At 32.1% G+C, this 71,987-nt stretch overlaps 5 non-coding genes across 5 annotated transcripts; all 5 read right to left on the minus strand.

Annotated features, from left to right (window-relative positions):
- Positions 1-37,698: 37,698 nt before the first annotated feature.
- Trnai-aau lies at positions 37,699-37,772 on the minus strand. The gene has a single exon. It is a non-coding gene; the product is annotated as a tRNA-Ile (tRNA).
- Positions 37,773-37,846: 74 nt separating this feature from the next.
- On the minus strand, positions 37,847-37,920 carry Trnai-aau. Its single transcript has one exon. It is a non-coding gene; the product is annotated as a tRNA-Ile (tRNA).
- Positions 37,921-37,994: 74 nt separating this feature from the next.
- On the minus strand, positions 37,995-38,068 carry Trnai-aau. The gene has a single exon. It is a non-coding gene; the product is annotated as a tRNA-Ile (tRNA).
- Positions 38,069-38,142: 74 nt separating this feature from the next.
- Positions 38,143-38,216, minus strand: Trnai-aau. The gene has a single exon. It is a non-coding gene; the product is annotated as a tRNA-Ile (tRNA).
- Positions 38,217-38,290: 74 nt separating this feature from the next.
- On the minus strand, positions 38,291-38,364 carry Trnai-aau. Its single transcript has one exon. It is a non-coding gene; the product is annotated as a tRNA-Ile (tRNA).
- Between the last annotated feature and the right edge of the window lie 33,623 nt (positions 38,365-71,987).

The raw sequence follows: 71,987 nt of genomic DNA on the forward strand, positions 1-71,987 counted from the left end.
GAATACGTTTTCAATTTGAGTCAATATGACTAAATTCTGACAAAATTAATTCCAACAAAATATTTTTTTTTGCACTCAGTTTTGCGCCAAGTTTTTGACGACACAACAACTGGGAAGTTTAATCTAAGTTAATGTCATAACTATAAAAAAAACGTCATATTCATTACATTATAAAAAAACAAAAAATAATTTAATGATGTCACGTGTATTATATTAAAATTTCATTGGATCCAAGTTTAAATCGTAAGCAATAAGGAATAAGTGGTATTCCACCTCGAGCAATTCAATTCGGTTAGGCGAAACGGCTATGCATCAAACCTGACCTAGTGCTTCATTTCATGCCGTTAAGAGGACACTCCATTTAATATGACTAAGCAATTGGCTCTAGCCTTTTAGTTCTGTTGCCAGGTAATAAGTAATGAGACTGTATTACGTATATTTTAGTATGAATTTTGTGAAGATAATTTAATAATGATTTATTATTTACGTTGTTTTTAGTTATAGTATGAATTATTGGTTCTAGAAAAACATTTGAAAATTTTAGTTCAGGAAACCACTATGATTAATTACATACATAATTTTCGTCGATAGCAAGATGTTGCAAAAATATTTTGCATGGTTGAATAGATATCTCGCCACAACAATTTTAATAATTTATATTTATTATAATATTTAAATTAAGTAATATAAAAAACCTTAAAGTACTTGCAAGTTTTGTCATTGAAAACGGGTTGTTTAATACAAATAAAGAAACATTGAAAAGAAAATTTGTAAATACAGAAAAAAATCAGGGGAAATTTGTATCAAGAATATCGCAACATTTCCCCGTTGAATTGTAATTTCAGTTTTCGATCCAAAAATAAAACTAGTCCAAATCGAGGCAATGGGATCCGAGGATAATGTTTAAAGATTGATTGGACAAATGGCACGGAATTTATTTGTACATTTAATTAGACTACTAGAAACTAAATGAATAAAAAGTAAGGGCAACTAGTGATTAGAGAAACGATCTTCTAATTAAATGAAGATTCCATTCTGGCATTAGTGATTTGCATTAATAACCATGACAAAAATTGAAAGATAACCATTTTAAATGTAATTAGTAGAATCTGACGATTATATTAATGAATTTGACAGTATTAAATAAATCAAATGATTGATTGAGAAAGACAGAAAAAGGGAGAGCATTATTATGTAGCCTTTCTCTCTTAGAGACCTAGAAACGTCATTCGTAGGACCGATAGTTTTACTGATTTTCCAGTACGTATAGGTATCATACAACACAGTATATGTACATTCTACCTCTAGGTTACTACTGACAATTTATTATTATCAAAATCAATGGCTTATATAGGCACGAAATAGTATTCTCATCCGCTCCCCATAACCTGCCATACAAGCTGACGATTAAATCAGAGCAGTTGAAACGAGAATATAAAAAGACCAAAAAGGACTCCGTTACAATTTTACTCAAGTAATATATACAGGGTGAAATTACTTTGTTACAATTTTGAAAGTCCTATTTCAATTTGTTGTAGACCGAGCGCCGGTCATGCATCAACGCTGGCATAGTATTTCATTTCTGCCATTAAGACGACACTGAAACTCCATTTTATCATGAAAAACTATTCGATATCTCTGTAACGACGTGACATGTGAATTTATTACTTGTTTCGGCGTAGAACTATCGTGTAGTGCAAGTTGTAAATTGAAGTCACAATCAGGAAAGTTATGGGTTAAAACTTTAAATTATCGTTTTTAGATTCAACGCTTATATTTTAAATTTGAATTTATCCTTTTAAACTAAATCATACATTAAAGTCACGTATATTATATACATTTGATAAAAATCGTGAGTTAACGTTCGTTGAATATAAAACTTGAAATGTATTGAAAATTATTAATTGATACGTTTTCCTATTAATGAGTTTGATAGAATTTGAATTCTAACATGACGTTTTTACTAAAAAGTCCTTCTGAGGAACTTCCTTTATTACGGATCATTAAGTTAATAAATATCGGATGATATGGCGCACGCTCTTAAGAAGTAACAATTTATACTCTTGACAAGGAGAATAATAATGTTTTTCTCCGACATATACCGCCATACATACAAACATATGGATAATTTTTTTATTGACCTTAAATTTATCAGAATTTCAAGCTACTCGAGCTTGATTAGGTACTCTGTGAACATAAAGACAGAATAACTTTTCCATTTATAATATTAATGTAAGTTTGCAAGATAGACATATTTTAGTACCTCTTTGAACTGTAATAGTTCTACTTTATTATTCTAATTTCAAATGACGGTGGCGATGGAAAGCTTATTTTTTTAATTTACTTTAAATTATAACCATTATAAATCCTTAATATATTTTCAAATTATAAATTTAATTCAGAAATTAGGTCACTTAATCACAATCAATATATATAAAATGAGCCTAAAAAAATTAATAGAACGTCTCTTTTCTCATGAGGGCTACTCAAAAATATATCTTTTATTAAATATTTATATTAAAGTATTTTTCACTTTAACTTACCAACTTATGGTTACTTGGGCATATACAATTGAGAATGCATTGAGAACTATAGTTTATTTTTTATAATTACCGGCCAACCACAGCATCGACGATGTTATGTCCCAAGGACGTAACCAGTGGCTCTACTAAGTGTTAGTAGAGCAGGTTGGTAATATTCTTAAGAGAAAAGGAGATCCTTACATTTTTAATACAGTTTCACATTATCTATCTATATTTAAAATCCGAATTTGTTCATCTTTTTTTAAATAAGGGACGTATTTAATCTTAAGGGACTATGTTTTTTCTATTTATATGTATATCTTATTAAGTTCATAATGTCTGATGAATGGAATAGCCAATTTGAACAATGTAAAACCTATATTACTCAGGATAAATGTAGCCTTCCAATGGTGAAAGAATTGTTGAAACCGGCACAGTAGTTTTTGATATTATCCATTACAAGCACACACACAAAAATACTTTTCCTATTTATAAGAGTTGTAGAGATATATTATTGTATTTATAATAACTAGCAAAAGTGCCCATCAGAACTTACTTGTATTATAGTATATTTTGATCCGTTCACTTGTACTCTGCAATATTTTCTGCATACATGTAAACACCATGTGTTTACAGCGGTTTTCATGGGTACGCCACTCCGAGGTCTCGGGTTCGATTCCCGGCCGTGTTGATGTAGATTGTCATTAGTTTTCTATGTTTTCTTGGGTCTGGGTGTTTGTGGTAACGTTATTTCTGATTTACCGTAACACAAGTGCTTTAGCTACTTACATTGGGATCAGAGTAATGTATGTGATTTTGTCTCATATTTACATTTACAGTTATATATCTTTGATATTAGCAATATTCTCTATCAAAAGGATCTCGCGTTCGTGTCCACTACATCGGTATGATGTGCACAGAACAATCCCACATTAAGGAACAATGGTCTATTGTAATGTTAGAACTCTGAACAAAGGGATAGAAAATATTCTAATTATCATATTATAATCCATTATGCTTTACTGTGTTCTACATTTAACGTATAGTTTTTGAAAATATCTTATGTACTTATTATTTTTTGAGTCAGGAAGTCGTCGATATTTTTTGATAAAATAAATTAATATAAAAAAAATATTAAAATCATAATTACATAATAAATACTCTCGGGGAATTTATTTTTAGTTTTGCCCGATTTCAATAAGAGCGTCCTCACCAGAGGACGAAGAACATAAGAAAAACGAGAAAATAAACATATTTTATCAAGTGTACAGAAATAAAATTTGATAACTTTTCAAAACAACATTTACCGTAAGAAACATTGAAAATGAGTGTTCTTTTAAAATTTAGGTAAATATTATTAATTATCATAAAATTGAATTTAATAACATTCAGTTTAACAAAAAGAAATGATAGAAAAACCAAAGCTGAGCTCAAAAATGTATTCAATACTTTTTTTTATTCAAAGGTTACTTAAACGAAACTACCAATCATACTTATTTTTAGAAATTCCGTTTTGAATCTATCGAACCGGAATCAACATCAGTCAACGGAAATCAATATTGCAAGGTTATACGAATCTAAATGTAACAAAATTTTCAAATTTCTTATTTACATATAATAAAATAGACAAATACATACGAAAAAATAATTGACAAAAATTCCCAAATAAGTATTTCTTTGTATTGCATTTATCAACCCAGCTGTACGGAGCTGAATTAAATATAATAGCAAATTATTCAAATAAAAGACAAAAAAAAATAAGTGTAACATACGAAAAGTAAATAACCAGTTTAATTAAACGCCCAAAGTGGCAATTAGTGAGCAAACATTACGTAGTTAATATCATAAACCCTAGGATTAATGTTCTGTGCTATTTAAACCGTTTCAATTGATATGCCATTTTCACTTTTATGCTAATTTATAATTAAATAGCTTTTCGCGACTAAACATTAATATGTAATAAATCTTGACAGAATTATGAATGTATTTTTAATATTAAAATTATGCTTTTAGTTTATTTTGCTATTTCCTTCTGTTTTTCGCACTTTTCATACAGTTTAATGTAAGCGTGGAATGTTAGATAAATATTTAATTATTTTATGCAATACTACTAATAATAAATTATAATTTCATTACTCTATATGATGAAATTTTGTTTGATTATAGTTATTATTCTATTTTACACGGGATTATAGTAAGTCGTCGAAAAATTGTTGAAGGACCATTAAATTTACAATAAAATTCAAAATTTGTCAAGATTAGGTTATTCCGTTTACAATTTTAACTGATAATTGTAACTAATACGCAATATTGTTAATTTAATGCTTAATTAAATCCTGTACAATAAATATCAATATATTAAGGATATATGAATTCAAATATGATCTCAATAAACATAATGTTTGTAAAGAATATTATTAAAGATAAGGAACCATTAAAAATTTAAGCATTTACCTCTCTATTTGCGTTTCTTACTCAATCAAATTTAAAAGAGGCACCGATTATGAAATTGGCAAAAATAAAAATACAAAAGGTTTTTTGTTTGTTTGTAGTTAGCTTTAAGCGCAGCTTATGGTGCTTACCTCCTATGAGCTACCTCAACATCCAAGCAAGAAGGTGGTTATCGGTTTGTTAACGGTTTCGCTATGGTGGGCGCCGTCGTTACTTGAAACCTATGAACCACTCGAGCCTCATTTAAGAATGAATTTCACTCTCTTAACAAGCCCGTTGATCGCCTTTAAAACCCAACTTTACATTGGACTAGGGTCCCCGTTGTGATACGAGTACCTTAAATACTGCTCTTAAGGAGAATGTCTGTAGGTATAGGTAAGGGATATTAGGGAGGTGAGGTTTTTATACTCAAAGATAGCAATTGTACATTGCTATTTGAACATCGATTTTAATATCGATATAATTCAATGTGGTAATCGGAACACAATGAGACCATCCAACCAGTAAGGTATCAATCGACGGGTCAGCTGATGAAATAGCTCATGGGAGGACCAACTTACACGCGACGTTGAGTGTATATAAGTGAAGCGCGTTGAAAACTTCTATAGCGTGATTCAGAACGCAAATTATAAATGTGATTTTAAGTAGTATAATATATAATTTTAATTGAAATTTCCTCACAGGAGACTTTAAAAGTAAATGAATTTATTATATCTGCATTTAGATATAAAGTTTTAATGTAATATAAGTTGAAAACTACATATTAAAATGCAGTCTTGTGATTGGTTAAACGGTATATAAACTTGACGCGCACCATTACAATCACGGGTATTTCCCGTGTCGAAGAGTCAGCTGTGTTACGTATATTATAATACTTATTTTTAGTTCGTTTGTTACTGTGATAAACTTGTCTGTGTTAGGTCATTTACAAATTATATTTACAAATTGTATCGCTATAATCGTTTGAAATATCTGTATGGCTTTAAAAAAAAATGCAGTTTTAATTATTGTAATTATTTGAATGATTATTGCCTATATAAATGCATGCATCGATAATAATTAAAAAACTATAAATTCAAAATACATCTAAAAACATACATTATGTTTGCACTTGATAAGCAACGGTTTTATTTTTATAAACATAATCATTCATTCTTCCGGTCACAATCCTATATGTCATGCTGAGTCATAGTCCTGATTTAATTTTGGTTGGCAATTTGAACGGCTTATGAGCAATAAATATTAGAAGCAAAACGTTCATTTAAATTAAATATCTAGTAATACATTCAAAATGTCTTCATAGTTTAACGTTCAATTAGAAAATTGTCTATTCCTAATAATGCCAAGACAATTAGGCATTTTTTATGCTAAAGGTTGGCGGACGAGCATATGGGCCACCTGATGGTAAGTGGTCACTACTGCCCATAGACAATAGAGATGTATAAAATATTAACCATTCCTTTCGTCGCCAATGCGCCACCAACCTTGGGAACTACGATGTTATGTCCCTTGTGATTGTAGTTCCACTGGTTTATTCACCCTTCAAACCGGAATACAACAATACTAAGTAGTGTTATTTGGCGGTGGAATATCTGATGAGTGAGTGGTACCTACCCAGACGAGCTTGCACGAAGCTCTACCACCAAGTAATTTCAAATAATCCAACTATTAAATAAATAACATCAATATATGAACTTGGTAGTACTTGGAAATACCAAACATGACAAACACAAGCCCAAAATGTATTTGCCCAAAATGTATGTATTTTATTGACATTATTTTAAAGATAATGTGCGATATCTTGATTTACCATTGTGATTAAAGTTAATGCTAATAATAAATCGGTAAAATTATACAATTCCGCCCAAATCTAAGGAACTTATATTTCCTTTTCTTGTTTGTAGATCGTGGGAAATTAATACAGCTACTCTTTGGTTGTAAATATAGTTCAGTGCTTGTGAGACGTCGACAAATCCACGTTGGTTCCGATAACGAATTGGATACGGTCGCATTACCGCACGGGGAGTACGGAACCGCAGCGGCGCTTGCTTCAAAAATTAAATTCCTATCGATATTTTTATTACTCTTGAAACGCGAAATTCTCCCTGGATGCTTCACTTTTAATAAATGAAAAAATTACACTTTACAAGGTATATGTTTCTCCATCGACTACTCGGTTAGTAAATGTATAATAAGTGTAAATAAACAAATAAATTAAGGGTACTTTAGGATATAATTGTTAAATAACACACGTCTATTCGTATGAATTGTTTATTCCGACTGACACCACGTTACAACTACCCTATACTACGTTTATAACATTATGAACACAACAATAATCAAAATTGAAATGTAAAAAAAACACATTTATCGCGGCCCATGTACATCGGAGCACACATTATGGCCCAGTGGTTAGAACACGTGCATCTTAACCGATGATTGCGGGTTCAAACCCAGGCAAACACCACAATATATATGTATATATATATGTGTGCTTAATTTGTGTTAATAATTCATCTCGTGCTCGGCGGTGTAGGAAAAAACCGTGAGGAAACCTGCATGTGTCTTTCATCGAAGTTCTGCTGTGGTGGAATATGTTTCAAACCCTCTCCTTAATGGAAGAGGAGACCTTTTCCCAGCAGTGGGAAATTACTTTACTTAGTTTTTACTTTACATTTATCGTGCTAATATGTACAGACATTACAAGTAGAATAGACTATTTTATTGGTTCTTTATTTATAGCAGAAATGTTAATCAGCCAATATGAATCTTGGCATTGGCATTATAAGAAATATAAAGCATTTATTATACCGTGACATCATAAGTAAGTAGCGATAGGAATTTCGAAATGTTTTTCTCTGATGTTAGATGGATACGCGACAAGTGGCGCCGCGCGGTGCAGTCGCCTCGGACGATTGCCAATACACTATTCGTTACACTCCTTATAACACATATTTACTAGAAATATATACAACAAACTTTTATCAATATAGAACGCAAACTCGCTTTTAGAAACTACATTTGTGTACTAAGTTTTATAAGTTAGTTTCGTTTGATTTATTGCATTGTTTTAATAGAATGCAGTATGATTCTTTTATTCATTCGAAAGAGTTGGCTTTACTTTGATTATTTAAGATAAACAAGTACGAACACTACATTTGAAATTATAGGGCGATAAGGTTAAGAATACACGGTATAAGGAATGTCATTGATGGTATAAATTGATTACGAAATAGGTATAATTTACTACTTTTTTAAGACGTAGAAAGGGAGGAAAACTGGTGGTAGGGCTCTGTGCAACCCTTTTTGATAATTATTTCTCAAGCCGCCATTGTCTTGCCACGTGACCGTAAGTAGTCAGCAGTCGCATTCGCAGCTCATGGTGGTACAAATTATATTTAAATCATATAAATATATATTTATATATTTCCTTTATTAATAAATTGTACTCTTTCGGAGCAGAAGGCGAGTTGCTAGTCCTAAGCAGCTCCTTCAACTTATTCAAATAATAACAAAACTAATAATTATGTATAACTAGCGACCCGCCCCGGACTTGCACGGGTGCAATACTGATATTAAATATACTACAGAATTTGTTTATTTACATCACATAACAAACTTCTAAAATCATAGTATAAGCGACTTTGTTATATACTATGTAAAATGATAATGATAAATAACACTACTGTATCTTTTTGCCAATTATTTTCGGACCAAACATGAAACAAAACAAAAAGATAATTACGCTTAGTTTAAATTTATATAATGATGATTGAAAAGTCCTCGTAAGAGCCTACTTGAATAAAATGTAAGTGTGTGTTATCTCTTTATTTTTGATTTTAAATAGTAAATGCTATAAAATTTACGTACATTCATCGAATAGCTCGTAAATTTAGTTACTACTGGGCACATACTTCTTTTAACGGAAAAAGTTTATAACATATAATATCGCTACATTACTGAATGTGATAGTTACTTCTGACAGAAGCCAGAATTCGCGAAGTATCCATAAAACACGATATTAATGAATAATACCATAATATGCACATTAACATCAGTGTTGCCTACATTTGAAGTCTGATTAAAAACTACGTGCTATTTACAATGGCAATCTTAATTACGGACGTACATTGTATGAAACAAGCAAATTATCTCGCGAAGAAGGGTAGGAATGAAACTAACGTTTGCACATTTGTATTAAATCGTTGCTCATTACAAACTTATTTCGCAACTACTGTACACAATGACATAAGAGGTGCTTTGAAACAATTTCCGTTTTCTGCGTAACTGCTACACACTCAACATTTCCATACGGATTTCACAGAATTCCGAGAAAGTTCCGTAATTTCGAAATTATTAATTTCTTTACGCTTGTCTTGACATTAGCAATGACTTACATAATTTAATTTTGTGATTGTCTTGTTAGTTTGGGATGCTCAGTGCAATTTCAATGATAAACACTTGGGTTTTTCTTTCAATAAAATCTCATAAGCAGTCCAGAGTTTGGATTTGGTAGCGGCGACAATCCTTTGCTTCAAAAAGCAATGTAAACCTTCGTATTTGCGCTTGAACTTTACTCGTATCGAATTTCCATCCTGATAGATTTTGAAACTGAGGAGCTCACCTATATTTTACGAAAACAGCGTTTATATTATAAAATATTTATATTACACGATAATATAAATATTTTATAATAATAAAATAAGGCAATGATCAGTCTCAGTTGTAATCAGTTTATTAAATATTATAAGATTCTTAAAATGTATATACTCTTTGCACGCGATACTTAAGAACTGTATGAATTCTCTTCACTTTCTCGAAGATTCGAATTTTTTTTTAAAACACTGATAGCGATACTATCTTGACAGAGTCAGGTTCTTCGTTCATCGCGTGTCACGTACAGGTTACGTTCTTTTCTTTCACCTACAAGCACGAGATGAACGTAATCATGGATTTGAACTCACGATCTACATTACGATTGCAACATTTCGGTTCTTAATACCGTTTTACTTTTCTGTATATGTCAAGGTACATTTGTCAAAGTTAAGTAACAGCCTGTTAATTTAGGAAAAGGTTTGTAACATATTCCACCACGCTGTTCCAATGCGGGTTGGTGGAATGCACATGTGGCAGAATTTCGATGAAATTAGACACATGCAGGTTTCCTTACGATGTTTTCCTTCTTCGCCGAGCATGAGATGAATTATAAACGCAATTATGCACATATATATAGTGGTGCTTGCCTGGGCATGAACCCGCAATCATCGGTTAAGATGCACGCTTTCTAACCACTGGGCCATCTCATACCTTCCACTGGCCATCTCATGCCTTTGTGAAAGACACATTGTTAATTGTAATATGTTTATTTTCACAATACGAAATTGCAATGTATATTATACACAACCACTCATAAAGTAACATGTTATATTATTCTCATGTTGGCAAAACAGTTAATATTCGAAAGTTTCACAACTCCCAGCTCCGTGTACGCATAATATGTACCTATCTCTGATACCCAGAAGTGAAGTGTTCCGTACATCAAAGTTGCGGCGTACAGCCGTACAACCGAGTATAATCATAAAAAATTACCCAAAGTATTTTCACTTTGTGTGAGTATCTTCAACTTTATTTATAAGATGTTTAACATTCTTTAAAGGTATTGGTTTTGATTACATTTATATTAAATAAAATATTTTGTCAAACATGTATGTGTGTGAACGCTTTGCACAGCTAAAAAAAAAAAAATAAATAAATATTGCACAACATCACATACATTACACTGATCCCAATGTAAGTAGCTAAAGCACATGTGTTATGGTAACAGAAGTAACGACAGGATCACAAACACCTAGACCCAAGACACAGAAAACTAATGAACTCTTTCTACATCGACTCGGTCGAAAATCGAACCTCAAAAAGTAAAGTCAAAAAGTAAAATTCATTCACGGAGGCGCGCGCTTCCACGTTTAATTAATTGACGAGTATTAACATAATATGTGAATTATATTGATAATATACTATGTATTTTATTTGCTATTTTATTCAAGACATCTAAGTAGGTATTAGTGTCACTCGCACCAATCCACTTCGATAATAATTTAACGTAGAGGACTTCCTAAGTGAACAGATCTATAAGTTACTGGTTCACATAATGTTGTCTTAAATTTTCGCCATCTTACCATATTTTTGACATCCCGTTCGTGGTCACGGGTAGACACGTGTAAAATAATTCATATACGCGATTCAAATCCGTTATAACTAGTTTTATTTCAATGTGTAATAATCGCGAAAAATTAAGACAACAGATCTATAAGTTGTTTTTATATTTTATTTAAATTTGTAGGGGATTTTAGTTAACTTTTTTATGAGTTCTTTGATAATATATTATATCGTACAGTTGTCATATGTATCTCGCTCGTGAAATGTTGACAACTCACTTGATGCTACGCCATTTTGATACTTGTATCGTAACAAATATAAAGCTTTTATAATCTATATCGCTTAAAGCATTATAATATTTTAAGAAATCTCTGGTAGGTGTCGAATTTATTTTTTAAAGAATACCTCACCTGATCTTTTAAATTATGAAAAAACAAATAACAACTTTTACATGTTTATAATACTTGTATGAAAGATATATTTATATTTGATACCGCTACAAAACCCGTAAACAGTAAAATAATTCAATACATTTCATTTTTAATTTAACCAAGCTCTCGCAAGACTATTCATACACTAATTAATATTGAAACTGGAACAATGAGAGCGCCTTTAACAATTATCTTAGCAAATACGATAATCTTAATGAAATTCAATAGAGTGAAAGCAGATGAAACTGTGAAGGCCAGTATACTATATTTATTGTATACTAAAATCTTCATCGAAACGGAAACTGCATCTAATGGTTTCATTTTTATGTTTTTATGTATGTGTATAAAAAGGTTCGTCACCTTAAGATCTATTTTCGTGTGCTCAGTATGAGCGATAATTTGCTTTACCGATCGAGAATGACATATTGCGTCGTAATAATTTGATGTTTAGATTCAAAAGGTACTAAAAGTCTAAAATTTGATGGAGGAACGAATTGGAAAACAGACGAAGGTTTTCTTAGTTTTGTACTTTAATCATAACGTCATCGACTTCAGTTGAACTTATGACTGTGATTAAAATACGTGAATCTTATCTGATAATACATACTGAGACTTCAAACCCGTAGTATTTATAATTCATCTCATGCTCGGTGCTGAAAGAAAACATCGTGAGGAAACCTGCATTTGGTAGATGAAAGATGACTAAAAACGTGGAGCTACCTATTTGTTGGCTCAGATTTAGGCCCGATATATTGTATATATTTAATTGTATTTAACTGACATAACTTTATAGCTCAAGTTTCTTCTTGGTAGAATCTACATTCTTCTCCAGTGGTAGAACGTTTAGCATAATTCTGTAAAACGACGATTCAAAATGCTTGTAAGAGTGCTTGTAGATTTTGTGTCCACTAAGCTCTAAACTTTTCGTTGGAATTGCCCCCTTTTTTGCCCAACAGTGAGACACTAACAGTTACTTACTTATGATTATACCGTTTTTCAATGTACGTGTTAACTGTATTTAATTTCCTTTTACAGCAAATATCCAGCTTAAAAAAGCCAATAAAGTGAAATAATTTTTCCTCTCATACACAGCTGCCGAAACATTCGAAGTCTGTGCACATAAAAGTTATCTGGGTACATTGATATATTGACAACTGTTTTGGATGGAACGTGGAAGCTCTTGCTTATTGATGACCCGTTATTTATTAGACACGGCGCACTCAGCCAGATGAGAAATGTGAATAAACTTAGTACATAAACATCGTATTTCAAGTATAAAGTACAAAATTCAAGTTGAAGTTGAAGTACAAATTCTTTTGGTTTTAAAATAATATTTAATACTCAATATCTTAAATACACTGAGATTTACTAGTATTCATCTGAGGAAAATTCAACACAAAATTCTGCCACATGTGTATTCCACCAACCCGCATTGGAACAGCGTGGTGGACTATGTTCCAAACCTTCTCCTCAAAAGGAGAGGAGACCTTTAGCCCAGCAGTGAGAATTTACAGGCTGTTGTTGTATTCATCTGAGGAAAAAATCGTGAGGATACCTGCATGTGTCTAATTGTAATGAAATATGCATTAAGCCGTATTGAGGTATCGAAGTGGAATAAGCTCCAAGTCTTCTCCTTAAAGCGTGAAGCCTTAGCTCAGCAGTGGGATTTTTACAGGCTGTTAAGTTACTTTACTTTTATACTTTAAATATTTATGTTACAGTCAATACTATCTTATTAATATATTACTAGTTATACCTTCCGATTGCGCACGATAAATATTTACTAATATTTCTTAACCGATCATATTATATACTTAAGCATCCGCTAAATTATCTATGCCCCAATATTGAGCGAACAAAATTAGCGTAGATCGCGTATTTATTTAAAATTATTTTTATATAAATCTTAATAGCGCATCATTCCGAAAAGTGAAAAATCATGTCAATTAATCATCAATCATCATCAATAATGATTTTAATACTTTTATATCATGCAATTTATTTTGATAAGGATTTGCAATTAAATTAAATGTTTTGTTTTATTTGTCTGTATAAAAAAAATGTCTGGCGTTTTTACTCGCTCATCATAATTAACCATTGAATGGTCCTTAAAAAACAAAACAAAAAAGGCCAATACTTAATTTATATCACACTTAATTTATACACAGGTCGCTTTAAAACATTTCAATTATTTTTATTAAATCCAATTTATCACTCTATCGCTAATGAATATGCATTGAATGAATTGCATACATTAACGCTAATAAAATCCCAATTAAATGTAACCACTAATATTTTTTTAATTACAAATACAATCGGTTTTTAGTGCTTGCGGTTCGTATTGCTAGTTTTATAGAGAATATTCAAACAATGATTGGCATTGTTTGAATTGTATTAATTTAAAAAGGTAAACTTTACAATGGGGTGTATTTAATATTGAAAATTATGAAAGGAACTTCGAAATTTTTCATACGTATAACAATTTATCTCATTGCCTCCACTGGTCATAGAAGAGATGGCTGCTTCATTTTTTGCCCAGAGGATCGGAATTGAAATTGAACGGGGAAATGCTGCTTGCATTCTTGCCACCATTCCAAACGATTATGATTTGTATAGAAAGCATTTTTACATAATGAAATTCTTAAATAAATCTAGCTAAAAATTAGTTGAAATATTAAAAAAATATCTTTAAATGATCTCAATCAATTTTAACCTGACCCGAGTTTACCCAGCGTGAATATTAAACAAAAATTGCGCGTACAGACCCCGGCCACAGTGAGTTTTTATGTGATTATTTCATGTTTAAAATTCATCTCATACTCAGGGCCGAAGAAAAACAACCAGAGAAAGAGGCATGTATCGGTTAAAAATCTACCAAATATGTATCCATCGATGCATATATCATAAGAACCAAATCTTCTCAAAAAGAGATAAGGTATCTGCCCAGCAGTGGAATACATACTGCCTGTTACACATTAATGTTCGATCTTACAGCTGTGTTACGTGATATATTCAATACGTCGTACACTCCCTTTGTCCTGGTATCTAAAGTCCATGCGAGGCAATGGACGATTAAATTGGCATTGAATCAATTTCTAAGAGATTAGTGATTTGAATTATATACAAAGATACGTCTTGTATCTTAATCTACCGAATTCTGTGGACGCCACGATCAAATCGACATAATTATAGCTTTATATTAATATCGTAAAATGGACTTCTGTTTTATGTATAGATTAATAAAATATATATACGAAGAAAGATTTGATTTATTTATCACAAGTTGTCGCCTGTAGCTTCTCTCGCGTTTTAGCTGGTTGTTTGTCATAAGTTAGGAAATAAAAATAGTCTAGGTCCTTCCTTGGATTTCAAATTTGCTTCATACTACATTTCATCAAAATCAGTTCATTGGTTTGGTTGTGAAAGAGCAACAGACAGACAGAGTTACTTACATATTTATAATATTAGTAAGTATAGATTAATAGATTACAAAATTATAACTTAGTATGCTGTTTTCGAAAAGAACCCGGACTCCTGTGGATAACTCGAGTTATTTAGAATCTATTGATGGCGGTTCTTTTCACGGAATTGAGGGTCTATTGGGACGTTTTTATGTCGGGATTGAGTTTATTATTTTTTTTAAAGTAAATTGTTTATCAATTAGTCTATTAGAAAAAGTAAATTGATACAACCTAAAAGTAATTACAACAACGAAACTGTTTATTCAGCGAGAAAAGTATGAACAATAAATAATTATCGCCACTCCATCAGACAGCAAGCAAACATTTAGTAAAGTGGCTATCCCCTAACTATTTCCCATCGTACAATGTGTTGAGGAAAGAAATATGACGCAATTTTGGTAATGCCTAGTTGTCGAGCCACGAGGGAATGAAAAATTCAAGGGGCCGGCGCACATTACCGCACCACATTGCTAAGAACATTTTGTTCCTAAAATATTTTTTGCAGGATGTAACTAATGGCGTTCACTTGTAAGCTGTGTTTAAGTTTCAATGACATATGCCGCTTTGAAGGAAATTTGTTTACACGTTTCTCTCATTATATGCCATTTAAAAATATTAACCAATTTTTCCATGTATGATCAAATTCCATTAATCAAACACAAATGACTAATATACCCAAACTTACACACACATACTCAATCATATTCGTGTATGCATGTATTGCGTTATAAAATTGAAGATAACTTTAGTTTGCACGTTAAACTCAATTATTGATGGAAGCTTTTGTTTTTCTTGGTGTTTGAGCTGGTTAATTTAGGGTGTAATGCTGTAATTGTTATCAATATTTTTTTATATATATTTTATTTAGATACAAGTTGGTCAAAAAATATTTTTTTTTCCTAAAACGAAAAGTGTAGTACACTCTATAAGGGTTTCTCAACACTTTGAGGACAAAGTGTTTATTTCACACATATAGTTGATGTGTCAAATTTAAACCCAAAACATTAATGACTAACACCAATTATAAAAATATATTATCATATATTATTACAGCCCGTCACAACCACACAGGGTACCATTGTAAATCAGTTGGGTTCTTGGAAAATTAAGTTAGTTTGTAGTTATAGTTGGTTAATTTTTTATACTTTTAATACTGTATTCTAATAAACATTTCTTTCTTTCAATTTAGATTATAAAAAGTCAGTAATGTTCGCCCTGAATGGAACACTAATAGTTGGTCGAAATTCGAATATTTCAAACCACTTTTAAAAGAAATAGACAACTTTTTTAAAATATAAAAAGCTTAGTAGACGTTTATGAATAAAAAGCAAAGTATGCAACTACATGAATTTTCACAACGGACATTCATTTCGGTATAATTAACGATGGTAGAAAATATTCAGTTCCAAGCTGTTAAGCATTACATAAGACATTTCATACAATACAGCGTTCGTTCTTTTAAATATTAATATTCTCTTTACAAAAAAGCTATTCAAATATGCACTAAATAGCCTAAGCCAATAAAATCACGCATTAAAGACACATATATGGCTACCGCGAAATTAAACCGAGTGATACATTGAAGGAGGTGGGAACTTATGTAAGATAAGAAAAAAACTCTGTAAAAGTGCCTCTGTTTGCACAACTAAAACTTCAAAGCTGTCAAAGTTACCTGTATATATATATAGCCATAGGTACCTATCATCATCATCATCATATCAGCCGTAAGACGTCCACTGCTGAACATATGACCCAATGACTTCCACATTGACCGGTGAGTAGCTGCATGCATCCAGCGATACCCCACGGACTTGATCAGATCATCCGTCCCTCTCGCGGGGGGAAGAACTACGCTGCGGGTGCCGGTACGACGGTACCTAAAGGTATATAGTATAACATTTTCAAACTGACTTTTTTTGTAAAAGTCTCTGATATACATAAAGTTTGTTTATAGGAAACAGTTTTAGCAGCGTTCGCTTCAAAAGTGCCTGCATCGACAATTTTCCCTCGCCTACAGCCATATTATGCCTTATGTTCGGCCTAAAACTGTAAAGCAAAATATTATGAAAGTTCCATATCAATCGTATTTAATTGAATCGGAAAAATAAACTATCGAAACAAACCTCTATGTAATTCTAGTTTGATAACTTGCACGAAACGTATCACTACATAGAACAAAATACAATACGTTTTTAAAACGATAAGGCAAAGTCTAAAATCTTTATTTAATATATTATGTAGAAGCGATTACACTTGCTTATTGATAGCCAAAAATCTACCACCGATTCGGAATTTAACACCTCGGTCCTAATAAGAACAGCTTAATTATAATAAGCATATTTTTGTTATTTGAAACAGCCTGGAGGCGATCATCTCATCCAATGTGGGCAATCAAATAAAAAGTCATTAGTGTTGTAATATGCTTTATCACACAAACGCTCTTTAACGATTCTTTTAAATTTCCTTATCCCAAAAATGTGTCACATCACATCATCAACCCATTTTGTCCACTGCTGGACATAGACCTTTCCAAGTGCACGCCACTGTGGTCTTTCTCCGACTACTGGCATGAATTCCTCCATGCGCAACAAAAAGATGTGTATTTATGAATATTTTATTTATAATGGCGTATTAATAATATTGTCACTTGATTGGTAGAAGTTGAAGACTGACTTGATTCATCGTCTCAAAATCAAAAGTAACTCTGGACATTGCCTTTTATGAAGACATAATATTTCTTAATATAATTTATTAAACTTTTATAATAACTCTGTATACATAGAAAGCAATAAAAATACAAGATAAGAGCTTGGTTATATATGGTGATCATAAATCCGAGTTATCTTCATAAATATCCGTTGACCCCCGGCAGGAGATCTTAAATCGATTCTACGTGATACGGAATACGAAAAGCGTCTGTATCGATTACGTTCGTAATATACAAGAATACATTACGGAATACTGATCGTAATTGTTAGCTTATATTTTTTATTGATTTAGTTTAAGATATTATATTCGTTTTATAAAGGTCAATAAAAAGCAAAGTCGCTTGTATGTATGTTTGGTAGCTATTTCCTTTTAGATTCTGATCATTTTTTTTTAAGTAACTCACTCAGACGGGTATTCTCACATTGACACTCATGAAGTTATGTATTTTCTGATTAAACTACGAAAGATACATCAATTGAATGCTCTATTGAATCATACGCTTAATAAATATTTACAGAAAAATCTATGACCACATCTATCAAACTTTATGGATAAGTTATATTTTATTTTCAGGCTTAACGATTTAGTATTTTTTTTTGTAAATAATTATTTTACATTTTAAAGTTTGGATAATTATAAGTTACTACTTTTGGTTGATAAGATAAAAATAACATTATGTTATTATGTATTAGTAATATATTATATATGTAAATGTAAATGATAGTTGGATGATAAAGCTGACAAGAAGGTAATACAAATTATCACTACATAGTATAAAACAGAATCGCTTCCCACTCTCTGTCTGTCCCTACATATGCTTAAATCTATAAAACTATGCAACGGATATTGATGCGGTTTTAATTAATAGGTAGAAAGGTTCAAGAGGAAGGTGGAAGGGATGTACTATGCATGCACAATATAGTAGAGAAACACTGATAATATTTTATAAAAACTAATTAAGATGTTTCTAATGTGGTGTACATAAACACATTTTTTGTGCTTACATTGCAAACGCCGGATAAGCCCTACGAAATAGATCAGAATAATGTAATACAGTAATGTACACCTTTAAAAGGTCTACGAAAAATTCTGCGTTGGTATATGTCTATCTCTTAGGTATAACTATATAATACAGCACAATCACCATTTTTTATCCTTCACTTTTTGAGAGAAATAATGGCTTATTTACAAAGTGATTTTAAGCGATACAACATGAATCGTTGCACAATTAGGAACCTTTAATACATTATGCATTTAATATAGATTAATACGGTCTGTTATAGCGAGTAAATTAAACGGATATTTTCGAAGATATTACAAATTTAAAATGCACGGACATAGCGGTTTGTATTGTGTAATGACAAATAATGCTATTTAAGGATATTGTGAACGAAACTGGGGCGGTTTACAAGTATGAGTTATAAATATATTTATTTAATCTGTAATAATTTATATAAATCGATTACGGAGTTTTTATTAATAATTTTAAGATCTATGTCATTGCCAAAAAATTCTATGGCATTAAAAAAAAGTTGATAAAAACAGCGTTGCTATCCTCTCATTTGTATTTTATCAACGCCATATAGCGAAGAGTGATTGAAGCCAGGCGTCAAGATAAATAAAAAAGTTTTCCTTTGACACGTAGAACGTTTCAATATCTTGTATCAATCACGAATAATACGAGCTTTATTATCACTCGGAACAATCTTTGTATTTCATTTGTTTTTAGACTGTAAATTTTGAAGGTGGTGCAATTTTATTTATAAAGAATTAAAGTTTTATTGTTGTCCTCTCTGATATATCAAAAACCATCTGACGATATTAAAACTGACTTATCAAAGAATATATATGTTTTTCAAGACATGTCACAAATTGCTTGGCTTCAAAAATAGTTTCTTTTTTTTGGGGGTGTACGCTCGCCAACAACAACATCACAATGAAAAAGGCTGCAAAAATACACCTCAAAAAGAGGTCTTTGCCCAGCTGTGGAATAATTATAATCATTTAAATCTGGCGAGCACTATGAAAGAACAAACGGGGTAACTTTATAATCTTTGTGTGCGTGACACCTACGCTTGTATATTCGCCAATCGTCATAGTGCTTCACTGGTGTGCATGTACATAGGTACTTAAAGGCCAAAAGCTACGAAAAGTCTACTGTAAAATATAAATACTCATAAAAGTAATAGTCTATGATTTGGAAACATCGAAAAAATGTTACGTCATATAAAGTTCATATTACGAAATTAACGCAAAGGGGAATATTAGTCAAATAATTAATCAATTTCAGTTGTCTGAATGATGCTCTATTTTATTGACGATCATTTGAAGGAGTTTCCTTTGGCACTATTCATCGAATATTGGTAATACGATATTCGCTCACTTAAATTACTGGAATCGAATTTTACTGCCAGCAAATGTGTCAAATCATACAGGACCCCATCTCACGGTCTCCTTAGTTACCTATATTTACTGTATTCGCGTCTAAAGTGCCCCTACCTACCCGACCTCTTCGTGATGTGCGATGTGACGAGAATCGGAAATGGGATCGGAATGTTTTGTGGTTATTTCGATTGAACCCTAAAACGGGCACCCACTCTTGAAATTTCAAACCATACTATTGGCTCCTTTCTTAAATGTATAGCTTCTTCGAAGGAAAAAGGTTTCTGTTAAGAAGTAAAAGGATGAGTGGATTTCGGCTAACTTTGCCTAAAGTTTGGTCGGGTAATGCTCGATACAATTCAAAGGTTTCGTACAGTTCTATTCACACGGATAAAAAAGGCTACTTCGCATATCAGAAAAATTACAAACAAGGGTAAACTCACTTTATAAAATTGAAGAAAAAGAGAACAAGTTTTTTTGCTTGATATAAATGATTTTAAACTTAGAATTGTATCCAATATTTCGTGAAGTTAACTTTAGAAGGGGTATAAGCTAAAAGTAATATATTATTATACCTTCCATTTGAGTTGTCTAGAAGCTTTGATTTAGTTGGTATTATGCCACTGAGACCGGGCCGTAACCCAACAAATACCTACAAATATAAATACAATGGAGTGTTGTTGACACAATGGTGGTCGGGTATTATTGATGAGAATAATTTATCACATTGGACGATCCGTGCTCCGAGGGGAATGGAAATAGAATCACGAGAACACCATTCCGAAATTTATGACCTTGCCCTACAACTTTTGATGACTACGATTTTTTTCCTCCGGAACAATACGATGTTAAAATAATACGAATAAGTAATTAATATATTTTATACTATAATTAATATATTTATAATTAATATATTTTATACTATTTAAATGATAATAATTTCGTATATTGTTGTATTTATGTAAGTACTATTCGATGCTTCTAAATAATTTTGCTAATACACTATAAAGGAAAAGTCGAAAACTACAATATGTAACTGAATCTGATCGGGGATTCAATCGGAAGAAATTCTGCTCAAGATAAGCATTCTTGGCGTGTTGTCACAGGTCAGGAACTTAAACTTAACTTTGTGCGTAATTTTGTAGGTGAATCCGACACTACGATAATGTATATGACTGTAGTATAACAACAACAACGACATAAACAGCCTGTAAACTTCCCAATGCTGGGCTAAAGCCTTCTCTCCGTTTGTGGAGAAGGTTTGGAAAATATTCCACCACGCTGTTCCAATGCGGGTTAGTGGAATGCACATGTGGCAGTTTCTTCGAAAGTAGACATTGCAGGTTTCCTCACGATATATTCCTTCACCGCCGAGCCCGAGATGAATTACAAGAACAAATTAGGTACATGAATATTCAGTGGTGCTTGCCTGGATTTGAACCACATTCATCGGTTAAGGTGCAGGCGGCCTAACCATCCGGCCGTCTCGGCTCTGTAGTATAACATATGAGATTAAAAGTTAAGTACTGTAGAGTAAATAAGTGTCAATTATTACTTTAAGCCATAGCATTTATTCACAAACTCACTAAAGACATTTAACTTATGGACTTATATTCGAGCTATTTACAACTATCCAACTCCTTAGCTACCTAACTTGATATGAAATCTTAAATGTAATTAAAAAAACATATGAAGGTTTAAAAATAAAATCAGAAATATTCGTTATTAATGTAATGAATAAATAATAATAATCCCATATTAAATATAAATAAAGTGAAGACCGACCATGTGAATGAGTATGTTAGTATTTTACATAATAGCTTTAAAAGCTTGTAAAGCTAATCTGGTACAAAATTACCGTCCAACAATTACAAACTTTATATTACCGCATAGTACCGTCACATTAAATTTAAAAATTAAAAACAATGGCGTCCGTCAATATAATAATAAAATAGCGAAACATTTTCAAAAGACGATTATGGAACAATAAGACCTATGTTCGTGTGTATTTAAGTCTCTGGTGATAACGACTGCCCTAACTATAATTCGATTGGAAAGTCATAATTATCAATTATTATAATTATATTTTAAATTTGTTTCGGGCTAACATCCCGCCTCAGCTTCAAACGAATGCACTTTATTAATAAAGACACTCTGTTAATATAAATATAACTTATACACAATCAAGAATAATATAGCTTTGAACTAGTAAAAAGATATTTTGTATCGGAGTATTGGTTCCGGATATTATACCTTACAGATTAATAATATATATTTTTATTCATACAATCATTGTTATCTTTTAGTTTTAATTTAGTAATAAATAAATCTCGATAACCACAATTATAGCATTTTAATATGCGGTGATCGTTTATCAGTACGATCGCTGTGAAAATTATAATTATTTGATAGATTTATTGTCATACAAACTTGTCTGTGATTCCACTACATTAGAGCTAATGTCTGGTATAGCATATTAAAGTATTTGAATTCCTTTGGGTACAGTGTGTAGGACTTGTTCACAGACTACTAATATCAGTCAATCAGACAATAGAACGGTCTTTATTACATTAGTCTATGATCTTAGATTACAATTGCGTTGAACGGCCATTGTACAGGGTTATTGTGTTTCTCGTATTTGAGAATGAAAATGTACTTCAATTTGTAATTAATATTATGTACAATACACATCTATAAATAAACAGACGAAGTAAAACAGTTCAGCGCCTTTTTTATCTTCTGTTCGTTTTATTTGTTTGTATAAGATAAAAATACGCCAATATTGGTGTAATTTAAAATAAAAAAAATAAAATAAGAGAAGAAAATAATGATGAGCAATATATGTATCGTGGGACACCTGGACAGTTTGAACAAAGTTGCTTTCGCTATATATTGTGATTTAAATAACAGTCAAATAAAATAAATGAACCATGTATGATAATAATTAAAATATAATTACGACATTTTCATTAAAAGTCCCGTTTGAATTCAAATCTGACTAATATTAAATTTGAATAATATTATTAAAAAACGTATACAATTACAAAACACAGCGCAAGGGATGAAAGGAAAAGGTCATCTGGACATGAAGCATAATGTTGTTCCCTTACGTGACAATTTGCCAGTTAACACTACTGAAAGCATAAGAACTTCGTATCAAAACGGTAAGCTTCAAGCAAATTCTCATATTCTATATCATCATCTCATAATCATTTCATAATTTTTTTGTATGAATACAAGTTTTATTTATTTTATATAACAATACAAAATATAATAAAAATAATTATATAAGACATGAGTTCTAAATTCATTTTGTAAAAAAAATGATTGTGATATTTTTTATGTCAAAATTTATCTCATTAACGCCTCGAATTTGTTGAAATTTTGTAATTAATATTACTATTTTATATATTTATTTTTTACCATTTTTTTGGCATAATAAGTAATAGATCAGTGTTCTAATTATTTTTTAATCATTATATGCGATGCGCTCGATACTATTTAATTTAAACTTTCAAGAGCCTTTAGTTAAGAATTGTTCCTCGAATCAATTTATGTTAAGCGAATCTATTAATAATACTGATCTTGGAACTGAAGAATTCAAATGGCATTTGTTTAATTTATTAGATGCATCCGCCTCGACAGTCAGCAAGCAAATGAAGGCTTAGTGTAAGGTCTGTCTTATTTACGATTCAGAGCACTTTGACTTAAGTTTATACCTTCACAAATGTTGTATGAAATATTTAAATATAGTTTTACTGTAAATTTCAACGTTTAACTTATTCATCTGGTATAAAACTGTTCTTTAATCTATTTCTTAAAATGTATTAAAAGTGCAACTTTTAATAATTGGGGTACCTTGACTTCTGTGGAAAAGGTTTTAGTGGTTGTTAAACTAGTTATTATTATTTTTCATCAAGATCAAGCTCATGTACATACTCAGTGTTACTTGAACTGGCTTGAACCACTAAGCTATAGTTAAAATACATGTGGTCAAAATTGGGCTATGTCGGATACTTATATCATTCTAAAGATACACATAATATCGTTAAAGTACTTCGATAAGGACTCTTGCCATCACGACACGCCCGGCCGAGAAACATGGATAATGATAAAATTATTGTAAGAAGTTATGATTAAAGAAAATCTAAAAGTAATTTCGTTAATTTAAAATAATATATTTTCTTATATAATATAGAATCATATATATTATTCGCAACACTCACAAAGGAGTGACAACAAAACACTGACAGTAGGGGAAACAAAACTTGAAGGCATGAAAGTTGGTCTTATCACAAATTTAAATTGGTCCTGAAAAAATCTGGGAATTCACACTCATTATATTAATAACATTATTTAATCGAACTTCATCTACTATTTTTAATCGATTATTTTATCTAAGAATAATTTAAGCGCACGTATATTATAAGTCCTCAATAGTAGTATTATAATCGCTCCCTCAAGTTCTCAGGAGTTTTTTAAATAGCTATAAGATTGAAATAAAAAAAGAAGGTAAGTAATTAAGAAAAACTTGATGTTTTTAACAGATACAATTATTTAATTTAAATTTACTTTAACATTAAAAATATTTCAACTCGATTTTAAATATTCAACTCGAACTTCAACTTCAACTCTATTTCTATAATGTTTTATGTCTGATATATTTTATCAAATACTAAGACAATTAAATAAATTTGATTGACAAAATAAATTTAAAGATTTATGCTTACGTATTTCCATCGTTACTTTTTAATATCAGCTAATGGCTTTCAAATATTCATAAGAAATAAAAGTAAGAATAATATCTGTCGTAATAAAAAATATCGATGTTTTAGTATCCTCGAAATATACTTATTTTCTAAGCATATTTTAACATATTTTTCTTTGAAATGTAAGTAATTTCAATATCTCGTATCGTATCAATCACGTAGTATTACTGACACGAGAACGTCTCGGGACGCAGAACTTATTACAATTACTTAAGTTCGGATAACCTCCAATATTTATATTACTTAAGTCTTTATTGAAAATTTCTCAGAAATGGCACGAAGTCTGGAAGGCAGCATTTTTTATTTAATTTATTTAGGCGGGTGTAAAATGTTAAGGTCAGTAGTTGCATAAAATTGTTTTTGTAAAAATAGTAACCATTTTTAACAACTCCTACCAGAACATATCAATACTAAAACTATTAGTCGGCACTTATTAATACTAGTTCGCACTTTTTAAAAAAAATAAGGTTTTTTTTTTGATTTTTTTCATTATAAACTGATGAAACCTTTTTTAAATGAGTTTATTGTAAAATGCCAGTAACATTTTCGCTTCCTAAAATTAATTCTTCATTAAATAGTAACAATAAAATAAATTACGATTAAGATTACTCTACGGCTGGAGTTATTCAAGATGAAATCATAATCGATTTCTTATGTGCAGCCATCGTCATAATCATTACGATATAAATTGATATGCTCTTAATATCTAAGATTTCTGTTTGGCAGTGGAGCCCTACCACCAAACTAAAATAATAAACAGCAACTACATATTCACAAATGATTCAAATTGTCAAAAAGACTAGCTTTCTTACAGATTCATCATTCCCTTAAACTTCAATAAATTAATAACCATAATAAATTTGTTCGAAATTTATTTAATGCACATACTCCACATATAGAAAATCTGAGTTTCGAATCGTGAAAAGTTCATAAAAGTTATACCGTCTCTTTAACAATTTATTATAAGTAAAAAAAATAACTTTCACACCCCTAATAAAAACTTCTGGAAAATATACTGTTTATGTTTGGAAGGTGAATAAAAAATCCATTCGAGTTTCAGAGTTTCGAAAAGTTGAATTTGAAATCAACCGCCAATCCGCACGGAAATCAAATTATATTCGTCACGGTAAAGGTGGAAAAACATTTTTTTTTCTTTTATCTTAAAATACGCGAAATTAGGAACCCATTTTGTGGACTTACGGGCATTTTCCTTGGCCATAAGGGACGTAGAAGAAATAAAATTAGCAAATTTGTTATAACGATTGGTTTTTAGTGAAAATTTCATTTTCCGTTTTGGTTTTTATTGTAAAAACGAAATAAATATTTTTATATAAATAATATAATAATTAATGTTATTTCGCGTTAAAATTCGACACTTCATTAATTTTATGTATATTTTTTACACTTTGATGCGGCTCAAGCCAAGCCAGCGCCATAAAGGTCTTGCCAAGCCTCTTTGGAAAGGCCGATGTCCAATAGTATGCGTCTGCAAGATTAGATGATGATGATGATTAGCTTATTACAAATAACGAATAGTATAAAATTTACTTAATACAATGCTAATAGTATAACTATATAGTTAACTAAAGGCTTGATAAACGAATAACAAGAAAAAATATAAATAGTTAAATTACTTTATGTCGGTCTATGATTACATAATAACTTTATTTCATTTGTAATTTTAATTAGCAAAATATTGAATTTAGTTGTCGTCCCAAGTTTCCGACGCCTAGAACAATTTCGAAAATAAAATCATGAGTTTCACGGCCTTGCAAAGATGATCCGTGCTTTTTCTTATTTCAAAAATATTATTCTATACAGTGTCAAAAGTGAGAATAAAGATTTAATAAAAAATAATAAATTATTACTTTATTTTATTTTCATTAGGATAACTAACAGGAGATACAATATTATATAAAAAAGAATATAATATAAATGATCTAGGAATAAGTTCTATTACTTACAGGTATTCACTATGCACTACCATATCCCACAATATGTAATGATAATATAAATAAAACATAAGCCATAATTAAAATTAGGAAGTCGGTATAATAATTGTTTTCAACTATTATATGATAAAACCAACAAGATAAACCAATAAACTAGAATTGAGCAAAAAAAATTAACAAATATAACATAATATTTTTTTTATTATTTTAAAGGTTTCCGTGTTCATAATAAAAGCAATCGCCCTGGGCTGTCAAATGCCAATCGCTCCCACAAGGAATGGACTTAGTGGGTCTTAAAGCTAATTTTACCTCCGACTAGATAAGTAGGTAAATACGTAATTTCAAGCCACATTAAGTCCCAAGGAGATCATGTGCCTGCCGAGATCTCTGTTTGCGTTTGTATTGTGATTCAGAAATGTTTACCTTTAATATCAAAGAAAATATTCGAGTTTTGAATAAATAAACTGATAAAAATTTCCATGGTTCGTGGATTCTTTATCTGCAGGTAAACTATTGAAACTATAATGAAATATACATTTTTATAATTTTATTGAAACGAATTTATAATAATCGGATATTTCAACTCATTTAATTTAATTTTAAGCGATATATTAAAATAACTAGCTATACCCGCCCACTTCGCTGAGCATTAGTCGAAGAAAAATATTTTTTTAATTTTTCATTTTGTAATTAATTATTGATACAATGATTTGAACATTGTCATCAAGAAATATGTGAGATCTAATCAAATACTTAAAATTATTTCATTTAATATTCGTCAATGATGTCCTCGATAGGCTGCAGATTGGTCATAGTACCCATAAACTTATTTTTTAAGATCATATCTTCTTTTTTTTAATCCGGAAACAGATATGATTTATGAGAATATTTTTGTTGGTGTAATCTCGATGTAAAGTTGGTACGATGAAAATTTTAATTAAATTTCTATAGTCTAGAAAAGTTTGTATCACACCAAAAACGTCCTCTACTATCCGGTTCTATCAAATATCGATGTTAATACATTTACAACCTTGTCATCTGTATGTATCTCGTAAATAAATGTATCCTTTGGCTCGAAGTTTTGATTGGTTGCATCGAATGTAGTTTAATCGTTCGTTCTCGACTATAGCGTACATTTCAACAATGAATTGTTAAAACAGTTGACGATACTTCAGAATATGGTTAGATTGATTATTTCTAATTATACGATACGCATAAAAATCAAACTCTTCGATGTCACAGAGCCAGTCGTGAGATTATTTTGATACAGTCCGAGATGATATCCATCTTCTGCTCGCATAATCATAATTGGATAATCGTAATAATTGTCATACGATTGATATTTTTCAGCGACACCTTGATTGTTTTTGTGTCGCTTAGTGATAACAATACCTCGTTTTGTAATTTCTGTACCGACAATTACAGCTGTGACTTCAGGAGCTATGGAAGCTTTAATACGCCTTTTATGCTCTGCGTTCTATCTGCATTGATAATTACTTTGAATCATTTGTTGTTTCATTTTTTAGATCAGTTTTAGGCATAATCCTAAATTTAGCGATTATTTCTCGATTAGTTGTGGTACTGAACATGCATCGAAGATCAATCTTTTTCTACGTTGTCCGAGAAATAAATGTCCAGAAATTGGGGATTTTATTTAGATACTGGAAGAAGTGAACCAATCATATGATACACTTTAAACGTAGACGCGAAATTATCGTGTTGTACAATATTTGTTACTCTAAAAGATGTCATTTAAAAGCATGAATTGTAATTTCTAATATACTAAAGGATATTAGACTCATTAATAGTTCCCGTAACGTAGGTAAGAAGAGGTTCTGGTGATTCAACCAGTTGTGCTTGTGGTAAATACATTTTACCAGTGGAGTAGCATATACCAGCAGTTTATTTAGTGTGACAATATGGGCATACTATATTCATTGAACCAATGATCACATCGGGATTCATCTTGTTATCATAACCTATAACATAATTGAAGGCTGATTTATTGAGACTGGTTCTAGTTCTTGACATAGTCTTTTTTAATCATTCATCATCCAGTAATTGGGCTTGTCAGGTTTATCAGTATCTCTTTATTAAGATGCTTGTTCGAAGATCTGGAACTTGATCATTTCGTTGACTAACTGTTTTGGCAGCTCTTAAAGTAGAAATTCGGATTCTATTTGTTTCTAAACGTATTTCTTGTTGGTGTGTTGTTTCCGTAGCTCTTTTGGATGACGCATGAATTGTTGATATTCCGATCTTTTGTTTCTTCAATGGCATGGTGGTTTCTATTTACATAAGTTGTTTTTTTTTTGGTTATGTGTCTTACGTTTACATTTTATACTAAAGATTCATTGTTATTGGAGCTATGAGTATACTTACCAATTATGATTATTTTTTACTTTCTTATAATCAAAACAGCTAATCACTTCTTCCCATATATGTAATTTATAATAATTATCTCATTTTAAAATAACAATTATTATAGTTGTGATTATTTTATGTTTATTGGCATATGACGGAAATTAAGTTAGTTGCTATGCTTTTTGAATAGATTTTCATTTTTTATTTCATATTTTATAATTATCGGTTGATCGGAATATAAGTGCATAGTGATACACGTAAGGGCCATCTGTAGGTTATTTTTAATGATACGGATGAAATAATTACTTTCTCCATAAAACAATAGATAAACATACCAATTTTCATAATGATCGATCAAATAGTTTCTGAGTTTATCGATGATACACACACAAACACATCCTTTTGGCTATCTATATATACTTTTGTATGTATAGATAGCCTATGATTTGCGCAAGTACATATTTTTCCTGTATGCCAATTTTTATAAAGATTCAGACACACAAAAATTTCAAAAATGGTAAAAATTAAGTCAGTCAAAGAACACATGACGAATTACGACAAAAATAAGTGTACAGACAGACTCTAGAGATTTATATAATAGTATAGATTTAGTACTCACGTGCAATAGCTTTATTATTATCTTATTTTATGTATAACTTTGGTGTTTGTATACCGATTTCTATGATTTTTTTTTATGGAATAGTTAATAATGTAAACTTTTGTAATTTGGGATGATTGAGAGTGTTATAAACATAGGATTAGACAAATATTATCAGAAAGCTTCGAACTACTAAGCTATTGGGAGTGACACGTGTTATTGTGAGTCAACCATAAAAGATAGACATAGGCTGTCATAGGATATTTTTTGTATAATTTTAAGGAGAACATTTCCGTAATACATGATTTCTGTGTAGCTTTAACCATTAAGGCTAAACACGCGACGGAAGCTTAAAATATGGGGTAGCTTTCCCGTTTTTCAGACATTTCCCTTCAGTGCTCTGCTCCTGTGGACTTTAGCGTGATGAAAAGTATACTATAACCAGCTCAGGAGTATGAAAAATAATTATACCAAGTTTCTTTAAAATCCGTCCAGTAGTTTTTGTTTCTATAACGGTTATATGGACAGACAGACAAAAATTTTACTGATTGCATTTTTGCCATCAGTATCGACCCCTGATCAGCCCCTGATAGTTATTTTGTAAAAATATTCCATGTACAGAATTGACATCCCTACAGATTTATTATAAGTATAGATGATGGCTATACTTAACGTTGACACCAATAATACATAATTATATTCTTAGTATTTGTATGTTTATATAATTATACTGCGTAAAACTGTTTAATAATAATTACATTACATATTAATAATAAAAAATATAAAAAAAACAAACTAAATACAAGGTGACACAGAGGATGAAACACGTATCGAGAGAAAATCTTCATGTGCAATAATAAAGCATTCTAAATCTTTATTTCTAAACAAATTATTTCCCCAGACTCGTCTTTTATAAGTTTTAAAGTATTCTTTTTTAATGAACGCTATGAGATCAAATTTGAGGGCAAAATTCAAAAAGTAATATAAAATCCTTCGATTTCTGATGCAAAGTTTTTATCACGTGTTTTGGCATTCTGAATTGCACGCGCTCTTTTTCATTTACATGTTAAGATTTGCATGTCAAAAGTCTGCTAAAGTATTGATGAAAATCGAAAGGGCAATAGTTCACTTCAAGTCAAGAATAGCGCAATGGCTAAAACATGTACATCTTAAGGGATCATTTCAAGTTCATCATTCATCACTCAGGATCCCTGAATTATCATATTATTAATTTGTGTTTATAATTCAATCGGTGCTAGGTGGTAAAGGAAAACTTTTTTTTTTTAAATATGAGACCAGCTGGTAGATGTCTATAAATAAAATAAATGCTTCTATAAATATGAGACAACATCACATACATTACTCTGATCCTAATGTAAGTAGCTGAAACACTTATGTTATGGAAATCAGAAGTAACGATGGTACCACAAACACCCAGACCCAAGACAACATAGAAAACTAATGGTAATCTACATCGACTCGTCGGGAATCGAACCCGGGACCTCAGAGTGGCGTACCCATGAAAACCGGTGTACACACCACTCGACCATGGAGGTCGTCAAAGTCGCTTATAATAGTAATTAGTAAAAAAAAAACTACTATAAATAATCCTAATTTCATCCGGTTTCATTATATTTGCGCGTAAACTGAAAAATACCATCATTAAATAATAAATCGTACCCTGAAATCATCGCGAGACTATAAAACAATACAATTATACACAGTTATAATAATTTTCAACAGTAGGTATTGTACAATATAATTTTATTGTTACCTAAGGCGGCCTTCGGGTTATAAAGTTAGGTATTTTGTTTTCAGGTCGTCGAAGCCGCGCCCTCGATTTTATTTGCATAGCTCGTTATAAAGCAGTGAAATAATTTTCACTAGGCTGAGACCTCATTTCATCTACAGCACTCGAGTGTCATTAGCGTGTGTTCCACGCACTTAAAAATATAAAAGAACAGAATAGGTGTCGTCTTTTGTATTTGTTCTAATTAATGATTTTATTTAAACGCAACTTTGTTGGTAGGGCTTTGTGTAAGCCCGTCTGGGTAGGTACCACCCATACTCGTCATATTCTACCGCTAACAACAGTACAGTATTGTTGTGTTCCGATTTGAAGGGTGAGTGAGCCAGTGTAACTACAATCACAAAGGACATAACATCTTAGTTCCCAATATTGATGGTACATTGGCGATGTAAGGATTGGTTAACGTTTCTTACAGCGCTAAGAAAAAGTACTCAATTTTTTATGTATACAAATCTTTTGGATCGTCCTTATTGACCTCTTTCAATTAAACAAATATAATTTATAGACATAATTTACGACACGGAATATCCACTGTAAAGTCTGCGTATTTTTAATTTATTATATTTTGGAACAGTGTGATAGGGTTTGTTATATGTGAGTGTGACAGAGATCGAAAATGCCGATCTACCGAGAGTTACTAGAAGTACAACCGAGGTTGCTGAGACATTTGTACCCCTGAAGTATTTTAGTTATGCAACGATTATGTCCTACAAAGCCCCCTACCAGAACACTCATATATTTTAAGAGGCTCTATTACATATGAGTGTTTGCAGAGGTTACCACTACACGTTAAAGGTCTGTCACTATCCCGGGAGATCCGCTTTAAAGAATAATATTGTAACGGATTCATAGAGAAGAGTAGGAATTTTTAAATGACAGATGGCATGATGCTTAGTTAAGATAAATCGTGACAATTTAAAAAATAAATGATATACCGGCATGAGGATATATCTGGGGTTATGAGGTAACTAAACGCAGATTGGCTTCATTATAAGATTTCGCATTCAAAATGAGTCACTAAAGACAGTCAGATCAAATGCACGCAAAGAAAAAAACGAATAAATGCAGTTTTTATTGTGTCAGCGAATCGCCTTGTTATGCAAGGGAGTAATTAATAATGAAAAACGATTTTTTTTTATTGGGTCATTAGCTCCGAACATTATTCCCATACATACAAATTAACAAAATTTTCCTCTGTATAATAATGGTACAGATGAGATATTATATTACAGCACAATATGAATAAGAATGATTACATGGAACATTTTTAAGCCGAAGCAAAAGCCGTCTGTGGTTGATGTTAGCATTTTTCTGCGCCGTTGCAAATATTTGGCGGGACATTTGAGTGACACGTTTCTTTTGTTCCAATGTGCAATTGTCTTTTTTGTTTCCGGGAGAGATGTTCGCAGTAATTCGGGTGAATAAACTAAATGCTCGAACTTTGTTGCGAGTGGAGTCATTGTTAGTCACCTGCTAAAAATGGATTCGACTAAACAATGTATTATTACTTTTTTTTATAGCGGGTACGTTTCGTCTCGGTGCAACTAATTAATTAAAAAATGTGCTTAAAAAGATTGATCCTGTTACTATTGTTTTCGTAATTATAATACGATAATTTTTTAATTAAACAATTTGTAAAAAAATAATTGATTTTTATTTTATTTTTTAGGGATTAGAACTTTCTAACACGAGTAAATCGGGTACTATTTTTGAAAATGTCTTTCCCAAAAAAATAAATATGACGTTAATGTTTTGTTAGGAAATTCATCATTATTGTTAGGGAAATTCCTTTGTAAACACGTCTGGTTTTACGGCGTCATGGTTACTTTCAATTAGTAATTCCAAACGCTTACTATTTTTAAATAATAATAATAGTAAGTATTTTAAAAGTATACTTTTTGTATGTGAATTGTAAGAAAATTACAATAGATTCCCGCCAATTCGCATTGAGTGGCAGTGCAAGAATGAGATCAAAGATGATATCCTCAAAAGGACAAAGGACAGGGCGACTTTGTTCATTAAAAAGCAATATAATTCTCATTTTTTGTTGCCTAATTACTTACACACAAAAAAACATTAAATATATATAGATTTTGACACACACAAAAAAACTACAAAAGAGGCAATGATTGGACGAAATTAAACAGAAACAATAAAATTATTGGCTAAGGAACCCAATTCTGAAGCACAGTTAGGATTAATATTACCAATATTCCCATTTCATGCAGTATAAACTTAAAACAAGCGCATTCATTATTCACTAAGCTTGACATAATATATTTACTATTCCTTTGTTTCTTAGCTTCAACTTAACTGTTAGCGTTTTCTTTATGCTCTACGATCGTTTATAAGAGCTTCGCGTTCAAGCATTCATTAACTTTTTTAAGTCGTTTATAGTGGTAATAATATACTTGGTTAAATATTTTAGCTTAAGAAACTAATTATGCACTTCATTAAACCAACATACTGTTAGAAGTTTTTCGTTTGATTATTTTAAATAATATATTTTAGTAGTAAATGTAACAGCTCATTAATGACAAGCTGGCTTCACCATACGAGTTAATTGACATATATTTCAATTTCAAGGCAGAGTTTTCACTGACTCACGCATGTCCTTAAGATGTTTATGCCACTCGGTGGTAGGGTATGCAAACTGGGTAGACGTAAATTAAATTGAGCTGAGATGGCCCAGTGGTTTATAATTCATCTCGTGCTCGGCGGCGAAGGAAAACATCGTGAGGAAACCTGAATGTATCTAATTTCATCGAAATTCTGCCACATGCTCATTCCACCAAACCGTATTAGAGCAGCGTGGTAGAATATCTCTCCTCAATGAAAGAGGAGGCCTTATCCCAGCAGTGGGAAATTTACAGGCTGTTACTTTAAGATAAATTATAAACATAATTAGACACATATAAAATCAGTGGTGCTACTTTTGGCAAAAATGAAATGCTTTGGCGTATCTCAAATTTAAGAAAATTAAATAATTACAAAGTATCTTGATGAGACATTCCTATCATAATCATGATTTTTTTTATCATTATGATAGGTTGGAACGTAAGAGAAATAAGACTCAGTAGCAATGGGTTTATGTGTATCCCGTGCCTCAGAAAACTACATAGATAATTTTGCCGATGTTCTAATTTTTATATAGGTGTTTGTGTTTAGAATTTTGTGACTGAAGTACCTTATTTGCTTCTAAAAATTTACAACACTGGCCGAGATCTACAGCCTTAAAAGTTTACGAAGGCAATGCAGACCTACAAATATACTAATTACATACTAATTGTATTCATACACAAAGCCTCTTGATAATAGTTATAATCAGAATAAAAACAATGAAAGCTTACCTTAAAAATGAAATGTAGGCGTTAGTATATCAATACAAAACATATTAAATAATTGTTAATAATTAATTGTGCAACTAGCACACCCATAATTTATACATTTGAAATAATATAAAAGTATATCATATTTCTAATCAAAGTCTGCGTATTAATTTATATAGAAGCAAGGAGTTTTCGTTGTTACTTATTATGGGAATTGATATTTGAACAAAATATTGAATAACTCGTTTCGAATGATCAAAGTGAATATTTTTATATTTTCCCGTCGTCGAATATAATTTCATTTTGATTTCTACAGCGGCTAATTTGTTATTTCTGCGAAGGGAAATGTTGTTTTATTTAACTCTACGTATGTTAATCATATTATGATTTTATTAAATGTAATTTCGCATATAACGTCTACAAAAACGGGGAGGTATCTGTTTGGTTTTTGAGTCCTATTTTTATACTAGTACCCGTACCGTATATTTTAACATGTTCTGTTCCAGACGCAAGTGGGTCTGATCTATCTTAAAATAGACCGTAAAGGAAAAAAAATTGAAAATTATGGTATTGTTTGTAAACCGTAGTAGGATCGAATTTTCCAACCAGGACACGAGACATTTTTTCTTGGAATTAATTTTTATTTTTCAGTCTCTAATCTCCTTTTTAGTCGACTCACTTCTCACGACGATATTCCTTTATTCAATAGTTTTAATAATATTCCTCAATCAGATATAGCTCTGTAAAAAAATTGTTTACGAAGATACTTCCTCAATGATCGACTACACGTTGGCAATACTTTTAAAATTTGAACGGTGTTGTGCAAAAATATTTCAACCACCGAATCCAGAATTAAAAGTTTTTATGTTTTTAAAATAATTGTAATTTGAACGATTGCTTACGCTTTTAAATTTTGAAACCTTTTGTTAGTTTTTCTACGGTTTGGAATATTTCTGCAGTCTATTTGTTTCAAGACGTGGATCTCAATAGTTTACAAGCAGGTCTCCTTGGACTCTCTCATAGGTCGAGTGGATACATATAATGCTGCACAAACCGAGGTTCTAGGTTCAAACCCCAATATCAATCTCCATTTAACCTCGAATCTAGAAGTTGGAAGAACTTCCATCCGTCGGTTTATACATGAAGCCGTTGGAGTTGCACTTGAACTCTTTTAGGTCGAATCACATTTGCTGTCCCTTCGGATAACGAGAGAACACCTGTGTTTGCTGTCACACTCCTGGACTATAATATGTTATACATTAGTATGAAAGGGAGTCTGGTCAGTCTGGACGACATTTTTATTATTTTTATATAAAATTTAAAAGTCAAATACGTAGGGTAACACAAAGGAAACGTTCCTCGCGCCAGCTTGCTACCTCTCTAGCGGAACTCAACACTACTGCTCTTTGAATCTATTACCTCAGATTATAATAAATTCAAAATTTGACACTAATATTATCAAATTGGGGAATATTTACTTGAAATGGGTATAAGACATTCATAACAATACTCGATTAAATTATTTCAAAGATCATAATAAAGTACAGGATTTTTATAATCGAACAACAAAGTCGAATATGGAAAGCTAAGTGTTTTGGAAAATTAGACTTTAAGCCTTTTAATATAAGTTGTAAATTATCATTGTGAAAATCTGCATAATCTGTGTTGTATCATAAATTGAATACACGAAAAACGAGTTTCATTATTTACTTTTTTAATATTCTAACTATATGTATCTGTATATGTATTTCAGTTTGCCGCATCTCGAATTACCACATAGAGTTATGAATGTGTTAGATAGTACATCGCTCTCTATTATTACCTCTCATATCTGATTTCACTTCAGCCAAGGACTAATTGTACTGCATAATGATTAGTCGTATCATATTACAATTGTAAGCATCGTAATGTATATAATACATTATATTCATGTATCAACTTTGTTGCTAGTGGAGTTCTGATTTTCGACAGTTCTATGCATTAATTTAAGTTACATATGGAAAACAAAAATTCTGTTTATATTTTACTGCTATTTAAAGAAGGGATCGAGTCGAGATGGCCTAGTGGTTAGAACGCGTGCATCTTAACCGATGATTGCGGGTTCAAACCCAGGCAAGCACCGCTGATTCATGTGCTTAATTTGTCTTTATAATTCATCTCGTGCGCAGCGGTGAAGGAAAACATTGTGAGAAAACCTGCATGTGAAAAATTCACAGAAATTCTGCCACATGTGTATTCCACCAACCCGCATTGGAACAGCGTGGTGGAATATGTTCCAAAACCTTCTCCTCAAAGGGAGAGGAGGCCTTTAGAACAGCAGTGGGAATTTACAGACTGTTGTTGATGGTTAAGTACCAATGGTTAATTTCAAGAGGAGAGAGACCTGTTCCCGAGCAATTTCATCATAGCCGTGGCTGTATTTTTTACTTAATTGTCCAAAATATTACTTATTTTATTGTATTATTTGTTGCTGTAAAAAAGGGATCACGTTTTAAATAAATAGTCTCTACCGATTTTGCTGACGTTTTCATTTATCACTAAAGTGAAGTTTATATTCGATCACAAATAAAGGATAGAAGTGCTTACCTGGATTTGAAATCTTACTGTGCTTTCTTCCCTAACACAGTCTATACCGAATTTTATGACGATCGGTTTAACTTTATTACCACGCCACTCTGACTCTAAATATCTTGGGTGACTGCTTAAAAAGTAAATCAACGAATAAAGCTGTATACACCACTGTTAGAACAAAAGAACGTCTTGGCTCATGAGGGGATCAAACCCACGACCTTCGCGTTATTAGCACGACGCTCTAACCAACTGAGCTAATGAGCCTGCTGTGCGACTGTTCAAAGAACTAAATCAGTATGTGAAGGTATCTCCAACACTATTAAAATAAAAGAACGTCTTGGCTCATGGGGGGATCGAACCCACGACCTTCGCGTTATTAGCACGACGCTCTAACCAACTGAGCTAATGAGCCTGTTGTGCGACTGTTCAAAGAAGTATATCAGTATGTGAAGGTATCTCCAACACTATTAAAATAAAAGAACGTCTTGGCTCATGGGGGGATCGAACCCACGACCTTCGCGTTATTAGCACGACGCTCTAACCAACTGAGCTAATGAGCCTGCTGTGCGACTGTTCAAAGAACTAAATCAGTATGTGAAGGTATCTCCAACACTATTAAAATAAAAGAACGTCTTGGCTCATGGGGGGATCGAACCCACGACCTTCGCGTTATTAGCACGACGCTCTAACCAACTGAGCTAATGAGCCTGCTGTGCGACTGTTCAAAGAACTAAATCTGTATGTGAAGGTATCTCCAACACTATTAAAATAAAAGAACGTCTTGGCTCATGGGGGGATCGAACCCACGACCTTCGCGTTATTAGCACGACGCTCTAACCAACTGAGCTAATGAGCCTGTTGTGCGACTGTTCAAGAACTAAATCAGTATGTGAATGTATCTCCAACACTATTAAAATAAAAGAACGTCTTGGCTCATGGGGGGATCGAACCCAATAATACTATTTAAAAATGAACTTACTGTCTCGTATATCAATATCTTGACACGTAAATATGTAAATGCTCTCATGTATGTATATTCAATATGCAACTTTCTTTCTTTATTTGCTATGTAATATCTTTGATTAAAAAGTTAAACTGACTAACTAACTTTTTATGAAGCTAATGATCCTAATGGGCAAACAGTAATACAAATTTAATTATGAAAAAGAAGGAAATGCCATTCACATGAGTTATTTACATTAATTATTGTTAATATGCCTTATTTTTAAAAATGCTAAATTTTTTGGAATATTATATAAGTAAGGTTTTTAGAAGTCCTAGAAATCATTTGATTTTGGAAATATTAGTTCAGTAAGGTATTGAGAAGATACTATAGTGAATAGAGTTTTGTACCAAGAGAAACATCAGTCTCATAACGACGGACAAAGTTCAGGTGCAAAAGACTTTGCACCTGACATGATTTCTAACGCACGGGAATATAAACAATGCCTTCAAAGAATCGGTCATTTAATTGGGCTAACTCACGATTTAGGCCCACACCTCTAGAATTTGCCTTATTAAGAATAAGCTGGCCACTCATCAACATCATCAACAAGGCATTAGGTAAACTAATATTTGTATGGCAGCATTTCGAAAAGATAGATTTTCTCTGAAATACCCATGCGATATATTGAGCAATAGAACATTTAAGTATCGAACTAAAATATAGAACATATTCCATTTTTAAACTTCCAAACATTTGATTTAACACACGAATATTTATAGTCACTAAAATTGTCGTTTTTTTCCGTTATAGATATTTTACGGAAAGGCGGAATAACAGTGGTCGGGATGTATTCAAATACCGTAGGTATATTTCAAATATCGAAGTCCCCCAAAATTATTATTGATAAACGATAAGGGAAAAAGTTATATATGGTTGTGAATTGAATATACAATATTATATACGAGTACGAATTACTTTTCATGATAGATTGCAATCGATAGTTCGCACATATGTGTACATCTATATATTTGTTATTTTTTCTTTTGTAAGTGTACCTACTACTATTTAAATACTAAAACGTTTAGAGAATTTTTATTTCGAGAAAGGTAAAGTTAATTACAAAAAGGGGCAAGCTACAAATTGTCGTTGTGTAAAGGTGGCGGACAGGAGGCTCACCTGAAGGAAAGTGACTACCACACATGGACATCAGCAACATTGGAGCTGGCAAGTAACGCCTTCAAGAAACGTAGCTCTTGTCTTGAAGGTTTCCAGTCTCTTTCCATAAAGGCCAGCAACGCACCTGTAAGCCTCCCGGTGTTGCACCATGGGCGGAGGTAATCACTTTCCATTAGGTGAGCTTCCTGCTCGTTTTCCACCTAGAGCATAAAACATATGTAAATATAAAATTCATTATAATTTACTTCTAAATCTTTACTGTGTTCCGATTCATAAATTGCAATATTCATGATTCATTCGATCAAGAGTCAAGATAGAAAATATTGCAAAATAAAGTATTCTTTAATAATGAGCTATTGAAAGTAATGTACTATGTATAATGTATAATTGCACTAACAATAAAAGTTGAAGCTTCTTAAAAAAATAAACCGATTTCAAAAAGAACAAGAGATAATTTTTTCTTTAAACTAAGACGTATTACCACTATAGAATTGTTTGATCGAAACAAACTGAAAGAATGTACTACTCACTATACTACAAGTATGTATATAGTTTAAATAGAATATCATAATTAAATAACAATCAATTATATTATTGAATAAAGTAAATACAATAGCAGCTATAAAAAGAAAGAAAATTAAAATATCCTCTTTGTTTCAAAAGTACAATGCGTAAAAATAATACAGTATTACAAACTATTATTTAAATGGCCCATCATACTACAATCAATAAGGGTAGCGTCGTAACAGAATTGAAACAATAAAACGCTTTACTGAACCACCGTGGTAGACTACTTATTTTGCCGGAACGGTGAAAATCGAGTTTCGAGTATTCCGTATAGTGGCGACGTCAGCATATTGCCCCGGCCACGTTCCACTTGTATTATGAAGTCCTATTTTGCAGTGACATTTTTCGTTCACGAGCGGCGATTGGATTTTTGAAATGTGTAAATTCGATAAAACACGGACATAGAATGTGTAAGTTTCGAATTTCTCAGCGGGTGCCCGATTTTATGGGGACGCGATTTTGTTTTAACTTTTCAACAGTGTTGCCAAAAGATAAGTACGTTTTGCGATCGGAATAGTGAAGGAATAAACGATAACATCGCTGTAAAACCGAGATAAAATTTTATTAGATGATATGACATGAATTACTGTGAGTATTCGCATTCGGTGTTTAGCTGACTAACGATATATAATCCTAATAATGAATAAGAAATTAATGGTTTTTGTACCATTCAAAGTGAAAGATTATTTTCTTTAAACATTTTGCTGGTACTTGCGTGGATGCTTATTAGGATTAGTTTCACAAATAATGGCTAGCGTTTGAGTCATTTTAGAAAACTGCGTTAAATAAACATTGCAATTAATGCATTATTTCTTGATTATAAATATCATATTTTTAGGAAATGAGGAAGACAAAACCAAATATTCAGAAGTCTGTTTTAGTAAAACTTACTTGAGAAAGTGATTCAAAGAAATTCTTATTTTTTAAGTCAAAATACATCGACAAATTGTACCGTATTCGAAGAGCGCGAAAAAAAATTTGAATATAAAATTTTGTTCTTAATAAATGTATTTCGTTATATTTATATTTCAAAAAAAAAACATGGAATCAATCTCGAGTGCCTTGTTTTTTTAAATATTAACATAAAATATACCTGAGAATTTATGCCGTTAACTGGGTTACGTATGTACTAGTTAAATATTTTCCCTGTTCGTATCGTAGTCATTAAAATAATTTACCGATCCATTCGTATATTGATTTCATATAGCCGTACGTGTCGGTTATGAAGCGTTATTTTATTTGCAATGAAACTACGTGGATAATTTTTAAGCTTATCATTTCCAGTACAATCCATCATATGTGTCGTAAAGGCGTTATTGCAAAATATAAAATTGTACACGCGCTGAACAAATGTATATCGGGTAATGATCAATTTTATATAAAGCATATGCTCGACACTAAAGAAAATTTATATCAATATATAAAAAGGAATACTTATTTTCTTATTATATAGGTAGTTGGACGGGAAAATCTTTAACTGATGGTACGTGGTCACCGCCTAGGAATCTAGCATTGTAAGAAATATTATCCAATCCTCACATCGCTAATGCTTCACCAACTTTAGGAGCTAAGATGAAGCTTGTACCAGTAGTTATACTGGCTCACTCATCATTTAAACCGGAACACAATAATATTTATTATTACTGCTTACCCAAATGCCTTTGCACAATATCATGCCACCAAGAAAACTTATCTTATCGAGTATTAAGTACGATCATGATTTTGTATAATTTTGTTCCAAGTTTCACTTGTAATTGTCATGAGACCAGTAGTTCACGTGCTTAATGCATAAATAAAGAGCGAAGTTTAGATTGCTCAAACAAGCAACGCATGGAGTATAATTGCCCAAGGGTACCTCAGAAAATAACATCTCTGCAAAATATCAAAGAAATTATGGATAAATGAGGAATACATCAATGTTTCTTTTCAAAGTGTTTCAAATAAAGTCTCACTTCCCGATTGTATTATAACAACAATAACAACAGCCTGTAAATTCCCACTGCTTGGCTAAAGACCTCCTCTCCCTTTAAGGAGATGGTTTGGAACATATTCCACCACACTGTTCCAATGCGGGTTGGTGAAATACACATGTGGCAGAATTTCTATGAAATTTGTCACATGCAGGTTTCGTCACGATGTTTTCCTTCACAGCTGAGCACGAGATGAATTATAAAGACAAATTAAGCACATGAATCAGCGGTGCTTGCCTGGGTTTGAACCCGCAATCATCGGTTAAGATGCACGCATTCTAACCACTGGGCCATCTCGATTGTATTATTTCATTATTAATAAGTATAATTAAATAATAGTATAGATAGTTAATGTAATTCTTATTATAAGAGATGAACATTCATTTCACGCTTTTCATGTTAATAGTCAAAGTTTAAAGTCAGTAAACTGTAAACATTTTATATTTATTGCTTTATGACTTTTCAATTATAAATTCTAAAAATAAACTATTATGTTTGTATTTTTAAAAGATAATTTAAGTAAGACAAATAAAATACTAAATATACCATCTGCTTTTCGCTGTTCCAACAATGAATTCAGTAATATATGAAAATTTCCAGTGCTATGAAAATGTTACGTGATCTCTGGCGAGGCTAGCACAGCGGCAGACCAAAACATTCCTGTTACCTGAATAGACACCTTTAATTTTATTTTATACGAAGACATTGCATATGACTTGGTCTGCGATACAAGCACTGTAAAATAAAATGCACCATTATATAATATTTTATTTGTAAGTAAAACCTTGAAATAATTTGTCTGCTTAATATAAATACAAAAACGTAAGATCTTCTTATACAATGAAACGTAAAATAGATAAATTGTTCTAGTTTTAGAAGAAAATAGATTTTAAGGAGACATAAGTCAAATAATACATTTAGATAAGTAAAAATGGCACACTATCGTGCAGTTAATGTTTGAAGGTTACGCCTACATACCAGTTTAACACGCACCACCTAGATGTCCGAAAATCCACAACAGCGCGATTTTTAAGACATTTTTTGTCTTGTAGAACCACTGTGTGGATCCAGCTTACGCTAGTTTTTCCGAACCGTTATGAATTGGGAACCTTCCAGAAAAGATCGTAAACCTTCCTCAAAAGCCGTTAACGCACCTGCAAGCCGTGTTGCCGATGACCATGGGCGGTAGTAGACACTTTCCATTAGGTGAGCCTCCTCCTAGCTTCCGTCCTAAAATACAATATATATACAAATAATTCGGTTTAATAAGCTCTTTCTTATTTTACGCAATCAATTGTGTTAATTCGTATGTGTTTAGGCTCTTATAACCAGATGGTACCAGTGGACAAACATTTATTTATAATTTAACAATTTCCAAAACTATGTCTTAAGATTTTACATTGAATTTCATAAAACTGGTTGAATTTTGGATTCAAAAAATGTATATTATCCTGCTTAATTTATAATTTAGATCACCAGAATTTGAATAGCGTCGTTAAAGAATTCAAATCACAGCCTTGAATTAAATTCAACTCGCGATTTCAAACAAAGTTACAATACAATATGATTTTCAAATACCTTCGTTATCGGTTCGTTCATTTTATGAAAACTTGAATTAATATTTAACGCTAAATTATTTTAAATACGAGCAACCCTTTCCGGCTCCGCGCGAGAAGAATAAGGGTACCGTAAAACATTTATATCGAAGGACAAACCCATTAAACCTCTTTTGCTTTTATAGGAACCTTCTTGGGCATATGCAGAATAACTCGCCGACTTCTCATTACAAACGTATGAATGTATGTGTCCTTACACTGACAAAACATAAAACATTATTTTTTTTAATTTATACTATAGAGAATTGACAGGCTTGTTGAGTTCAGTGACCCCGACAATTGACAAAGATAACGATATCTTAGTCATACATATTTATGAAATAATACAACTAATCGATAGCTTCATTGTCGTATAGTGAATAAACAGTATTTCATATTTATAATATTAATAATTAATCTCGATGGAATTGGATGGAGTTTGAGTTTAAGCGTCCACATGTTCCAAAGTCAAAATAAACTTTATTCAAGTAAGCTTTTACAAGCACTTTTGAATCGTAAATTAATAATTAAATGAAGCTACCACCGGTTCGGAAAGTAGATTCTACCGAGAAGAACCGGTAAGAAACTCAGTAGTTACTCTTTTTCAACATTTAAAAAATACAAAGTCATGTTAGTTAATACCACTACTTAAATTAATATATCCTGCGTGGAAGTCAACGGGTATTAATTTCACGCTTTTTTATCATTTACAAAATCTTGTATCGAATAATACGCCTTTTTTCACCAATGTATTTTTATAAACGATTTGAATTAACGAAACAGCAAAGTTAAAAATGTCTGTGCTCCGATGTCACAAACAGCATTGCTGATGGGCATTGCCATTTTTTGACAACTGTCATTTACTGTCTTAATATGACAAAGACCTATTGACCTATTCTTACACTCGAGATATTTAATTATGTTTTTGCCTTCTGTTTGATTTTAGTTTTCCCCATCCCACTATGCTATAACCTTTTCCAATAAAAGGACTATCTAAGAATATATTTAAAACATTTTCATATAGGACTGGTAGATCTTGAGAAGAGCGCTTTTAAGCAAACAAATTCCTCGCTCTAATATATTGACATAGATAATATATTAGGATCGGATAGGATGCTTATATACTTTATTGCTCAATAATAAGCATTACATACGGAAATCTTCGATTAAATCTTTTCGAAATATTGTTACGTATATATGTATAATAATATTTTACTTCTTTATCGAGCCATTGTTGTGTGTTATAGATAGGTGTACTGACAAATGTGACACCTAATGGTAATAATAGTAATAATGGTAGTCGCCACCACAATGCAAGAAATATTAACCATTGCTTAGATGGGCAACGTGCCATCAACCTAAGGAACTAAGACGTCATGTCTCTAGGGACTATAGTTACACTGGCTTACTCACCCTTCTTCCCTTCACAAAAGAATATGTTATGAGTAGGTAGTATCTACCCAGACAAAATTGCATAACCTAAAGAAAATCTCTAATGACAAATTTTTGAAGTCAACAAGAAAACAAGAATAAAACAGTTGCAAATGATTAATAGGCATCAAATACAACTAAGCTTATGTTGTTGTTGCCATATCTGGTATTTTTCGATTTAAGAGTAAGGAATGATCAAATCGATTTTATAATTTAGCATACATGCGAATCGGTTTTCGAATTACGCCTCTTAAAATTCTCAGTAACAGCTTGGAGCCTGAAGTTCGAAGTGTCTACACTTCCGTGCCCGTAAAATCCGTTACTTCTACGCCTGAATTCGTTTCGAATTTGCCGTTTCATTGGATTATAAGAGAGAGTAAAAAGTGCTCCTGTGTTTGTGCTATTTGCACACTTGTGGACGATAACACACACACAGTCACCGACTCCAAATATAGCAATAATTATAACTATATTATATAATCGTAAATCGACTTCTAAGTAGTCTAATATTTTTCATTTCATTTTACCTAGGAGGACTCTAAAAAATATGTTAAATATGCAATTATTTTTAATACTTTTTAGTGCATTTTTATTTGTTTTAAAATAGTGTTTTGTTTGAAGTCGGTTTTTCTTTTTGTTAAAATTTTATTTATTTTTTGATTTTAAGTGAAGCTGATGGAGACTAAGTAATTTTTCTTAATATTGATAGATTAAGCGTGCCGTTTATATGAATCAGAAACTATTTCGGGGACAATTTCAAAAGAAACTTTCGAATAGAGCAAAAATAGACTTTCGAAAATGCGGCTTTAATACGTCATGCGGCATAAACTACAAGGTACCTTCGAAAGAGCTGTAATCGACCTCAGTAAAATTTTTTTGCAAAAGAGCTAATATATGTCGTAAATCATATGGCATCACATCATATACACAAAATTTGATTAAAGACAGTAAGTGATACTGCCCCATATCGCACCCTAACTGTAAGTCGTTTAAGAGTTCCATCACTACATAGTATAAAACAAAGTCGCTTTCTCTGTCCCTATATGTTTAAATCTACGCAACGGATTTTGATGCGGTTTTCTTTAATAGATAGTGTGATTCAAGGGGAAGGTTTGTGTATATAATACATGAACAATATAGTAAAGAAACACTGATAATTTTAAAAGTTTGCAATGTGATATCGTAAATAAACAAATTCTGTAGTATATTTAGTATCAGTATTGCACCCGTGCGAAGCCGGGGTGGGTAGCTAGTTGATTATAATATTCGACTATGATAATTACATAAACATAACCACATTACGGAAGGTGACTCAAATATCCAATTAACCTATAAATAAAAGATTCGACCGAGTATCGCTAACGGGCTCCTCACAATTGTTCCGTTCTCTTCCGTTCCGTTACTTTGTCATGGATCCTATGCTCAGAACCTAACCAAACTTTCACCAAACTATCCTTGAAGTATGTATTTTATAATAAAAAAAGAATCATCAAAATTGGTTAACGTGATTTTCAGTTATTCACCTATTTGTCGCGCAAATACATAATGCAAATTAAAGACTTATGTCGTTTTCATACGGATACCATCATCGGAAAAAAATAAAAAAAAAATGGGTCCCCACGGGAAGCACTGCCTTTCGAACGAAAAAAAAATATCAAAATCGGTCCACCCAGTGAAAAGTTATGAGGTAACAAACATAAAAAAAAAAAAAATACAGACGAATTGATAACCTCCTCCTTTTTGAAGTCGGTTGAAAAGTAATAAAATAATTTGATTTAAACACGTATTATTGAAATCGGTCGATCGTATGTAAATATTTCTACATTTTGTTTTTCACTCAAAATCGTCCGACAAACTCCTTGTAATTGAGAACTTACACCTTTTATCATCAGCTCAGCTGTATAACATTATGATTGCCAGAAGGAAATGCCAATTTAACTTCAGAAAATATGTAAAACACGGTACATGTGCCTATAAAATTTGAGGGTTTCCCTCGATTTCTCCAAGATCACATCATCAGACTCTGATATCCTCATCATGGTACCATTCCAAGGGTATCTTCTTTCTAACTAAAAAAAAATCATCAACATCGGTTTATAAATAGCGAAGTAATCGGCGAACAAACATAAAAAAAAAAGTAATATACGGGTCGAATTGAGAATACTCCTTTTTTGAAGTCGCTTAAAAATACCAGATATACTTTCAACTTATAGTAATCAATATACATATCATAATTAAATATAATATAATTAATCTGTATTATTCGATAAAAGAAAATTTCATAAAGCAAAATAAATTAAGAGTTCAATTCGTTGATTTTCGGAGGATAAATAATAATAAAATTGTTTTTAAATTTCATGTCATTGTCAAAACAGTGTCTTGATTTTCTTCCTGGTTGTTCTCGGTAGAATTTACGCTCCGACCCGATGGTTTAAAATTTAATTTAATATTGTAAAATGAAAGATCCAAAAGTGTTTGTAAGATATCACTTCCATAATGTATTGCTGTATACACGACAATGCTATTGGCATGGCACATACGCTTGTATTCTTACCGGTAGTAGGGTTACATGTGACGTTTTCTGAAAGTTGTGGTGTGCACGCTATTAATACAAGGAAAAAACATAAAATTGTTACTCCTTTGACTACCCTGTGTAGTCTACACAGGGATAGTAATTCGTTTGTGGGGAAATGTATACGCTTTTAAAACAGGATCCCAGAAAAAACGTTGAAAACTTTCCTGTTGTAGGGTTCACAAAAAAAAGTTAAAGAATGATCGTGAAGTAAAAGTTAATATAAAATGAATAATCACATAGATAAACTAGTGTAGGAGTGAAACGATCGCCTAGAGGTTAATTCAAAAATAAATAATTTATCATTATTATCACGAATTTTTCACACAAATATAACAGCTGAATTTATTTCTCCGGTTCTTCTCAGGTTTGAGTTGTTTCTTTCCGAACTGGTGTCGGGATTTTGATAGTAAGAAGTTGAATGGATACATTTAATTCATCGGTTCTATAGTAAGGTTCCCTCTCTTAAGGAGAAGTTTTTAGAGTATATTCTATCACGCTTCTGCAATTTTCGTTAAACACATGCAGGTTTACACTTCAAATTTGCCAATTAATAAAATGATATAGGCTGAAAAAAATATTAATAAATAAAGTATATTTCTTAACACTAGGTTGTATATATGATAAAAAGCTTTATTTATTTTTATTATTTATTTATTTAGTGTACAGGAAACAAACAGTGAAATAATTACAATAAAATAAAAAAAATATAAAACAATTCTTAAACCAAAACAGTTTCCATTTATAAATTAATCATAAGTAAGTACAAAACAAGACATTTTTTATATTTATTAGTTGAAAAACACCATCGCCTTTTAAGTACTTCAAATTAATAATATACATATATGGGCTACTTTCAGAGTCTTTAAAAGTATAAATAACATCGAGATTTAACTGCAACTAAAGTATGGAGTTATTAGTCGTTGATTAAGTACATAAATTTAATTGTATTTATCTAATATAATATTATATCTTAAATATTGAATAAATAAAAATTTTAACCAAAAGAAAAACCGACTACAAACAAAACACTATTTTAAAACAAATTAATATGCACGAAAAAGTAATAAAAATAATTGCGTATTCAACATATTTTTTAAAGTCTTCCTAAGTTAAATGAAATGAAAAATATTAGACTACTTAAAAGTCGATTAACGATGATATCATGTAATTATAGTTATTGGTATATTTGGAGCCGGTGTCAGCCACGGTGCCCTTGCCCCAACAATCAAAAGAAAGAAGCGATACGAGCCCCTTGATTGATCCAGTATATTATTGTGTAAAAGGTAATTTGTAAAAAACATATTTGTTAAAGTATTCTCGTATTGTTTTTTGATAGATATACTGTAGGGTATTATTGGCTGACACCGACTCCAAATATAACAATAATTATAACTACATGATATAATCGTTAATCGACTTTTAAGTAGTCTAATATTTTTCATTTCATTTAACTTAGGAAGACTTTAAAAAATATGTTGAATACGCAATTATTTTTATTACTTTTTCGTGCATATTAATTTGTTTTAAAAAAGTGTTTTGTTTGAAGTCGGTTTTTCTTTTTGTTAAAATTTTTATTTATTTTTTGATTTTAAGTGAAGCTGATGTTGACTAACTATTTTTTTTTAATATTGATAGATTAAGCGTTCCGTTTATATGAGCCAGAAACTACTTCGAGGACAATTTCAAAGGAAACTTGCGAATAAAGCAAAAATAGACTTTCGAAAATGCGGATTTAATACGTCACGCGGCGTAAACTACAAGGATCCCTCGAAAGAGCTGTAATCGAACTCAGCAAAAAAACTTTGAAAAAGACCAACTATATTTCGTACATCATATGACATCACATCACATACACAAAATTTGATTAAAGATAGTAAGAAATTCTGCCCCATATCGCACCCCAACTGCGAGCCGTATAGGAGTTCCATCACTACATAGTATAAAACAAAGTCGCTTTCTGTCTCTATATCTTTAAATCTACGCAACGGATTTTGATGCGGTTTTTTTTCAAAAGATAGTGTGGTTCAAGGGGAAGGTTCGTTAAACACTGATAATTTTAGAAGTTTGCGATGTGATGTCGTAAATACACAAATTCTGTAGTATATTTAGTATCAGTATTGCACCCGTGCGAAGCCGGGGTGGGTAGCTAGTTGATTATAATATTCGACTATGATAATTACCTAAACATAACCACATTACGGAAGGTGACTCAAATATCCAAATAACCTATAAATAAAAGATTCGACTGAGTATCGCTAACGTGCTCCTCTGAATTGTTCCGTTCCCTTCCATTCCGTTACTTTGTCATGGATCCTGTGCTCAGAACCTTACCAAATTACCCTTGAAGTATATTTTTATAATAAAAAAAGAATTATCAAAATTGGTTAACGTGATTTTCAGTTATTCACCGATTTGTCGCGCATATACATAATGCAAATTTAAGACTTATGTCGTTTTCATACGGATACCATCATCGGAAAAAAATTAAAAAAAAATGGGACCCCACGGGAAGCACCCTACCTTTCAAACAAAAAAAAATTATCAAAATCGGTCCTCCCAGTGAAAAGTTATGAGGTAACAAACATAAAAAAAAAAAAAAAAATACAGACGAATTGATAACCTCCTCCTTTTGGAAGTCGGTTAAAAAGAGGCTACATACTGAGTTTTTGCCGGTTCTTCTCGGTAGATTCCGAACCATATAATAACAAACAAAGTGCTTGTTAAAGCCTACTCGAATAAAGTATTTTTAATCCGATTTGGTTCAATTTACTCATGATATTTTGCTTCACCACTGATCATACATAAACATAAATTAAGCAAAAGAAAATTTAGTGGTAATAGCTCAGGTTTGAAAAGCTAAGCATCGATATCTAAATTACGAAATAAACTTCCGTACAAAATTTATTCCCTATGTCACCCTCTTAGGTTATATAATAAAAGAAACGCTGTCTCAGCGTTCTATTTTCATACTTCTAAATTAAAACCAAATACAAACTTTAATTCTCATTTTACACGATTGGGTGATGAATTTTCAAAAATACTTTCACAATTTTTCTTAATTAGTAAATTATTCGCATAATAACTATTTTCATATTTTTTCCATCAAACACAACGAATTTCGGTACAAATATTCATTCTCCATTTTATCTTGCTAGATCTTCTTAGGCTTAGCTTCACCTTCTATGCTGTCAGCCAGTCAGGGTGTTTAAAGGTATACTTTACTAATTAACTATTACTAATTTGATTTGATGTGCACAAAACTAATAAATGAAAAGGTGTTTTTGTTTTTATTTATTTTTTTGTGTTTAGCACAAAAGCTTTAATGAAAATTATTAAAATATAATAATTATAACTTGAATATTAAAAACACATTAGTCTTAACTCATAAATAGAAATAATAAACCACAAAAATATATAAACTAAAATGTATAAATATAGAAATAAAAACATTTAATATTACGAATAAAAACTACACAGACTTTATTTATAACGTTTCGACCTACTTCGTATAAAATATATTAATTAAAATTTATATTTTACGCTCAGCATTTGTATATAAATACTACACCTAGTGTCAATAACAGAATGTCTTTCTAAGCACTATCCACTCAGCGCTAATGAGGTCGTTCTACCATTAAGCTATTTAGTAATTAGGTGCTAGAGAGGCTTCGAATGAACCGCATTGAATCCAATAGCACGCTTATATCTCGTTTTTTTTTTTTCACTTAAAACTTTCAATAATCAATCCTCACTTTTCAAGCGCAAGTATCATACTCGACCGACGCTTTTCAAGTTAATTTTTTGAATGTATGATGAATTTAAGGATTAAATTCATTTCATATTTATTTTATGCTTATTACGTACTGAAAATGATTGCTGTTAAAAGCATTCGGAATAAATTAATGTGGAACGCAGTTGTAATAAAAGGATGTATAATTTAATAATTATACATACTTGTATTAAAAGTTATTTATATAAAAACTCGTCGGCAAAATTGCTATCGGTAAAGAATCTGTACATCACGTATTATTATTTCTGTATACAAAGTACACGATACGCTCTGAAAACAAAATATACATATAGTATACATATTTTTTTATTTATAAAAAAAGTACTACTAATATACGCCTTTGCGATTTTTTGAGTAACTGTGTGCAACAATAACTCCTTGGAGTCGGAATAGAACTTTTGACTACTTGCACAGCTTCAATCGGCTGAACCAATGTGCTATATATGACTAATTTTAATATTATCCTTAACGGGTACTGTCAAAATGTTGCCATTAGTAACTTCTTTATTCCATTATTGTTATATCATTATCAATATTAAATGTTTTATGGTGTTGCCAGTTAGAGTATTTTTAAAGCTTCCATTATAAATTTGGAAAAGAAAAATAAAGCGAATACACGTGTATCGTATCTAGTGACTGAAAATAGTAATGAACTTAAATGACGGAAGAATTGCAAACGTTATTATTGCTATTATTAATGGTATCTTTTGTGTGTATTTAGCATCTAATCTAATAGGCTGTGATTAAAACCAAGTAAATCACTTTATGATAATATCATACGTCATAACTAATTACTAAGAAAGTTTTGACTCGAGATCATAATCACATGAAGCTCCCACTTATATTTAATGAACAATTATTTAAACACTTTTAATAAAACAAGTAGGTACAAATAGTTACCAATCGAAATGTTCATTCGTAATGCTCTAGTTTGTTCAGAGCTTGTTAGTGAACTGCAAACTTCGCGGAACAGTTATCTCGACATTTGAAATATCTTTCTTAACCCCTTTAGTGTTCCTGACTGTACAGATAGATAATACAATTATTTTAATTGCTAAAATCGGTAAGTGTTTTCAAATCACAGTGACATTCTGTATGAAATGACAAAATTGTTTTCAACGTTGTAATTATGTAATTCTTTGAAACAACCAAAATTTCCAGAATTTATATACTCCTTGGTATTAATAGATTTCTCTCTATTAAATTGAAAAACTTTATACATAATTTTTAATGGATAATATTATATTATAGTCGACGACGGTAAAGATATTATATAACTAAATGTAATCTGTACATGTATCTGAATCTGGCTCTGATTGTAGAGAATAATTATACATTATCTATTTAAGTCCGTCGTATCGCGCTTAAGACAGACATTCTTCTCAACACATCAACTTATTATTTCTTAAAATGATCTTTTAAGGAACATGACATAAATGTATCCATAACATAAAATAAAACTATATTGTAAAGAGTTTTTACTAAAACATCTTTATTAATTTGATATCGAATAGCAAAATTAAAAGGGAAGTAAATACTGTACAAAGATTTGCGCATTGCCGTTTTCGATACTACAAAATGTACTCAGAACAAGCACTGGCTACTAGGACGACATCAAAATTCCATCAAGAGGAAAACGGGGACAGAGTTGATCTAAATTCGATGTGCGTGTGGCGTTTGAGTCCATCGTTTGCGTTTGAGAAAAATAAAGCAACTGAATTCATTTATAAAACGAAAATCGTATTTCAATAGTAAAATCCTTTTTGTAGATAATATTGGAATAATAAGAGTAAGGTTTTCTTAATACAATTCAAACTTTAAGTGGAATCTATATTAATATTACACATGTGAAAGTAACTCTGCATGTCTGTCGCTTTTTCACGATCAAACCGCTGAACCAAATTTGATAAAACTTGATATGAAGCAAACTTGAACTCTAAGAGTCATAGGTATACTTTTTTTGCCTAACATATGACAACCGACAACTTAAAATTCCAGCGAAGCCACGGGCGACTATTAGTGATATTATATAAAATGATGGGTTTATAAAACATTCTAAACGAGGAACAAGTCTTACTAGACTAGGCAGACAATTGATTATAACGCATAACATTAAAAGATAAACATCCCTTGCCTGTTTTTTAAGAGATTTGGGTATTACCCCACCGCACTGCCGATAGTACTCGGATTAAAAATACGTTAGGCACATTTTAATCCGACGTGTAGCTTACCTAACGATGTTTTCTTTCATAGCCTAACCAAGTTTACTTTAAAAGTATATGAAATCAATGACGTAGTAGTCGTATCAATGACGTTATTGTAGGCTTATATATTTCAAATTATGTAACAGATATTAATGTGGTTTTTGAAAATAAATAAAATGATTCAAGGGAAAGACTTTATGTCTAATACGTGTATGTTAAAGATAAGCAGAGTATATCAACTTACACGTTTCTTCTGGTTTTTAATCTAAAATTGTATATACTTACCCTCACAATGCTAGATAATATAATATACCCTTTTTGTAACCGTGTGAAGCCAGAACAGTTAGCTGGTAGATAATATCATATAAATATTTAAAAGTATAATTACTACACCACAAATTTAAATCATTTTAATCATCAAATTATGTAAATATTATAATCATCTTAATATCAACGGAAACAAATCAAAATAATAACGGTTTCTTGCTGCTTTCCAAAACGGACGTGGAGTTGAAGTATTGACCTTTCAAAAATACTTTATTTTCAACCGACTTCAAAAAGGAGGAGGTTATCAATTCGTCTGTATTTATTTTTTTTATGTTTGTTACCTCATAACTTTTCACTGGGTGGACCGATTTTCATAATTTTTTTTTGCTCGAAAGGTAGTGCTTCCCGTGGGGTCCCATTTTAATTTTATTTTTTTCCGATGATGGTATCCGTATGAAAACGACATAAGTCTTAAATTTGCATTATGTATGTGCGCGATAAATAGGTGAATAACTCAAAATTGGTTGGCACAATTTTGATGATTCTTTTTTTATTATAAAGGATATACTTTAAGGGTAGTTTGGTGAAAGTTTGGTAAGGTTCTGAGCGTAGGATCCATGACAAATTAAGGGAACGGGAGGGAACGGAACAATTCTGAGGAGCACGTTAGCAATACTCGGTCGAATCTTTTATTTATGGGTTAGTTGGAACTTCCGGAACGTGGTTATGTTCATGTAATTGTCATAATCGAATATTATAATCAACTAGCGACCCGCCCCGACTTCTCACGGGTGCAATACTGATACTAAATATACTAAAGAATTTGTTTATTTACGACATCACATTGCAAACTTCTAAAATTGTCAGTGTTTCTTTACCATATTGTTTATTTATTATATACACAAACCTTCCCCTTGAATTACACTATCTATTAAAAAAAACCGCATCAAAATCCGTTGCGTAGTTTTAAAGATATAGGGACAGAGAAAGCGACTTTGTTTTATACTATGTATTGACGGAACTCCTAAACGGCTTACAGTTAGGGTGCGATTTGGGGCAGAATTTCTTACTATCTTTAATCAAATTTTGTGTATATGATGTGATGCCATATGATGCCATTTTCCTTATCGAATAAATGTAACTGTATGCATACTCAGGAAAATGAGTTGGTTCCTCCTAATAGTAATAATACCAAAGTATCACCTATCAAATTGAGTCAATGTGCACCAGGGATCCATAACCATAATAAACTGGGGTTAGAATTAAATAAAGATGTTATTGTAGTATCGGATAAGTTAGGACAGGGCTTTGGCTCAATAATTAAAAGTGAAATAAAAAATGTATTTAACACATGCTCACCCGGGGCAACCTATCAATACCAAATAAATAAAATAAATTCTATGCATCTGGGTTCTAATAATGTAGTAGTATTAATGCATGGTGACAGTTTGTCTCTAAACAAAAAGAGTTTAATTAAGGATATTAAATTATTAATTGAAATCCAAAATCAAAAGAAATGCAAATTTATAATTAGTTTATTTCCATATTCACATACCTTGACAGATGCACAGAATTTACATATTTATGACTTAAACCTATGTCTATATAATTTGACTCGACATTGCAGTAATGATTTAATGTTATTTGACATTAATAAATTTATTCATAGATTTAAGTGGACAGAGGATACTATGTACCTACCAATGAAATCGAAAAGACAAATTGGTAACCTAATTGCCTACAATATCAAAAATTATTTTACAAGTAATGTTACCAAGGATCATATGTATAATAAAAATAATAATTTAATTTATATTAACACCGACAAAATTAAAAATACTCAAATTAATAGTTTAAACTAAATAAAACGACAACATCTGCGCCCTCTTACTTAAATATTATACATCAAAATATACAGGGCATAGGTGGCAAAGATCATGAAATAGAATTATTTTCGGAGTATTATAAAATACATGTATTTTGTTTCACAGAACATTGGGTTAAAAAATTTGACATATTTAATATTTCAAACTTTAAACTGTCAAGTTCGTTCGTAAGAGGGAGTGCTATTCGTGGTGGCTCATTAATATTAGTACGGAATGATATCGTTTGTAAATCTCGAAAAGATATTGTGGCCCTCTCTATCGAACGTACTATCGAACTATCCTGCGTGGAATTTCCACAGTACATTATAGTCTGCGTGTACCGGCCCCCATCGGGAGATTATTATTTGTTTGAAACCACTATGGAGGACATTCTTAAAAAGCTATGTAAAACTAATAAATATATAATTGTATGTGGGGACTTTAACGTCGACTTACTTAAAGAAACTACGTTAAGTGTTCGGTTGGTTGCCTTGTTTATGTCATTTAATTTAACTCATAGAGTTAATGAACCGACGCGAATAACCGACGGCACTTCTACGTGTATTGATAATGTGTTCTGTGACTGTGAAATATATGAAGTATCAATTATAAATAATTTAACTTCTGACCATTGTGGTCAGAAGTTTTCATTAAAACACAAAGAAATAAATCATTTAAAAAAAATAACATACAGGCCAATAACGGCTAACAAATTACATTGTTTTAAAGATATTGTGGCGTATAAATTGTCTAATCTAGATCTTACGACACAGGATCCAAATGAGCTTTATAATTCATTTTTTGAAGTAATACTAAAAGAATTTAACAATATATTTAAAATGAAATCATGTTATAGTAACACAAAATTAAAGTTTAGTGACTGGGCTACTGTTGGTATTTATAAAAGTAGAAATAAATTATACGACTTATATGATATGAGGCGGTGGAATCGAAGCGTAGCCTTTTTAGAATACGTCATTAAATATTCAAAAATTTTTAAAACAGTATGCATTTCTGCTAAGTCCTTATATTTAAAGAAAAAAATCCTGAATTCTGATAATAGAATTAAAGCCACATGGGATGTTATTAGTAGTGTTAGTGGAAAACACAAAAAGGAAATGATACCAATAGAATTGAACACAGGTAGTAGATACACGAGTTCTGAATTAGAGGTTGCTAATTTATTTGAATCATTTTTTGATAAAGTACCCCATAAAATAACATTTCATTTAAAATCATCTACATCAAATGCAGCTAGGTTATTAAATAATAGTGTTTCTAAATGCGTTATTGATTTTTCATTTGAAACGGTTTCTGCAATAGATGTCATAAAAGTATTTAAAACTATAAATATTAAAAAAACTAACGACATATGGGGCATTTCGGTAAAATTTTTTAATAACATCATATACGATATTGCTCCGTATATAGCAGTAATTTTTAACAAGAGTTTGGACACGGGTTCATTTCCTAACTTGTTAAAATGTAGTAAAGTTTTACCACTTTTTAAAACTGGAAACAGAAGCGATCCCGGTAATTACAGGCCTATTTCAATACTCCCATCTTTAAGTAAAATTTTCGAAAAAATTATTTTAAATCAACTTCTCGTCCATTTCGGTACAAATGCTATTTTTCATGGTGAGCAATTCGGTTTTAGAAGAGGTCGCTCGACAACTGATGCGGGAATTGCGCTTCTCAAACATATTTACGATGCTTGGGAGAAATCACAGAACGCTATTGGAGTATTCTGTGATTTATCTAAAGCATTCGATTGTGTAGAACACGAAACGCTTCTTTATAAGCTCAAATATTACGGTGTTAAAGGTAAAGCTCTTGATCTCATCGCTTCATATTTAAGTCAAAGAATCCAGCAAGTTTTCATTAATGGAATAAAGTCTTCTGGATCTACGTTAAAAATGGGAGTTCCACAAGGTTCAATTTTGGGTCCCTTTCTATTCCTAGTATATATAAATGATCTTCCTTTCTATGTTAAGGGTATTTGTGATATAGTGTTGTTTGCTGACGATACTTCGCTGATTTTTAAGGTTGACAGGAAAAAAAATGACTATGACGATGTGAACGGTGCATTATCACAGATACACAATTGGTTTACAGTAAATAATTTAGTTTTGAATGCTCAAAAAACAAAATGTGTAGTTTTTACCCTACCTAATGTTAGCAAGCAAAATTATAATATATCTTTAAATGGTGACCGTCTTGAAGTAGCTGATACTACGGTGTTTTTAGGAATAGAATTAGATTCCAGACTTCAGTGGACCTCTCATTTATCATCCCTAACAGGAAGACTCAGCTCCGCAACATACGCGGTTAGAAAAGTTAGACAACTAACTGATATTGATACCGCTCGTTTAGTTTATTTTGGTTATTTTCACAGTATTATGTCATATGGCATATTACTTTGGGGTAACGCTGCAGATATTGAATCTGTCTTTATTTTACAAAAGAGAGCAATTCGGTTTATTTATAATCTTGGAGCTAGAGACTCTCTTCGGGATGTTTTTAACAGAGTAGGAATACTTACTGTTGCGTCGCAATATATTTACAACAATATCATGTATATTCACAGTAACATTGATCACTTTGATAAAATCAGTGATAATCATTGTATATGCACTAGAAGTAAGGATAAACTTATAACGCCAAGTTTCCGACTCCGCAAAGTCAATGGATCCTTCTTGGGGCAAGGTATCCGTTTCTATAATAAAATTCCGCAGAAATTTTTAACTTTGCCGTTTAGTAAATTCAAATCGTTTGTTAAAAATACATTGGTAGAAAAAGCATACTATTCAATACAAGATTTTGTAGATGATAAAAAAGCGTGGAGTTAATACCTGTTGACTTCCAAGCAGGATACATTAATTGAAATAATTGTATTTAATTAACATGACGTTGTATTTTTTAAATGTTAAAAAAGAGTAACTACTGAGTTTCTTGCCGGTTCTTCTCGGTAGAATCTACTTTCCGAACCGGTGGTAGCTTCACTTAATTGTAAAATGACGATTCAAAAGTGCTTATAAAAGCCTACTTGAATAAAGTTTATTTTGATTTTGATTTGATTTTGATTTTATTAGCTCTTTTGTAAAGTTTTTTTACTGAGGTCGATTACAGCTCTTTTGAGGGTGGTACCTTGTAGTTTATGCCGCATGACGTATTAAAGCCGCATTTTCGGAAGTCTATATTCAAAAGTTTCTTATGAAATTGTCCCCGAAGTAGTTTCTGATTCATATAAACGGCACACTTTTTGTTTTTTTTTTCTCGCTTGAAAAACGCATTGCGCGCTTCCCCCACGTGATGGAAAGTGGGGGGGTGTGTGGGACTCCCCGGAGCCCTGAAAGCCGAGTGCGAACAAGCAGACCGGGTTTACCCACTAAAAAACCAGCGGTACCCTCTCCGTCTTTCGGCGGACGCCACGGGATCGCTTACGCATGCTACCGTAACGCCCTGACGGTCGGCCCGTCTATACGGGCCTCCAACAGCTAGGGGGGATTCCCAGGGTACTGGGACCCCCCCTGGTCCCTACGGCGCCTATTGAGGCGGAGGGAGAAGGTGCGCGTAGCGCCTTTTCCTTCTCCCTGGTCGTCTTCTGCGGAGCAAGTCAGCGGCGGCATTCTTTTCCCGCTCCCGCTCCGCTGCTTCCTTCTGCGACATGACACTTTCGCAGAAGGAGCGCATCTCCGACCAGCACATTTCGCTACCGAGCATGGCGTTGATAACGCTCGGGAGCGAGAGGTCTCCGCCCATACTCGCCGTAAGGGTGTGCCTTTGGGGCCCCCACGCAGCACACTCGTACAGAGTGTGGTACGCCGTGTCCACTGGCGCACCACACTCGTGGCAGGAGGGTGACTCCTCCCGCCGCGCTATCCCGTGCAGGTACTTACCGAAGCACCCGTGTCCGGTAAGTACCTGCGTCATTCTGTACGACAGTGTGCCATGCTTCCTCTCGACCCAGCGACTCAAGTGGGGACGGATCGCCTCCACTGTCGCTAGGCCCGCCGTGGGAGACCCCAGATCCTCCTGCCATCGGGCGATCAGGGCTTGCTGGGCTAGAGCCCTGATCCGCCCGACCTCCGCTGACCCTGGACGGTCTACGCGGTCCCTCGCCTCGACCCGGAACCGGTACACTTCCGCGAGCACCTCCGCCTGGAGCTCCCAGGGCGGATCGCCCGCGAGAAGTGTCGCCGCAGTCCACGACACCGTACGGTACCCTCTGATGCCTCTCACCACTATGACCCTCTGCGGCTTTCGCAGCAGGGCTCGATTTTTAGCGGTGAGGGCGTCTATCCAGATTGGGGCGCCGTACAGCGCCATCGACCTCACTACGCCGGAATAAAGACGCCGGCATAGCGACCCCGGCCCCCCCACATTCGGAAGGAGGCGACCAAGAGCGGCGGCGGCGTTGATAAGCCTCGGGTCGAGATGAACAAAATGCTGCCCGAAGCTCCATCGTCCGTCCAGGATCAGGCCTAGATACTTCATCTGGGCCTGCACTTTGATCACCGTCCCCTGGACGGTGATACTCGCCCCTCGTGGGGGTCCTTTCCGTGGACCGTGAAAGAGGAGGGCCTCTGTTTTGGATATGGAGACCCTTAAGCCCAGCATTCCCATGCGGTCCACGGTGAGAGACGTTCCGACTTCGGAAAGGCGAGCCGCCTCCCGGAAGTCCCGTCCAATGGACGGCACGCTTAATCCATCCATATTAAGAAAAAATAGTTAGTCTACATCAGCTTCACTTAAAATCAAAAAATAAATAAAATTTTAACAAAAAGAAAAACCGACTTCAAACAAAACACTATTTTAAAACAAATGAATATGCACGAAAAAGTAATAAAAATAATTGCGTATTCAACATATTTTTTAGAGTCTTCCTAAGTTAAATGAAATGAAAAATATTAGACTACTTAAAAGTCGATTTACGATTATATAATGTAGTTATAATTATTGCTATATTTGGAGTCGGTGTCAGCCAAGAAATACGAGAATACTTTAAGAAATAGGTTTTTTACAAATTACCTTTTAAACGATAATATACTTGGTCAAACAAGGGGCTCGTATCGCTTCTTTCGTTTGATTGTTGAGGCGTGTGCCCGTGGCTGACACCGGCTCCAAATATAGCAATAATTATAACTACATTATATAATCGTAAATCGACTTTTAAGTAGTCTAATACTTTTCATTTCATTTTACCTATGAGGACTCTAAAAATATGTTAAATATGCAATTATAATGTTTAGCTTTAAGTTAACGATACGAAAGCTAGCTGTTCTCGTGTTTATTGCACACTTATGTATAACGAATACATGTTACATTATGTTCAATTTCAAAATTGATTCTGTTATTTAGTTCTATGTTCTAGTTCAACGCGATCCGTTGTTGAGTATGCGGACGTATTGAAATTCCGAAATTTTGAAGAATAAACGGAAGAATCTGAAACTTCTTTATTACTAATTTTCTTATTATATTATATTCGATATACTTATTTTCTTATAAATTTTACTTCATATTATTCGATAAAACTGAATTGGTCGGTTAGTTTTATTTAATTCATATAAATATGTTTATTCAAAAGTTTTCAAGTAAAAACAGTTTTTATATTATAATCGGAGAATAAGTAATTACCTCTTTGGATTAAAACTGCAAACTGCAACCTTTTGCCATTATTTTCAAAATTAACATGATTTATGTAATTTAAGCTTATACTTTATTTATTATTGTATATGAATATTTTTTTTTTCATTCATCCTTTTCATATCAATTTTATTATTGATGACGTAATAACTCAAAAAAGCACCTAAGTTATTCTCCCGTTTGAGAAGAGATAAGTTTAATTCCACCACGCTGCGGGTTGGTGGTCACATTCGTCATAATTTAATTAAAATGAGAAAAACTTTTGGTTGGTTGATGCTCATGATTTTTTCCTTCATAAAACATTAAACAGCCACAGCCAATTAAACAAGAGATCGATTTTAACACAACTTAGGCAAAAGTGGTTTGAACTGACAATTATCATACGATATTTATTTATATCATATCAATAGGAAATAAAAAAGGGAAAAAAATAGTGTTCAATACTCTTGCATAGAAAAAAATGTTCTCGGTAATTTTATCTAGTTGCCTCGAATATCGAAGTCAGTGGCACAGAAATAAATTCCTGCGAAGTTGAACACATAGTCTGCTAGCAAACTTTTATCAAATAAGACCTCCGATCAAAACGCAAAACGAGCAAATGATCTCTATAATACTGAAAGTTTCAAGGCATTTGAATTGTTTCATAATAACATCCTCAAATACCATACAACATATTCAACGAGATACCGAATGATATGCGTTAGACTCAATTAGATAAATCATTGAATATTTAGAAAAGAATATTGTTTTGATTTCGAATTTCAATTTCATAAACGAATTAAATACTAAATACTTCGTAAGCAAATGAATTCATTAAGCCGTTACCGAAACAGTAATACTTAGCGATAAATATAAATTACAAATGCACGTGAAATGTAAATCAAATACGCTCATTCGGGGGAGCTTCGTGGTTCATTAACGCGCTAAGCCTATATTAATTCCGTGCAAGTAACACGCTAACATAGCTTCTTATAATGCGTAAGGAATAAACTACATCCCCCTTAATGTAGAGTTCGTAGCTGTTTGCTTTACATTGCTTATTTAGTTACGCGTGCGTTTCGCATTACATTGATGCCTTCAATGTATTAGAACCGTGCAACTATCAACGTAATTTTCTTATTTCGTTCCCCTGTACCCAAACGTAACATTTAATGAGAAACTAACTACTCAGAGCCAAGATTATAGACGTGGTAGCAAATGAGTTTTTGGCGTGATAATAATTCCCCCTTATACTATTATTAGGCATCAGGGCACCATGACGTCATTATTTGTTATTGAAAATTTACTTAATTACTTTAAATGTCATGGAAAAGTTTTGTTGATTATTTTTTCAAATGCAGAATTAATGATTTTCTCCTATCGTAAAAACGTGTGGGTAGATACCAGATGTTTATCACGTTTTATTCACAGGAAGAGACGATTTTATGTGTTCCGGGTGTGATAAATATCAAATTAAATACGTATTGTTAAATACACTTACTTCCGAAGAATAGATTTCTACACATTTCCCTTGTTACGAAATAGCAATAACATTAATAAGGACGCTATAAATAGTAATATAAATATTCGTGTTATTATATATGTATTTTCATACTGGACGTGATATAAATTTCATTGTATGGTTTTTTAGTATGTATTTCAGTTGAAAATAAAAGCAGTTATGAGATTTTATTTCAATCGTGAGCAAGCTTTACATTCAATATGATAATGATCGTGTAAAATATCGATTTAATACATAAAATTCTCTACATAAACTAAATATTATTTTGATTTAGACAAATGTCTCGAGCGAAACGCACAAAACTGTATTTGAAACTGCACGCCTAATACCAGATACATACAACACAATACGCAAATCCGATGTTAGGTAGTAAAAATAACTTTTTATTCAAAAATGGAACGTTATAACGAAACTATAATTTTCTTTTTTAACGGAATAAAACAATTCGTAAAGATTTTATATTGGTTTTATTCAATTTTATAGCATGTCGTTCGTACACGTTACCGTGTTCATGGTCGTGGCTGGCGTGATGAAATTTCTGTTTCCGACTTTACGGTTGAATTAACTCACGTTACACTCAGCATGCAAATAGTTTTAATATTGGATTTTATTGTATTACCTATAAATTTTATAATTTTTAATTTCGTTGCATTAATTCGTACTGTAGGTGTAATTTTCTTGGATATTGTATCTTACTGGATTAACTTGGACGTAGTACAAAAAGGTTGAATGCCCCGTTGGCCTAGTGGCTAGCTTGTGGAGCTTCTGATGTGTTGGGTTCTAACTTTCGTGACATAATTCTCAATGGCTCGAAGTTGCAGGTTGGCAGTGTTAAAACTCTCATGGATAACTCTAATGGAAAGGCAGTAATAATAATAATTAATTCATGAGAATTATCTTAAATTAAAAAATTAAATAATTGCATAATCATCATATTTGATTCATTGACAAACTTGGAATATAAAAGGTATATTAATAAAAAGACTTTTTGTTAATGAATTAAAAGACACGATAGTGTACATTTATTTTATATAAATCTCAATTTTTAATTACGATTAAACCTTGTTTACTATTTTTTTTTAGTTTTAAAGAGAGCTACACCCATCTTTGTCTCGGATTTATTAGGAGCTACAGGAATCTTTCGACTCATAGTCAGGCAATACAGTGAATATAAAGAATTATATTGGTTATCAAAACATAAAGCAATAAAAATATTTTAAAAAATATATTTACAACCAATGCTATAGCCCATTAAACGAAATAAAAGCGGTGTTTTTTACTTCCTGTAATATTTATTTAGAAATCAACTTAAAATTCATAATCCGAGGGCTTTAATTAAGATTGTCAAATTGACTTAACATTATGAATTAAAAAAAGATTGGAATTTGTTACTTTTTCGGGAAATTGTTTAAAGGAAAGGAAATTAATCTTTCTCTTAATTAGCAAAGTTGGTTGGACGTTACGACGGGAAATTCAAGGCCGATAAATCAAGGTGCTACCCCAGTTTGAGAATCTAGTTGAAACCTTAAAACAGTATATGCTTGGAAATGGCACCAAATATGTTTTATTGTATACACGTTATCGAGTAGTATTATATGAATGTGCTTTTAAAATAATCTAGTACGACGTTTAACGAAACCAGGTTTTCATCGGTACAGCCTACAAAGAAATGTGACTGTAATAACCATACAACAAACAATATAACTTTATATGTTTGATAAAGATTAAATACAAAGACTTACTAAAAAGAAGAAAAAATAACATCTTAGGCATGGACGTGGATGGATATAGAAGAAAGAGGGGCCCAAAGAAACGATGGAAGGGTTGTGTGAAAGACAGTATGACTGGAAAAAATGTTACTTGTGAGATGACGTCAGAAAAAGAAGTAGGGAAGAAAAGTCATGCTGTACCGACTCCAATTAAAATTTGGGGTAAGGGCAACACGACGATGCCAAAGACAGTGGGCGGTGGAAACTTAACATTAAATGAACCATTAGCCAATCTACCAACTTATTTTATACAATAAGTTTTCGTGAATCTAATGCAAACCATTTCTACCGTCGCTTTTTGTCTGTGGTTTCAAACATTCTTTGTTTAGGAGCGTCCATATTTTAAAGCCCCTTCATCGATATTTCAGTTGTCAAACGAAATGTTAAGGAATCGATTCGTCTTTATACACTTCAGTGGTACTGACGATTGAAAGCGCTTTAATAAAGCTATGATAACAGTGTTAAAAATATATTCAAATATTATTATTTTTTTTCATGTTATTTTTTTTAGGTTGGCGGACGAGCATATGGGCCACCTGATGGTAAGTGGTCACCATCGCCCATAGACAATGACGCTGTAAGAAATATTAACTATTCCTTACATCGTCAATGTGCCACCAACATTGGGAACTATAGAGTACATTGGTTTAGCATAAACAATCTTAGGCTTAATAATAATAAAACAAAAATTGTGAAATTTATTTCACCAAATGTACATAATGTAAAAGCCGATGTACTCATTAACGGGGAATCCATGGATCCAATTGATTCTGCTGAGTTTCTTGGCCTTACTGTTGATGCCAAGTTACAATAGGGCCCCATTATAAAAACGGATTGGCGAGTAGACTGAGTTCTGCGGCATTCGCGGTCAAAAAAATTAGATTATGTACCGATGTTGATACGGCTCACTTAGTATATTTCAGTTACTTTCACAGTATAATGTCATACATTATTATACTGTGGGGCAACGCAGCCGCTATCCATACTATATTTGTGCTACAGAAGAGGGCTATTCGCGCAATCTATAACCTAGGAGCCAAAGAATCGTTAAGGAATAAATTTAGAGAAATCAAGATATTGACTGTTGCTTCTCAATATATATTCTGCAATGTTATGTATGTACGAAAAAATATTAATGATTTCATGAGAAAATGTGATACTCATAGCATTGGTACAAGGAACAAACACAAACTTGTTACTCCTGTTACTCGACTACATAGAGTCAGTAACTCCTTTGTGGGGCAATGTATACGGTTTTACAACAGGATCCCAGAAAGCGTTCAAAATACCTCTGTTGCCAAATTTAAGAAAATTATTAAGGAACGCTTGTGTGCAAAAGGTTACTTACTATACAATTAATGAGTTTCTGATCGATAGCACACCTTGGGAATGAAACGATCGCCTCCTGGCTATTTCATCTCATATTAAATTGTTTAAATAATATATGAGACAAATAAAAAAAACCGCTGAGTTTCTTTCGCCGGTTCTTCTCAGGTCAGGGTATTTTCTTTTCCGAACCTGTGGTAGTGTTTCAATTGACCATCAATAAGAAAGTGTTATGCTTCTATATTGAATAAAGTTATTTGAGTTTGAATTTGAGTTTGACTAAGATGTTATGTCCCTTGTGCCTGTAGTTACACTGGCTCACTTAGCCTTCAGACCGGAACACAACAATACTGAGTACTGTTATTTGGCGGTAGAATAACTGATGAGTGGGTGGTACCTACCCAGACGGGCTTGCACAAAGCCCTACCACCAAGAAAATATAATGTAAAACGAAATTATTTTTCATTGGCTTGGAATAAACGAACGTTAACATATTTGTAGTTATTATTATCAAAATTAAATTATTTTAATGAAGTATTGTGCTCTAAGTTAAAAGCAGAAAAAGTACTACATTCTGAAAAAGCGATGTTATTACTTGGATTTGGGTAAGGAAACATTTTGATCTTATAACAGGCAGAAAACTTCGGCTCCAGAAAAACGTTTGGCTTCGGTTAACATCGAAAAAATATTTTAATAAAAAATAAAATAAAAAACTTCTTAAAAAAACAGTTTATAAATAAAATACAAAAAATATATTTTTTATGAAAATGTATCCAAATGAAGTTAATATAAATTCATTCTCAATGGAATCAGTATAATTATAAAGTCATAGAGGTTAAATAGTAGACTTAGAATAGATAATTGTTTCAGATTTTGTTTGTAATACGAAATATGGAAGTTTTATAGTATTTCTACGCGAATACGCGAAACTAACCCACTAAAGAAGTAGAGGGCGAATGTTCCTAAAATCTCTTATATTTGAGACAAGTTTCATAGTCGTGGGACGTTACTGATAGAAGTTTAATCGGGTACTCCGCTAATACTCTAAGATCAACTCTTTCCTACATAGAGCTAACTTTTGTACGAAAAATTTTCAATATTTTTAATTCAACGTTCTTGTAAATAAACTTCTCTTATTTTCAATTTGTACTTTTACAACAATGTAGCTCTAAACCCATTGAGATTAATAAAATACAAGATTACAGTACTAGAAAACTACGCTTCATTGCAACATACTTCTGAAATATCTTCCATACTTCTTAATTTAACGACTTTATAAATTTTTCTAATATAAACTTTGGACATTCTCCTCAAGGATTGCGGTTTAACGACTTAGTTTATTGCTCGATTCCCAATTAGGCAATTTGAACTTGTGGTTGATGCTAAACTTAAATTACTCTTAGAAAACAGTTTTTGTATAATAAAATGTCTTAAGTCTCGAATGACTTAATTAAAATACATCGATGAAAGACCATTGAAAACGATTTGAGTGAAGTTTTTGACTTGACACATGATGTTGATACGAAATATAGATATTTCGTTCAAAAATACTTGGTGGTAGGGCTTTGTGCAAGTCCGACTAGGTCGATACCACCCACTCATCAGTTATTCTACTGCCAAACAACAGTACTCAACATTATTGTGTTCCGGTGTGAAGGGTGAGTGAGCCAGTGTAACTACAGGCACAAAATAAATTACATCTTAGTTCCTAAGGTTGCTGGCACGTTGACGATGTCAGGAATACTTAATATTTCTAATTATACAGCGACATTGTCAATGAGTGATGGTGACCACATACCATCAGGTGACCCATATGCTCACCCGCCAACCTTTAACATAAAAAAACGGAATAAAATATATTTTAATTAAAATCCAAGATATTCGCGTCCAGTTACATATGAATATTCTAAAATAAAACATACCTGTTTTTAATAAAAAAAATGTTTGAAACTCTTTGTTGCAAGCGCCATTTTTGATAGCGAAAACTATTATAAAACAATGGAAGTATTTTAGAGAGCATTTTAATATTTCTAATCCATTTTGATGAATATTAGACGCTTTTCGAATGAAGAATGAAAACGAAAACGTAACACAGAATTCCAATCTCTCAAACAAATTCTCAAATAGAAGCTTAACGTGTCTCTGCCCCAAAATTATCAATTAAACTGCTAATGCGAACACAAATGTTCTCCGAAAACCGTAAAACTCATTTCACGTCCCCTTGCGAAATATTATGAAAAGGAAAAAGGGAAGGTTCCGATACTCTTGGGGCCTTTTGGGCCCTTGACAGCAGTAACCAGTAATCCGTTAAACCCCGAGGGTCACTTTCCAATTATATAATAGTTTATTCGAGCGTTGCTCGCCATTTGGAATGTCACAGGAACAGACAGCATGTCATACACGTTCGGCTTTGTCCTCACGAAAATATTTTTTAGGATTTATCTTTATTGTAATACTTCTTATTGTTAACTTATTTATTTTACAAATACACGAACACTTGCGTGTGTGCTATTTGTCGTATAGATATTTTTTAATTTGTCCAAAGCTTATTTTTTTATAAATAAATAAGTATTTGAGCTCTATTTTTTATAAATAAACATTACTGAGTATTTTAAAATCAAAAAAATATATTACTATTCATTTTGTTTCCTTATCGCAAAACGAAATTAAATTTTAGAAAATCTGCTCACAATACTATTTCATTTACTTCAGCCATCATTAAAATGTATAAGTGCGGATAGTAGGCGTACAAATGGAAGTAAGAAACAACATATTATGTAATTACATTACATCTTATATTTGAAAAGTATGACTGATAATGTGTTTAAAGCCACACATAAGATTACCATTTGTAATGTAATGTTAACATTACCGACATTACATTTGAACGGCAGAACAATCCGAGTGGAATACTTAATAATTATTAATATCTCGATTACATTTCCCCTTAGGGTTTGCTAGAGACAGATAATAGAAATTGTGATTTGTTCAGTAATCCATAAGCAGAGGGGAACGAGAGCTTAAAATTGTCTATGTTTTGAAATTAGGGTATATGTATAACTTGGTCGTTTCAAGAAATCTTTTTTAACAGTATGAATAATTATTTTAAATTTGTTGAGGTATTTTCCTCTTCAGGAGAAAACATTGCTGCTATATGGGTTTATGTATACTTAATATTATGAGGTAGATTTTCATTTCAATTACAAACACAACAACATGTTAAATTAATATCGAAAATCATTGTAATATTTCAGTATATTAAATATGTAATACTACGACTATTTGATGAAGAATTTTTTAAATGCTTTTCAGAGTAGCTTCTAACGCTCTATGATGTATGACGAAAGCAATACAAAGGCAATAATTATTTAATTAATTGTTTGTTAAAACCTTTTATCGATCATCATAAATAACAACATTAAGCAACGAATTGTTCCAGACCAATATATACATATTATATCGATAAAAACCTTTTTGCTAAAAAACTTTTTATATAGGGGTATAAAGTACCTACGATAACGTAAGTACCGACATTTCACTTGTGCCTTTGCATTATTTATGCGTTCTGATGCGTTTTACGCGTTCTATACTTATTTATGGAGAGGGGCAGCACTAGAAACCAATTTAAATTACCTAAAATTGTCACTCTCATTACTTTTTTGAGGAAGGGAGGTAAGTGATGAATGGATCACGTTAATAAATTAACAGTAGCAAATTCAGAAGGGCGTTAGACTGTGGGTGGACTTATATATCGTATAGTTACCTACTATATTATAGTTAGTACCTTTATATACTTAATACCCAGAAGCTATAGCAGAGTTATAGCTATTATTGTGTGAGTTTTTGTTTGTGTTGTGCTGTCTTAATTCGCTCACTTGCTGCTCTGCTCACAAAATATTTTAAACGCTGTAATAAAGATTTTACATACTACTTTTGAAAACTTCCAACTATAAAAACCCTAAATATTTTAACCCATGATCTCGGGACCTGCGGCTTCGTAGTCAATAGCAAAGAGACAGAAAGAGGTGTAAATTACGCTACTACGAAAAAGATGATAAATTACATATAAATATCATTACGGTTTAGGTATTCGAAACGTATACGATATTTCAGAATAATTTGCTTCACATGAATGCCTTGAACCGAAAATTCTAGGCTCGTATTTAAATAAAGACATAATATCGCCATTAACTTCCATTTATAAATCAATGTAGCTAATCCAGAAGCACGCAATACGGAGCTGATGCTATAAATTTTGTTGTAACTGCTTCGGTAAACGCATGGTTCGGCTCACAGTCGAGAGCGGTGAATTGGGAACAAATTCATATATTTTTAATTAATATACCAAAACGGGAAATATCGTGATGAACTTACATATATTTTGTGAGAAGAGATGACGGATTTTATTGCTTATGGCTATAGCGTGGGACGGTATATGTACAATTATAAATAACTAGCAACACGCCCCGGCTTCGCACCTCTCACACTGTCAGTGTTTCTCTACTATGTTGTGCATGTATGATACTTATAAAGCTCTTGAATCAATCTATAAAACCGCATCAAAATACGTTGTGTAATTTTAAATATCTAAGCATACATAGGGGCAGATAGCGGTGAGCGACTTTGTTTAATACTATGTTATGATGATAATGATTCTTCTTTTTAAAGTCAAACGTTCAGTATAGTTCATATATATTGTCAGTGTATGTCCTTTGTTGAAATCAAACTTCGACTTTATTACAGATATTACTTACCATTAATATATCGTTAATATAAGTTCAGATATATTTAACTAGGCTTAATATATATTATAATTAATTACTCTAACACTGATTGAGAACGATGATTGATGATGAACGCGTAGCTTCAGCCAATGAATGTAATCAGTAACATTATAAAATATTATATAGAAGTTCTTTATAAAAAGTAATATTGATAAGGTGCGAAAGATTGGATATTTTTAATTAAAATATATGGAAATCGGTATAACTTTATTTACAAATAAACGTTAGCAGTTTTAGCATTTTTGGAAAATAGTAGATTTGATTAGATACCGTGGTTTCTTAAGTTTTAATTTATTTGAGTGATAGCCTCAACTAAAAGGTGAATAATAATCAGAAGGTGGTACCTATCAAGGAGGTACAACAAAAAGCACAACAACATCAGCATTACATAGGAAACACCAACATTTGTTCTTTAAATCAATATAATGGAATAAACAATACGAGACATTGGAAAAAATTTCGTTTGTAATTGATTTTTTTATGAAAGTTGTAATTCTTATGATTTTAGGTTTTTTTCTAAACTAACAAAGATATTATAGAATATCCTTCGTCACAAAAACAAAGCTTTTGCTGTTATTTTACCTGTTATAGTTTCTACGAGTGTAGCCTAAGCTTTAGACATATCCTTAAAAAGATAGTCGGTATAAAACAAAACTTTATAATCGTTCCTCTGTCAATAAATATTTTAAGAACAATTTACTTCACTACAGTCTTTAAGTATTTAATAATTGAGCCTGTATTTGATTGTAATACGAGTCTAATTTCAATACGCATAAGAACTAATATAATCTGTGTCCCTTATAGCGCATTCATTAAAATTTCTTCAAACGTGCGTGCGATAAACTAGTCAAATACCTTTCCCGCCGAAAACTTCGACTTATCTCCCTCACGTAGTAGGTCGTTATGTTGAAATTATGGCTGTGGTTAAACACATGCTACATTTAGTCGAAAGTTCACGCTACGCCCGAATAATTTGTTTTTAACGGAAAAGGGGTCCGTGGAAGTCAGAAACCATCTTACGACGCTGACAGTTAATTAAGTTCGCGTGCTATTTAAATAGCCAAATC

The sequence above is a fragment of the Vanessa cardui genome, chromosome 12, assembly GCF_905220365.1.
Source record: "Vanessa cardui chromosome 12, ilVanCard2.1, whole genome shotgun sequence".
In the NCBI taxonomy this organism is placed as follows: Eukaryota; Metazoa; Arthropoda; class Insecta; order Lepidoptera; family Nymphalidae; genus Vanessa; species Vanessa cardui.